The sequence below is a fragment of the Pituophis catenifer genome, unplaced genomic scaffold (assembly GCF_029215685.1).
Source record: "Pituophis catenifer annectens isolate HBS135680 unplaced genomic scaffold, rPitCat1.0.hap2 SCAF_5, whole genome shotgun sequence".
Taxonomy (NCBI): Eukaryota; Metazoa; Chordata; class Lepidosauria; order Squamata; family Colubridae; genus Pituophis; species Pituophis catenifer.
In genome coordinates this window covers 31536540-31608628 of record NW_027256885.1, presented here as the reverse complement: position 1 = coordinate 31608628, position 72089 = coordinate 31536540, and the positions used below count along the sequence as shown (strand labels likewise).

The 72089-nt window shown below is 39.5% G+C and overlaps 2 protein-coding genes across 2 annotated transcripts; both read left to right on the top strand.

Moving 5' to 3' along the window:
* The first annotated feature begins 29138 nt into the window (after nucleotides 1-29138).
* Nucleotides 29139-39405, top strand: LOC139317633 (vomeronasal type-2 receptor 116-like). Its single transcript, XM_070944716.1, has 4 exons — nucleotides 29139-29276; nucleotides 37564-37791; nucleotides 38303-38429; nucleotides 38507-39405. Exons 1-4 carry the CDS (start codon nucleotides 29139-29141, stop codon nucleotides 39403-39405), a joined length of 1392 nt encoding a protein of 463 aa, XP_070800817.1.
* Nucleotides 39406-57006: 17601 nt separating this feature from the next.
* Nucleotides 57007-71451, top strand: LOC139317557 (vomeronasal type-2 receptor 26-like). Its single transcript, XM_070944652.1, has 5 exons — nucleotides 57007-57042; nucleotides 57449-58303; nucleotides 67076-67303; nucleotides 70348-70474; nucleotides 70553-71451. The coding sequence occupies exons 1-5, from the start codon at nucleotides 57007-57009 to the stop codon at nucleotides 71449-71451; spliced, it is 2145 nt and encodes a 714-aa protein (XP_070800753.1).
* Nucleotides 71452-72089: the final 638 nt, after the last annotated feature.

Sequence of the window (72089 nt, the reverse complement as noted above, 5' to 3'; positions counted from 1 at the left end):
GTATAGTATTTGTGCTGTTGTTATCATATGTATAATTAAATAGGTTGTTTCTTTTTCATAGTATCCATTCACTTTTCCTAATAAGAAGCTTTCTGGTTTTAGTTCTATCTTTTGGTGTGTTATTTCCTCTATTTGAATTTTGATCCTTTGCCAATATTGTTTCGCCATTGGGCAGGTCCACCACATATGGTAAGAGGTGCCTTTGTGGTGGTTGCATTTCCAACATGTTGATGGCGTGCCGGGGAACATTCTTGCCAATCTGGCTGGTGGCAAGTGCCACCCATAAAACATTTTATAGATATTTTCTTTATAGGGTACAGACATTGTCAATTTATAATTTATTTTCCATAGTTTTTCCCATTTGTCTAATTGAATACTATAACTGAATTTTTTTTGCCCAGGTTATCATATTTTCTTTCACTACCTCTTCTTCTAATTTATATCCTCATAAGTAATTGTAATTTTTTTTGATCAGTTTGTCCTGTGTCCCTTGCAAAATTTTATCTAATTCTGTTTGACCTTTTTGAAATTCAAATTGAGCCAATTGTATCTTGATTTTATTTGTATATACGGCCACCAGTCAATGTCTGTACCCATCTCTTTTAGTTCTTGCCTCGTTCTTAGTTCCCCCTGATTGTTTAACAGATCTTTATAAGTTTTTGTTTTGTTATAGTCCATGGCATTTGGATAGATCTGGGCTTCCATCGTTGACAACCACTCCGGGATCGCATCAGTTTCCTGACATCAAAATTCCGAAGTTGAGAACACCAACTTTTTAACTAACTAGCACAGAAATTGTCTTTGAAGAGTGTTGATGATGGTTATTGAAGGCTATAAATACAATTTTTGTAGATATTTAATTAATTATAATTTCAGAGCAATTACATCTAAAATTATGTCATCCCACTACTTAATTTTTAATGTGTTGATTCCACAGAAACTCTCCAACCACTTCTTTCTCTCTCTGTATTTCAATATATATTTCTTGATTCATTGATAGGCAGTACCTTTATCTTTGTGTAATGATCCTTGTGAGACAGGACACAGCAAGGCCAAGAAAGAAGGAGTGTTGTTTTGTTGCTATGATTGCCGTCTATGTCCAGAGGGAAAAATATCAAAGGAGAAAGGTAGAAAACTTCCAAATTATCCAAATAAGCCAATACTATAATTTCCTATATCAACTCACCTGCATTCTTTTTCAGATGTAGATGACTGCTCTCCATGTCCAGAAGATCAATATCCAAATCCAGGAAAAAATATGTGCATTCCAAAGCGGATCACCTTTTTGTCCTATGAAGAACCTTTAGGGATCAGTCTGACTGTCCTTTCCCTTTGTTTTTCTTCTTTTTTTTTTTTATTGAGTTTTAAACAGAGATATAAAGACAATACAAAAAATACAAAGACATTACAAAGACAAACGAGTTCCCACCACCAACCTACCCACACCATACTTTACATATATGTTTTGATCATCATCAGAATATATATTGCTTTATAAGTTAATATATACGTAATACATTGTCAATTCAGATGTTTTAGATTAGAAATAATCTTGCATCTCCTCTTTATTTATTTATTTCCGGTTTTATTTTTTCTACCCTATATTCTTTCATCTATATTTGTACTGATTTTCTTTTCCAGCCATTGATACCACTGGTGCCACACAAGATAGAATTCACTTTCTTCTTTATCTTGGAGTTCTAATGTCAGTCTATCCATTTCGGCACATTCTGTTATCTTTGAGATTAGTTTGTCTTTGGTTGGGAGTTGATCTGATTTCCAATTTTGCGCAAACAGTAACCGTGCTGCTGTCAAAATGTGTATGATGAGGTATTTTGTCTCTTTGTTGTGTTGTGTTGTTATCATTCCAAATAAAAAAAATTCTGGAGTGTTGGTTTTATTCTACTTGTTGGTTTATTATTTCTTCAATGATTTCCTTTGTGTCCTTCCAGTATTGTTGGGCCTTTGTACATTTCCACCAGGCATGGTAGTATGTCCCCTTTTTTATTTTGCACTTCCAACAGCGTGGGGAGGTGTTTGGATATATTTTGGCTAGTCTGGCTGGTGTTAGGTGCCATCTGTAAAACATTTTTATGAGGTTTTCTTTGTAGGGTATGGGTCTTGTCATTTTGATGTTCTGTTTCCACAATTTCTCCCAGTTTGCCAGTTGGATGTTGTGCCCTATATCCCTGGCCCATCTTATCATATTTTCTTTTACTGTTTCTTCCAGTAATTTATATCTAAGTAAGTAGTTATATAATTTGGTTATCATTTTTTGTTCTGGGCCTTGTAAGATCTTATCCAATTCGTTCAAATTATTTGAGATTCCATATTGCTTTTTATCTGCTATGTGTCTTGAGTGTATTTGAGTATAGGGCCACCAATCGATATTTATGCCGGAGTTTTGGAGTTGCTGTCTTGAGATGAGTTCGCCTTCATGATTCAGTAAGTCTTGGTATCTCATCATTTTCCCTATTTCGAGAGTGTTCGGGTATATCAATGCTTCCATCGGGGACCACCATTTTGGTATTTTAGTATAGTGAGTTCTCTTAATATCCTGCCAGATCTTGAATAATGAAGCTCGAATTATATGACCTTGGAAGTACATGTGTCTTTTATCCGATCCGTCCCATAAGAAGGCGTGCCATCCTCTTATTAGGTCAAAGCCTTCTAAATATAAAGTTCTTTTGTTGTCGAGTTCCATCCATTCTTTAATCCAGGTCAATCCTGATGCCTTATAGTAGAGTTCCCAATCTGGTGTTGCTAGGCCTCCTTTGTCCCGTGAATCCTGTAGAGCTTTGATTTTAATTCTGGCCTTCTTTCCCTGCCATATGTAGTTCATTGTTGTTTTGTTGAGGTTCTTAAAGAAATCTCTTCCGGGGTGTATTGGTATCACTTGATATAAATATAGTACTCTTGGTAATATATTCATTTTTATTGAGGCAATTCTGCCCATCAATGAGAGTTGTAATCTACTCCAAATTTCTAAGTCTTTTTTGATTTGTTTTAACAATTTGGTATAATTATCTTCTTTAATTGTAGTTGCTTTTGCTGTCAACCAAATACCTAGGTATTTTATTTTCTTTACTATTTGAAGTCCTAATTCTTGTTCTAATTTCAACTGTTGTGTTTGGGTCATATTCTTCGTCAATACTTTCGTCTTCTGCTTATTTATTTTGAGGCCCGCAACTTCCCCGTATTCCTCTATCATTGTCATCAACCTGGTTCCAGATCGTATTGGGTTTTCCAATATGAAGATCACATCGTCTGCAAAGGCAAGTAATTTATACTCCTCTCCCCGAATCTTAAGGCCTTCCACGTCTTCTTCCTTCCTGATTTCCGTTAGTAAAACTTCCAGTGCGATTATAAATAATAGAGGTGACATGGGGCAACCTTGTCGTACGCCTTTCTGGATGTCAAAAGTTTGCGTCATGTCACCATTTATTGCAATTTTGGCTGTTTGACAGGAATAAATCTTTCTTATCAATTTAAGGAATTTCTCTCCGCAATTCATTAATTCAAGTTGTGATGTAAGAAAGGACCAATTTAAATTATCAAAGGCCTTCTGGGCGTCGAGAGATATTAAAGCTATTTCCTTATCTATTTTCTTATCGTAGTATTCCAGTATATCTATGATTGTTCTCAAGTTATTTTTAATCTGCCTCCTGGGTATGAAGCCGTTTTGGTCTGTATGTATGTATTTATGAATTATTGTTTTAAGTCTCTGCGCTAATATTGACATGAATAGTTTGTAGTCTACATTGAGTAATGAGATGGGTCTGTAATTCCTAACTTGGGTCCGGTCTAAATCTTCTTTGTGTATTAACGTAATAATGGTTTCTGTCCATGATTTTGGGATTTCAGCTGTCAATAATGCTGCGTTGAAGACTTGTAGCAATATTTCGTCTATTTCTTGTTGGGAGTGTTTATAAAATTCAGTAGGAATTCCATCTGGTCCTGGAGTTTTATTGTTCTTTTGTTTTTTACGAGCTTCAATCAATTCAGTCATTGTTATGGGACGATTCAGGGTCTCTCTATGGTCTTCTTCGAATTGTGTAATATTCACTTTACTAAGATATTTTCGAATTTGGTCTTCGGGGACATCTTCCTGCCGATAGAGATTCTGAAAAAATGTTTTGGCTATGTTTTTCTTATCTACGTGTGTATGGAATAAAGTTCCTGATTCGTCCTGGAGTTGGTGTATAATTCTTTTGTCTGTTTGCTTTTTTAATTTATGGGCTAACCAGCGTCCAGTTTTGTTTGCGTGTTCGAAGTTGGTCTGTTTTGCCATTTTTATTTTTTGTGCCAAATCAGCTTTTGTAGTCAAATTCAATTTGTGTTTAGCCAAATTAAGTTTTTGCTGTGCTATCTTATTATTAGGGTGCTGTTGTAATTTAGTTTCTTCTATCTTGATTTCTTCCAATAAGTCATTCCTGATTCTTTGTTTCTCTTTTTTTCTCTTTGCCACGTATGCAATGGTTAGGCCCCTAATATATGCTTTCGTCGTGTCCCATAGATTTTGTAACGACGTTTGATCCTTTGTGTTAATTTGGAAAAATATCTTAATCTCTTTTTCCATCATTTGTAGATACTCTTTTTCCTTTATAATACTTGTATCCATTTTCCATCTTTTTTGTTTTCGGGAGCCTTTCCAAATTATTTTGATGGGGTTGTGGTCAGCCCATATGTTAGGCATAATTTCTACGTCGTGTGTTTCTTTACTTAGTTGGGGTGTCATCCAGGCCATATCCAATCTTGACCATGATTGATGTGGGCCAGAAAAGTATGTGTACTGTTTGGTTGTAGTATTTAATTCTCGCCAGGTGTCATGTAGACTCATTTCTTGTACCAAGTTCTTAAATGTTTGTGGCAGTGTCCTCCTTTTGATTTTATTCTTCCTGTTACTATAGTAGTCTTCTCGTGTGTTGACAATTGCATTAAAATCTCCGACAATGCAGATATTTTCATAATCCAGCTCTTTTAATTTATCGTGTAATTTTTTATAAAAGTCTATTTGGTTTCCATTTGGGGCGTAGATGGCTACTAACAGTATTATTTTTGTTTCCAGTTTTACTTCTATTATTAAGACTCGACCCTCTTTGTCCACATATATCGGCTTTGTTCTTATATGGTCTCTAACATATATTACCACTCCCCTTTTTTTACAGTCGCCTAAGGATGTGTACATTACTCCTAATTTTTTATTTTTGAGTAATTTTTTCTGTTGTTTTTTTATGTGTACCTCTTGTAAGGTGATTATATCTGCTCCTAATTTTTGCAGTTTAGTGAATATCTGATGTCTTTTGCTTGGTGAATTTAGACCATTTATATTTATAGAGATGAGTTTTAGTTCTTCTTCCATTCCTGGTGTTGTTTATTTGTCTGTTATTTTGAGTTTTGATGTATTTCTTGTGACTCTTTGTGTGATCCCCGTCATTTCCTCCTTCCCCAGCTTTCCCTTCTTCCGTTCCTTGTCCTCCTTATTTATTGGTTGCTCTTCTTGGTCACTGGGGTTTGAATCTTCTCTGCCTCCTCTGCTCTCCTGTTCTCCTTCATATCCTAAATGTTGGTCTGCGAAGTCCTGGGCTTTTTCTATGGTGTCGATTCAAAATTTTCTTCCTTCCCAAGAAATGAGTACTCCTTCTGGTATAAGCCATCTAAATTTAATCTTGAGTTTATTTAACTGTCGGGTTAAGAAGTTATATTCTCTTCTCCTATCCCTGGCCCTTCTCGGTACTTGTTTTAGCGTTAGAACTTCCCTCCCTTTATACATGACTGTCTCCTCTCTCATCTTTCGGTATATTTCTTCTTTCATTGTTTTTTTTGTAAATCTGATATGTACTTCTTTAGGGAGTTTGTTTCTTCTGGCATAGTTTGTGAAGGCCCTGTAAATTTCGTCGATACCACCTCTTATTTCATCTTTATCCTTATGTGTCGCCTCTGCCAAGATTCCAACCATAATTTCACCCAAGTCTTCCTCTCTCTGTTCTTCTATATTTTGAAATCTTAAGTAGAAAGATGCCTTTTCCATTTCGAGAAATGTCAGTGCATCTTCTGTGTCTCGACTTCTTGTTGCTTGTTGGTTCTCCATCTGTTCCAACCTGGTAGCTGTGGCTTCCGCCTTTTCCTCAACTTTATGGATTCTCTGTTCGTTTTCGGTTATATTTTGTTGAATTTTCTCTATTTTTTCATCTATATTTCTAATCTCATCTTTAATTTCCCCTACATCCAATCGCATTTGTTCATGGTTCTTTTTCGTTTCATCATGATTCAGGGTCATCTTATCTTCCATCCTTTTCATTCCCTCCTGAATCATTGCAAGGGTAGCTTGGATGTTTTGAATACCTATGTTGGTCTTTTCTTTATCTGTTGTTTCCCCTGTCTTCTGCTGGACCGGGGAAGCCACCAATAGTGTTTGGGTTGGGGGTATTTTCTTGGTTGATTTAATAGTAGTTGGTATGTTTGAGGTTGCCATATCTATTATGCTTATTATTTTTGCCCACAATTTCATAAAATTCTCACGTCTAATGTTTATAACCTGGATGCAGGATTATTTTTACAAGGTTTTTTCAGAGTATTTCTGATTAGTAATACGATATTGGGAAAACAGCAAAAAGGAAGGCGGGGGGGGAAGCAAGAGAAGGGGGAAACAACGGGGAAAAAGTAAGCTTCTAACAATTCATTAGTTACCTTATTCTTCAATTACTTACAAAATAAAATGTATTTTATTATAATAGTTCTAAAATAGTATCAATATCAATTTAATTATTATAATTCTATCTAATTATTTAAAATCATTTACTGTATATGAATAAATTAATTAAATATAATTAAAAATAATATACTATAAGTGTTTGATTAATTTCAAATAGACAAATTAGACAAACTACTTCAGAGAAAACTAATAAGTTATTGAAGGTTATTTTCCGGGTCTAGTATCTTATGATATATAGTAGAATAGACTTAAATCGAGCTAAGCATATATATATTGTCCATTAATTATAGTCTCTTATCTTTCTTGGTGGTATGTAAACTTATCTTTCTTCCAACCAAATACAGTTCCAAAGGTCTGAGTCACCCTATTCACTTTAATTATTCCACGATCCAATTTAATCTATAGTCCTCTGTATTCCTGTTGTTAGAATCCACAGCCGATCCCAAGAGTGTAATGTTGTATCCTCTATTTAAGTCCTTATCATCTGGTTCATCAGGTATTAGTCAATATTTAAATTGTTCACTCCAAACAGTTCAGTCTCTAGTAGTCAAATAATCAAAGTCCCTCACACTTTGTATCAGTTTTGTATCCTAATCTTCACAAGAAGTATTACTAAAAGATAGTTTGTATAAATCCACTCCAATCAATTTTACCGGGGTTTGTCCCAACTCTCCGCACTCTCCCACAAACTTTTTCTTCTTCGAATTATCTAATTCAATCCACTCTGGCCACTCCACATCAGTAAAATCCAATACGATCAATTTATAAATCCACTCTGGCCACTCCACATCAGTAAAATCCAATACGATCAATTTGTAGAGATCCGTCCAGGTTCCTCTCCTCTCCTCCGATCTCCGGCGCTCCACACTGCACACGCTCTCTCCGCTCGCTCCGATGCTGCACGTTCTGTTCTTATTTGTCCAACTCTCTCCGCTCAATCCAGTCCACACTCATAAAGTCCAATAATAATATCAAAATCTTTTTAAATTATTCACTATTCTCGTCACAATGTTCATAGGGATTACCTTCTTCCGTTCTTCCGCTCTCACTGTACACTCAGCTGTTCAGATTTTTGCGCTGTCACTTTGCTTTCAAAATGGCTCCATTCCGATCTATCTTCCGTCGCCGCTTATCCTCTTTCTTTTTTCAGGTTTCTCTTCCACCAGCGCTGCTTCTTATTATCAGGTAGTTTTTTGGGTTTTTCTAGATAATAGTCTTCTGTTGATGACCTCTTATAGTTTTCAATCTTCGCTTCCCTCTTATACAGTTATCAGCGCCTCTGGCCAGTCCCGTAAGGCTGGTTTTTCCTCACACTGGATTAAGGGCTTAATCTTGTACCTTCAGAGAAGTTGCGATCTCCTCTGAGGTCCTAAGATGTTCCCCTTTAAACTATTGATCACTACGAGATCAATAGCGCCTGTTTCGGCTCCAGATGCGGGATTGTTAGGAACTCAGGAGCGGAGCGTCGCCCCTTTCGTCCCTAACACGCTGAGATCGCCGCCGGAAGTCCTCTGTCCAAAGTCCAAAGTCCCCCTTTGTTTTTCTTCAGTGACATCCATGGTCATCACAATCTTCACAAAGCATAAAGATACTCCCATCGTCAAAGCCAACAACCAAAATCTCACTTATATACTCCTAGTTTCCCTTCTCCTCTCTTTCCTTTGTGTTTTTCTATTTATTGGGAGGCCCAATACGATTGTGTGTCTCCTTCGACAACCAGCTTTTGGCCTCATCTTTTCTGTGGCAGTTTCTTGTGTCTTAGCCAAAACTTTTGTTGTGGTTCTAGCATTCATGGCTACCAAACCTGGTTCCAAATTGAGGAAATGGGTCGGGGGAAGAATGATAGGTTTCATTCTACTCACCTGCTCCCTTGTTCAAATATGTGTTTGTGCTGCATGGCTGATAACATCCCCACCATATCCAGATTTTGATGCACATTCAGTACCTGAAGAACTTATCCTGGAGTGCAATGAAGACTCGGTCATGTTCTACTGTGTTTTGGGCTTTATGGGTTTTCTTGCTCTGCTTAGCTTCTCTGCTGCTTTTCTAGCCAGGAAGTTACCTGACAGTTTCAATGAAGCCAAATTCATCACCTTCACCATGTTGGTCTTCTGCAGTGTTTGGCTGTGCTTTATTCCAACCTATCTAAGCACAAGGGGAAAATATATGTTGGCTGTGGAGATCTTTTCCATGATCTCCTCCAGTGCTGGATTATTGGTGTGCATTTTTCTTCCCAAGTGTTTTATCATTGTGATGAGACCTGAACTGAATGATAAACACCAGCTCATGAAGAGAAAGTTTTAAGAAATCTTTATGTTTGCCTGATATTCTTTATAGGTATATGTTGGAGAAATTCACCACTTTGACATTTAAGCTAGAGAACCATGTACAGAGACAGTGATGTTCTATGTTTTCCCATCCTCTGAGATTTGGACAGCTTGGAAGGTTTTGTTTTTGGAAGGCAATTATAACTAAGGTCTATAAAAAGATAAATTACAGCACAAATTAATGTATTGACATAATTACTGGCATTATAGATTTATTGACATATTTTAGTATGTTATGGTGAGCTCTGATTAAATGTATTGATTAAATATGAATTGTAAATTTGTCTTTGTTGGTCATCTTAATTCATATGTAGTAGAATATGTAAAAAGAAATGCAGTTAAATACAAATGAGATTTTTTTTAAACAGGGAATATCTACATTTTTTTCCCCTGAAGCAATTGGACAGAGGGAAATCCATGATGCATATCACATGCAATGGTCTCCTACAAAACATGGGGTAAATTAAAAAGCTGGCCATATGTCTTCTTCTCAATAGCAATGATCAAAGAAAATTCAAATAAATACCATCAGAAGTCCAATTCATGCTAGTATCCAATTTGCATAAGAGTCTCCTTTTAAGAGATTCAGTCAAGTATGATGACTGTGAACAACATGTTTCATGGTCATAAGTCTATTTGAGTAGATAGTTTTGCAGCACTTGAATGAGAGGCACACAGTGATAAATAAATAAAATAAATAGAAATAAATAAAATGTGCCAGTTGATGACTCCAATGGGTTTACCTGTTAAGCATGCTGGCAGAAAAGGCATGCTCTGGATCTCATTGGTCAAGGACTTTGGCTGACAGAGTACAGTAGAAGAATCTTTTCTGCTGTGGCTTTTGTACTTCAGAATACATGCCTGCTGAGCTGATTAATTAGATGCTACCTCCTCCTTGTCCATACTTTACTCCTCTCTGCCATCTTTCTTAATTGAATTTTAACTGAATTTTAAATTTTTGCTGCTTCAGGATTTTTTATCATATTTTAATCATATGATTATAAACTGCTTAGGGTCATCTTGGCAAGATGGATGGCATAGATATTTAGTAATAAATAAATCTCAGTTTGTTAATCTTATTTTCCAGCCTGATATTTCATTTTGGTGGCACGCAGTTTGGGTTTTTCCTCAATCATGCAAGTTCACTGTGGAAGAATCAGCCATTCTCAATGGACAATAAAGGGTGCCACTGCTTCTTAGGCACTAGGCCTAAGCACTAGGCACTAGGCTTTTAAAGCCTTTTATGGATAAGTATATGTTAAAAACACATAAGAAAATTCAAAATGTCAGAACAAAGCTTGAAGCAAAGTTTGATTTGCTGGCAAGGGAACTCCAGGAAGAATTCCAATGTCTGAAAGGAGATATGAAACAGGGGAAAGCCAGAGTAGATTGTATGGAGCATAAATTAGAGAAGACAAACTCTTTATGTGAAGCTGAATTGGAAGAGATAATAATTCTTGAAGCTCAGATTAAAAATTAAGGATGGTGAAGGCCTTGGCCCAGTTAATTAATAAGGAGGAAAAAGAAATGGATATTGATTTGGACAAGATTTAAAGAATAAGCTCCAGATTCACCATCACAAGAAAGTTACCAAGGGATGTTGTAGTTCATTTTGTAAGAAGAATAACAAGGGATCAGGTTCTGCATTGCCATTTTAAACACAGGTTGACAAACAAAAATATAGATATTATTGTTCTGAAGGAAATTCCAGTTTGAATTCCTTACCGATATCTTGAAGCAGAGAAAAAAATATTCCATTGGGATAAGTTGGAAGGAGTGATACTCACCTACCATGAGCAAAGATTTAGACTGAATTCTACACAGAAAGATATTTTTTTTTTGATCAAACATGAATTAATTTCAGCTCCAGATGGAGCTGAATGAGTATAGGGAAAAAAATCAGTGGTTGAGCAAGGTCAAAAACGTGGCATTGAAGAAGTTGATGTGGCAGAAAGAAAAAGAAGGAAAGAAGAAGATGTGGCCAAGATAGTTGTACAGGAATCTACTATGTTGCTTAAAGATGGAGATTAAGTTTATCATATGGAATATTAGTGGAACAATGCCCCATCTAAGCATAAACAATATTTCATTATCTGAGGAAACTTAATGTTGATAGAGTCTGTCTCCAAGAAACACATATCAAGAAACAAGATAAGAAATATTTGACAAATAAACAACTAGGGGATGAATTTATATCAGCTGGTGTAAAAAAGATCAATGGACTTGTCTTATATATGAAACCCCAGTTTAAACCCAAGCTATTTATAGCAGAGGAATAGGGTAGATTTGTAGTAGTGGAAATTGAACTCAATGGAATAAAATCAATAGTGGTTGGTGTGTATAGGCCAAATGACGATAGAATAAATTTTTTGAATATTTAATGGACCAGTTACTGCCCTTTTCATATGGAAACTGACTTATGATGGGGGATTGCCTGGAGTGCCTGGAGGCTGTGCGGATCTGGATGGGGAGAAACATGCTCAGGCTCAACCCATCCAAGATCGAGTGGCTGTGGTTTCCGATGTCCCGATATAGTCATTTGGCACTATCAATGACTATTGACGCGAATCACTGGCCCCCACGGAGAGGGCTTGCAACTAGGGCGTCCTCCTGGATTCACATCTGTCTTTAGAAGAACATTTGACGGCCGTGACCGGGAGGATTTTTCATCAGGTCCGCCTGATTTGCCAGTTGCGTCCCTTTCTAGATCGCGACTCCTTACGCACAGTCACTCATGCCCTCATCACCTCCCACCTGGACTATTGCAATGCTCTCTACATTTATTTATTTATTTATTATTTAAATTTGTATACCGCCCTTCTCCCGAAGGACTCAGGGCGGTGCACAGCCAAAATTAAAATACATATAATACAAAATTTAAAATAATTTAAAAGCAGAATTAAATCGAATTGGCTTCCCAAAAACATTAAAACCCATTACCCTTAAAATAACCCATTAAAATTTTAAGCCAGCTCAGCTCGCTGAAATAGGAAGGTCTTCAAAGCTCGACGGAAGGTCCGGAGGTCCGGGATTAGTCGTATTCCTGGAGGTAGCTCGTTCCAGAAGGCAGGTGCCCCCACAGAGAAGGCTCTCCCCCTGGGGGTCGTCAGTCGGCATTGCTTGACTGACGGCACCCTAAGGAGGCCCTCTCTGTGGGACCGAGTGGGGCTCCCCTTGAGGAGCACTCGGAGGCTCCAACTGGCACAGAGTGCAGCCGTGTGGGTGGTTATGGGAGTGACGTGGCGTTCCCATGTAACACCTCTCCTGCGCGAGCTGCACTGGATTCCCGGTGGCTTCAAGGTTTTGGTTATCACCTTTAGAGCGCTCCATGGCTTAGGACCTGGTTACCTACGGGACCACCTGCTGCCACCAATAGCCTCCCACCGGCCGGTACGCTCTCATAGAGAGGGGCTCCTCCAGGTGCCGTCGGCCAAACAATGTCGACTGGCGGCCCACAGGGGAAGAGCCTTCTCTGTGGGGGCACCTACTATCTGGAATGAGCTCCTCCCGGAGATACGGAGGATCCCGGATCTGCGCACCTTCCATCGTGCTCTCAAGACTTTTTTATTCCATCATGCCGGCCTGGCCTCAATCTTTTCCCCTTTAAAATGTAAATTTTAATTTCTTTTTAAAATTATTGGGTGTTTTTAATTTGTCTCGGCCAAATTGTTTTAATTCAGTTTTATTCTGTTTTTAAATTTTGTATTTATGTGTTTTATTCTGTGGCTGTTCACCGAAAGAAAGAAAGATTAGAATGGAGTGACTTCATCAGCTTTGGATGGAAAATCCATCAAAGGGATTAAACCCTCACAGGGTAAATTATCAAAGACTTTATTTGAGATGATGGACAATATAGTATTAATCGATTCACGGAGATATAAAAATGGAGCCACCAGAGAATATATCTTTCTTTCTGAAAGGTATAAATCTTTTTCAAGGATTGACATTATATGGATATCTAACAATCTCACAAATAAAATTCTGAAAGTGGACATTCTGCCTAAATCTTTTTCTGATCATAATCCTATGTTTCTGGTTTTAAGAGGAAAGAGCTCGAGTTTTAGATGGAGATTAAATGAAGCTATTTTACAAAAGGAAAGGATTGTAAAATACTGTAAAAACCTGGCTAGAAAGAATATGCACATAAAAGCCTATGAAAAAGAAAAAGACACATTGTACCTTTACAGGGAGGATACCTGAGAAGAGGGTGTGGCTCACTGATGATGCCTTACAAGGCAGAAATAGCTATTTGAGTCTCCCAAAGAGCAGCACAGAGTTGTTTTTTTTTTTTCTCCGGAGACTCAGGGCGGCTTACAGTGCGTTAAGCAATAGCCTTCATACTTTTGTATATTTATACAAAGTCAGCTTATTGCCCCCACAAACTGGGTCCTCATTTAACCTACCTTAGAAAGGATGGAAGGCTGAGTCAACCTTGAGCCTTGGAGAGATTCGAACCAGCAGTAAATTGCAGGCAGCTGTGTTAATAACAGGGTGCTTTAAACCACTGTAGTACCAAGGCTCTTGCTGTTTGTCAGCAAGAAACAGAAAGCCCAGAAACTTGTGAATGAGATTTCACAGAACCAGGGCTGTAGAACATCTTAGCTTACGTAGGTAAAACCTGGCTAGAAAGAATATGCACATAAAAGCCTACGAAAAAGAAAAAGACATATTGTACCTTTACAGGGAGGATACCTGAGAAGAGGGTGTGGCTCACTGATGACGCCTTACAAGGCAGAAATAACTATTTGAGGCTGTGAGGTAGCATCCTGATCTCAGGTCGTTACAACACAAAAGACTAAGGGGCACACATCAAGGACCTCACCCACACAGGATGTTACGAAACAGCCGACTAATCTGCAAACATCAACTCCATCAACTAATCAAGATGTAAAAACACAGGCAACTAACCTGCTCACTGCAACAAAGCCAGTACCCCACACCTCCCCGCCAGTATTTATAGAGAGACGGCAGCTCTGATCACACTTTGCTCGCACAGGCACGAAGCCAAAGACACCAGCCTGAAGATGACGAGTGGGACCTTGTCGAAACGTCACCAAGATACTCTCAATCTTACATGGGAAAAGACCCGAATACGCCAAAACTTGTGTGTGTGTGTGTGTGTGTGTGTGTGTGTGTGTGTGTGTGTGTGTGTGTATCTATATCTATATCTATCTATCTATCTATCTATCTATCTATCTATCTATCTATCTAATTTCAAGTTTTGGTGTATTCGGGTCTTCTCCCATGTAAGATTGAGAGCACTTTGGCAACATTTCATCAGAATCTCATCTGCCATCATCAGGCTTATGCAAGGAATCTTCTGCAGCAACTGCCATTACTATTTCAAATCTGGTGCTGGTAGTCTGCTTTGCTGGGATGGTCCCACCTCTTTGTTCTGATTGTGATGATACCTCCCGCCTACCAGACATCTGGAAACTAGCCCTTGACAACAAATGAATCCCAGCACCCACAGACAGAAAAATCTACACCCCAGAAGCCAGACACACACACCCCGAGACCTCCAGCCAAATCACATTCCAGCCAGCCACAAAGATGAAGCCCTGCCACCTGGTGGAGAAAAACTGACCATACACCCAAAGCCAAGCCAATAGACACAGACTGGGACTCCCAACCAATCAGAACAAAGAGGTGGGGCCATCCCAGCAAAGCAGACTACCAGCACCAGATTTGAAATAGTAACGGCTTATCACAACTCAAGATCAAAAATATCTGATAAATTCTAAATTAGGAACACATTTTATATCTTCAACTTTGCAAAAAAAGAATGGTGTGGTTATTTATGTAAATAAAAGACTAACAGCTAAAATCATAGAAGCAGATGAAGATGGTAGGTTTATAGCAATTGAATTGCTTACAGTAAATGGCCAAATTCTTCTGATAGGACTTTATGCTCCCAATCAACAACAGGACCATTTCTATAAAATGTTACATACTAAAATACTGCAATGGGACTATAGATCTATTCTAATTATGGGAGATTGGAATGGAGTAATTGATTCTAAACTAGATAAAAAGAGTTTGGCGAAATCTAGGATTAGATTGTCACAGACTTTTTTTGATATGAAAGAAGACTTGGAATTAAAAGATATTTGGAGAATACATAATCCAAAAGAACTGGATTATACTTTTTTTTCCGACAGACATAGATCCTTCTCTAGGATTGACTTCATTTTGTTGTCAGATGATCTACTTGTTAAGACAAAAAGAACAAAGATTTTCCTAAGAACCTTGACCGACCATAGCCCCGTATGGATAGAAATTGAGATGGGCAAGACTGAGCGACGTTCTTGGAGAATAAACGAAAACTTGTTCAGATATGAAAAAAATATAATACAACTTAAAAAGCACTTGAAAGAATTTTTTGAATTAAATTTGAATAAAGGTACCCCAATTGAAATTGTGTGGGATGCGAGCAAAGCTTATATGAGAGGGGTGCTCATTTATATGAACTCTAAACATAGATTGATTCGACAAAAGAAAAGATCTGAATTGGAAGTAGAAATAAAGAACAAAGAACAGCTACTTATTAAAAACCCAACAGATGAAAGAATACATGGTGTTATAAAACTTTTGAAAGACCAATTTCAAATGCTTATGGCTGAACAAGTTGCAACAAACCTACAATATGCGAAACATAATACATTTTGTAATGCCAATAAACCGGGCAGATGGTTGGCCTACATATTAAGGAAAAAGCAGAGTATACGGACTATTGATAGTATTGATATTGGAGGGAAAGAAATCTTTCAACAAAACTTAATTAAAGAAGCTTTTGTGGACTATTATACTAAACTATATGCTAAAGAGGATGTGCAGAATGGATTTATAGAAAAATACTTAGATAATAAAAGAGTTACAAAAATTACAGACCAACAAAAGGAAAGAATGAATTATCCTATAACAGAGGAGGAGATAATAGTAGCAATTAAACAATTAAAAACAGCTAAAGCTCCTGGAACGGATGGTTTGACTGCAGTGTATTATAAAACTTTGCAAGCAGAAATGGTGGAACAACTTAGAGATCTATTTTGTAATATTCAACAAGGGGGTAAAATACCCCCATCATGGACAACAGCTTATATTTCTCTGATACCAAAAGAGCAAGCAGGTCCAAAAAAACCAGAGAATTATAGACCAATATCTCTTCTGAATACTGATTATAAAATTTATGCAAAAGTACTAGCCAACAGGTTGATGCCAGTAATTCAAAAGGTGATTCATGATGATCAAGCGGGATTTATCGAGGGTAGATACATGAAGGATAATGTAAGGCAAGTAATAGACTTATTGGAATATCTTGAGAAGAATAAACAGATCCCTGCAGTGCTGGTCTTCCTGGATGCAGAGAAGGCCTTTGATAGAGTGGACTGGAATTTTCTACTAAAGACTTTAAAAAAGATGGACTTTGGGGATCAATTTATACAGGCGGTCTCAGCAATTTACCAAGAGCAAAAGGCACAGATTATTATTAATGGAAGTTTGACAACAGAGTTTAAAATTGAAAAAGGAACAAGACAGGGATGTCCGCTGTCCCCATTGTTATTTATTTTAACACTAGAAGTCTTGTTAAATACAATACGGGACTCTAATATCTTGAAAGGTATAATGATAAGGCAAGAGGATTACAGAATAAAGGCATTTGCAGATGATCTGGTCGTTACCCTAACACAGCCAATGGAATCAATAATCCAGATGAAGGACATTATACAAGACTATGGTAAAGTTTCAGGTTTTAGACTGAATCAGAAAAAAACTAAGATGATAGTTAAAAATATGACACAAGACACAATATCTAGGAGTTCAGGTTGCAGAATCAAACATGAAATTGTTTCAAAATAATTATGAGGTGTTGTGGCGAGAGGTGCAGAAAGATATGGAGACTTGGAAAAAACTGCAGCTGTCTCTACTTGGAAGAATAGCAGCAGTTAAGATGAACATTTTGCCAAGATTTCTTTTTCTGTTTCAAATGATTCCGGTGCTTAAAAGTGATAAACAACTGAAAGTCTGGCAAACTGGAGTAAATAAGTTTGTCTGGAACGAGAAAAAAACGAGAGTGAAATTGAAAATTATGCAAGATGTTCCAGAAAGGGGAGGTCTTAAACTTCCAAACCTACAGTTATATTATGAAGCAGCAGCTTTGACCTTAGCAAGTGATTGGTTTGGAAGGAAAAAGACTGGAATACTGAATATAGAAAGTTTTGATCTTGAATTTGGATGGCATGCTTACTTATTTTATGACAACAAAGTGGATAAAGTATTTAAAAGCCATATACTTAGAGATTCTTTGATGAGAGTTTGGAAGAAGCACCGATTCAAATGGGATTATAAAATACCGCTATGGCTGGATCTTGGTCATATTATGTGGAATACAAATATAATGTCACTCGGGGGGGTTTTATACAAAGAGGTTCTTTTTACAGATGCGGGCAGATGGCAGTTGAAGACATTACAGACACTGTTGGATGAAGGGATTAACTTAACTTGGTTACAATATAATCAACTACAATTGAGATGGAAAGAGGACCAAAAAACTGGTATTATGTTGCATGAGGAAGATTTGGTTAGACACATAAAAGAGAAAGGTCCAATGCATATTAAAAGGCTTTATAATGTTTTGTTAGAAAGGGACTCAGAAACTGAATTAGTTAAAGATTGTATGATTAAGTGGGCACAAAATTTTGAAGAACCAGTGATGTTGGAAACATGGGAAAAAATTTGGGTTCAGAACGTTAAATTTACACAGTCGCAGAATTTGAGGGAAAATTTCTATAAAATGTTTTACAGATGGCATTTAGACCCCAAAAAGTTGTCGTGTATGTACCCTAATGTTCAGCCAAAATGTTGGAGATGTGATTGTTTAGATGCTACATATTATCATGTTTGGTGGACTTGTAGGAAAGTTAAGGCTTTTTGGATAAAAATTTGGTGGGTCATGCAGAATGTTTTGAAGAAAAAAATTCAATTTTCTCCACAACTGTTTTTATTGGGTATAGTTAAGGGTTTTACATTGGGTGAAACAAAATTGATATTGTATATGATAACAGCAGCAAGATTGTTGATAGGTAAATACTGGAAAAATGAAGCTTTGCCCACTATCGAGGAATGGACTTTGAAGATGGCCAGTTTTGCAGAGATGGCGAAGATTTCAGCATTTTTAAAAGACTGTTCACAAGAGACTTATGAATGGGAATGGAAAAAGTGGATAGATTATGTTCAGAACAAATATCAAACTAGGAAGTATCAAATAGCTTTTATTTGAAAATGATATATCAAGATAGAAATATTTCAATGTAATGAAGATAAAAAAATTATAAGGGGGAGGGAGGGGTTCAAGTTTTATATAAGTTTTATACTAAGGGGGTTTTTTTTACCTGATATGAGTATATTGTGTGGAAGTCCGGGGGGAGGGGAGGGTTAGGGAGGGTTAGGGAGGTTGGGAAGTTTGGGGTGGGTTGAGGGGGGGGGGGAAAGGGGTGAAAATGTAATTGTAAAACTTTTGCAATAAAAAAAAAAAAGAAATAGTAACGGCAGTTGCTGCAGAAGACCCCTTGCATAAGCCTGATGATGGCAGATGAGATTCTGCCAAAATGTTGCCAAAATGCTCTCAAGGGAAGACCCGAATACACCAAGACTTGCATACCTGTACCTGTGAAAATCTACAAATATATATATAATTTATATTTGCTGATAAAGAAATAAAGGGATAAAATAAAAGCCCCAATCCAGGAATCTTCGCAGGCAGTCGCTGACAAAGTATTTTTGTGTTGAATTTATATTTACCAACAAGGGAGACTAGTATAGATCTATTTCAAGCTATTTAGCTCTCATCAGCTAGCCATACCCTTACTCGGATTCGAACTTCGGTAAGGATTCGAATCTGAGTAAGGGTATGGCTAGCTGATGAGAGCTAAATAGCTTGAAATAGATCTATACTAGTCTCCCTTTATTTCTTTATCAGCGAAATATAAATTTGGTGTGTGTGTGTGTGTATTTCTCACGAAAACCTGAGAAAACATATATATATATATATATATATATAATTTGTTTTTCTTTTTTTTTCCGTAGGTTTTATGTGTGTTTCTCTTTAGCCAGATTCTACCTATGTAAACCAAGATGTTATGCAGCCCTAGTTCAGTGAAATCACAATTCACTAGTTTCTGGGCTTTTTTTTCTCTCTCTCTCTCTCTCTCTTCTGGCAGCCAGCAGGCCCTTTGCTGCCCATTGGGAGACTAAGATAGATCTATTTCGACCTTATAAGGCCTCATCAGTTAGCCACACCCTCATCTCATGTATCCTCCCTGTAAAGGTACAAATATTTGTTTTTCTTTCTTTTTCGTAGGTTTTATGTGTGTTTCTCTTTAGCCAGGTTCTACCTTCGTAAACCAAGATGTTATGCAGCCCTAGTTCAGTGAAATCACAATTCACTAGTTTCTGGGCTTTTTTTTTTTTTTCTCTTCTGGCAGCCAGCAGACCCTTTGCTGCCCATTGATATTAAATTAATATTCATAGATCTATCTTAGTCTCCCAATGGCAATACATGCTAGTATCCAATTTGTTGGAAATGTCACCAATTACAAGTATCCTATTACCATATGTGGTGGACATGTCCTGAAGCAAAAAAAAAAAAAAAAATTGGAATAAAATTAAAACTTGGTTGGAAAAAACAGCAACGTATTGAACTTAAACCAGAGTTGTTCTATTGGGTTTCCTTCCTGAAAAAATTAGTAAGGAAAATATTTATCTGATTATACATGTAATAACAGCTGCAAGAATTGTTTATGCTCAAAATTGGAAAGCAGAGAAAATACCTTTGGAGGAAGAAGTAATAATAAAAAAAAATAGATTGTGCAGAAATGAATACATTAACTTTGATGATTAAGGATAGGGAAGAGGCAGAATATTTTAAGATATGGAATTATTTTTATTGTTGGTTGGAAAAGAGATATAAATGATTAATTTTATAATTATTTATAAAAACTCGATGACTATAATATTGTTCTAGCAATGTACTTGTCAGGTTTCGGTGCTATCTTGAATAAACTTCATTCTCAAGCGCAAGCTGTCTAATGAATCATTTTATTTTTAAGAATAGCAGAATCCGACATTTCTGATTCAAATTGCAGCCAAACTGGCCCCTCCTTCCAACCCCCTCCTCTTCCGCTCTCCAACCCCAATATCCCATTGGCCATCATACAGATCCATCTCTACACCCCGGCACGTTCTTTTCACAGGAATGCAGCCCCCATCCTCGTCTCCCAGGAAACACTATCTGTACATACAAAACTAGGTAAAAGTTCATCTCAGCAATAAATCAAGCTTCCGCTCTTTCTGCTTCAACTTGTTATGTCAGCGCTGGAAGAAAGCCTAATTTGGAACGCTGACATCCGGCCCCTCTCCCTTCACTTCTGCGACATCACCTATCCCATAGGGAAAACACAACAAGATTAGTCTCATCAGCCCCTCCCTGGCTGTGCACCCCCCCCCTCCCGCCTTTCCCGGGTGGTCTGCATGGAATTTTGCTATAAGGCGATCAGCTTGGATGTTTGCGCTCTTCACCCAGGAAGCCTCTGACAATGGGTAACCCTTCCATTTAATTAAGTACTGAAGGCGCCCCCTGTGCCATCTTGAATCAAGAATCCGCTGCACTTCATAGTGCGTTTGGCCCCCAACAACCAGGGGCCCAGGGGGTTCACGTGGCGTTGGCCTTAAAGTAGACCCCACTACAGGTTTTAGAAGGCTACTGTGAAAAACGGGGTGAATTTTCCCCAAAAGCCGTGGCAACTGCAATTGCACTGTAACGGGGTTAATTATTTTTATTATAGGAAATGGTCCTATAAATTTTGGGCCCAATTTCCTGCTCGGGAGTCTAAGTCTCAAGTACTTGGTGGAGAGGTAAACTTTCTCTCCCAGCTGAAATGGTCTTTGGGGAGTTCGGTGCTTGTCTGCTTGGTCCTTATAAGATTGAGCCGCCTTTGCCAGCGCCCTCTTAACATTTTCCCAAGTTTGTCTCAACATTGCCATCCAGTCGGTCAAACTGACTGAGGAAGGGGGCTCCCTCGGGTATTCTGGCATGGGAACAAAATCCATGCCACTCACTATTTTGAACGGGGTTAGCCCCGTGCTGCTGTGGACAGCATTATTATATGCAACCTCTGCAAAAGATAGGAGGTCTGCCCAATTGGACTGCTGGTAGTCGACGTAGCATCTTAAATACTGTTCTATCATAGCGTTCAGTCTTTCTGCCCCCCCATTGGTGCTCGGGTGAAATGCTGAGCTGAGCCCTTGGGATGAACCTATGGACCGTAGAAACTCCCTCCAGAACTTTGCTGTGAACTGGACCCCTCTGTCGGAAATGATTCTCCTGGGGACTCCATGTAGGCGGTAAATGTGTTTCAGGAACAGTTTGGATAACTGACGGGCTGAAGGCAGTCCACTACAAGGAATGAAGTGTGCCTGTTTGGAGAATAAGTCTATTACAGTCCAGATCACTGTATTTCCACTGCTCCTCGGTAGGTCTACTATAAAGTCCATTGCAATCTCCTCCCATGGTCTTGTTGGCTCAGCTACTGGTTGCAACAATCCAGGCGGGCACCCTGGCCTTGTCTTCATCGTGGCACAAATGGTGCAGCTTTTTACATAACTGTCTACGTCCTTTCTCATATGTGGCCACCAGAACTGCCTTCGTACTAGGTGCAGAGTCTTTAGGAACCCGAAGTGTCCTGCTGGTTTAACATCGTGGCTCCTCTTGAGAATCAGGATGTGTAAACTCTGTGGGACATAGAGCTTTGTCCCCCTCCATGCTAGTTCATCTCTTTTTGTCAAGAGATGTTGATTGTCCCGATACCAGGGGTCTGTCAGCATTTCATTTTTTAATTTCGCAGTTAAGTCACTTGCAAGTTGGCCTTGCTGGTCACGTCGTTGCCGTCTGGTTACCACTTGGGCCGCAGCTTGGGTGGAGGGGATGATGGCATTCACTACCTGCTCCCGCTCACTGTTGTATTGGGGCATCCGGGAGAGGGCATCAGCCAGGAAATTTCTCCCACCTGGGATGTGCTTAAGCTCGAAATTGAAACGATTGAAGTATTGTGCCCACCGCACTTGCCTGGGCGACAGTTTTCGTGGGGTTTTTAGGGCCTCTAGGTTTTTATGATCAGTCCAGACTTCAAATGGTTTCTGGCCTCCCTCTAGAAGGTGCCGCCAGGTCAACAAGGCCCACCTTACTGCAAACGCTTCCTTCTCCCACGCCGCCCATCGCCTCTCCGTATCGGTGAGTTTGCGGGAGGTGTAGGCGCAGGGTTGTAGATCACCTTGGTTGTTCTTTTGGAGTAACACGGCTCCTACTGCCACATCACTTGCATCCGCTTGGATGACAAAAGGCTGTTCTGGATCCGGGTGTTTTAAGACAGGTTCTTTCGCGAACAGTCCTTTTAGCGTCTCAAATGCCTGTTGGCAGGTCAGGTCCCACTGTAGGGGTTGTCCCGGGCGAGGTTTCATCGCTGGGCTTCCTGTCTTTAGGAGATCTGTCAAAGGTTTGGCAATCTTCGCGAACGAGGGGATGAATTGTCTGTAGAAATTCGCAAAGCCTAGAAAACTTTGCAGTTGTCTGCGGGTGCGAGGGGGCTGCCATTGTAGAACTGATTGGACCTTGGCTGGGTCCATCTCTATCCCCTCATTTGATACTCGGTAGCCCAGGTAGTCTAGCCGTGATTGGTGGAAATCGCATTTTGGCAGTTTGACATATAGGTTTACCCGTAGCAGTTTTTTCAGTACTTGGTGGACGAGGGGTATGTGTTCGTCTATGGTCTCCGTGTAGATAAGAATATCGTCCAGATAGACGAGGACCCCTTTGTAAAGGTGTTCATGTAAGACTTCGTTTATTAACTGCATGAACACTGCCGGGGCTCCTTGCAATCCAAAAGGCATTACTTTAAACTGGAAACTACCCAGGGGGCAGTTGAATGCTGTTTTCCATTCATCTCCTGCCCTTATGCGTACTCGGTAATAAGCTTCTCGAAGGTCTAGTTTGGTGAAAACCTTCCCTTTAGCTAGGTGGGCTAACATGTCTTTCATGAGGGGAAGGGGGTACAAGTTGTGTACGCAAACAGCGTTGAAACTTCGAAAGTCGACCACCAGTCTCATGGAGCCATCCTTTTTCTCTTTAAACATGACCGGCGCCGCTACCCTTGGTTTCACTGGCTCAATAAATCCCCTTTGTAAGTTTTTGTCTATGTAGTCCCGCATTTCCTGCATTTCTCGGGGCGTCATGGCATACATTTTTGGTTTGGGTAGTTTCGCTCCTGGGATAATCTCGATGGCACAATCGGTCTCGCGGTGGGGGGGCAGAATGTCACACTCGGCCTCGCTGAATACCCCTGCAAGGTCTTGGTACTCCCTTGGGATCTGGTTTGCGTTACAAGTGGTGGTGGGTGCGGCTGCCAATTGCTTTGCTGCACCTTCTGGGAGGGACCCTTGTGTTGGTGGTGTTTTCTTCTGTAGTGGAGGGCTGCTTTGGGGTTTCAGCATGGGAGGGAATTCTTCTGGTCGGGGCGGCAGGGGTTGGGGCCCCTTTGCTATTCTCAGCCTGCGGGTTCCCTCTTGCCACCAAATGATTGGGCCCCATTTGTCGAGCCATGAGAGTCCCAATATGACTGGTTCTGTCATCTTGGGGGCTATTATGAAGCGGATTGTCTCCCAGTGATCTGCGAGTTCTAGTCTCATGGGTTCAGTCAAGTGCGTGGCGTACGTTCCTCCCACTAGGGACCCATCAACTTGCTCGAAGCGAATTGGTTGTTTGAGCTGTTTAGCTCGGATTCCCAATTTTAGAACTGTGGGTAGGTTGATTAGGCACCGTGTGCTACCCGAGTCTATTAGGGCTTGGAAAGTCTCTTGGGCCCCTGTTTTGGGGGCTGTTAGGCGTATGGGGAAAAGAAAAGGATGGACGGGTCCACTCACCATCGGGTCATCCTCGCCTTCGTCTTCCGTGTCATAGGGTTCAGGGAACTGATCTCCCTCATCTGGGATTCCTCTGGTTTCGGTCAGATGAGCGAAAAACTCAGGGATTTGAGGAGCTTCCTGCGGTACGTGGGTGATGCGCTTGGGCCCTCGTTCCGGTCGTGCTTTGGGCGGTGGAGCTGGTCCCGGTCTAGGCGTTCCACATCTTGCTGCTATGTGGCCGCTTCCCCCACATCTGTAGCATTTCAGTGGGCTCCGTGGGGCAGTTGGTCTGTAGGAGGGCTGTGATGTTGGGGTTTCTCGTCTGTTGAGTGGCCCCTGGTCTGGTCGGCCTCTCTCCTTTCCCTCTGGTGGTTTTGACGTGTCACTCGCCCGCAGCCCTCTGTCGACTTTTATCGCTACCCCGGAACCATTCAGCGAGTCGGTTTGGGATGTCACGATAGGCAGTCACTTGGGAAATTCTTTTATCTAGGCTTGTTCTAAAAAAATACACCAGCAATCGCTCTGGTAGGGGAGGCAGTGTCCCAATGACTCTCCTGAATTCACGGATATGCTCTCTGATAGGCTTCCCCCTCTGCATTAGGTTTCTGAGCTCGTCTTCCACATAGGGGTCCTCCTCCTCCTCCTCATAACGGGCTCTCAATAGTTGCAAGAACCCATCTGCATTTTGTAGCTGGGGAGCCCTGTTTTTGTAGAGTGATGCTGACCACCTCTTTGCTTCTCCCTCCAGCCCTTCCGAGATAGCATTCACTAGGGCTCTGGGGAAAGGGTAGAGGTGTCCGAACCGCTCTATGTATATCTCAGCTGAATCGAGGAATTGGGCGAGGTTGTCTGGGTCACCATCGAACTTCCCTCTGAACTGGGGTGGCTCCTCCCTCTCTGCCCTCTCCTTTCTGTGCTGAGCTCTGGAGGGCCAGCCCTGGTGTTGATAGTCCTCTGCCTCGTCTCTCATCCTGGGGTGGGGAGGTGCTGCCTTGTCTTGGCTTCGCTGCCATTCCCATCCCCAGCTCGCCCTTCCCAATTCACTTAGGGGTTTTTCTTTATCTTTTGCCTTTGCAAAAGGGGATTTCGCCTCTAAGGCTTTTGGCACAGTCCCCGGGTACTTATCTGCTTCACGTTTCTTTGCTTGAAGTTCTGCGGGGAGGGAAGGCGGAGAAAGTTGAACCTTTGTATTTTCCAAGTTGGCTGGAATCACGACCGCTTCTGCTCCTCCCGTTTCTTGAAGCAGGCTTTCCTCCGATAGCTTGGCTTCAGCCATAGTCCGTCCGACCAGATGTCTGGGAGGGAACGGGATGATTTAAACTCAGCCAGCCTGGATTTGGAGGAGAGTTTGGCTGTCTGTCAGGTTTCGGTGCTATCTTGAATAAACTTCATTCTCAAGCGCAAGCTGTCTAATGAATCATTTTATTTTTAAGAATAGCAGAATCCGACATTTCTGATTCAAATTGCAGCCAAACTGGCCCCTCCTTCCAACCCCCTCCTCTTCCGCTCTCCAACCCCAATATCCCATTGGCCATCATACAGATCCATCTCTACACCCCGGCACGTTCTTTTCACAGGAATGCAGCCCCCATCCTCGTCTCCCAGGAAACACTATCTGTACATACAAAACTAGGTAAAAGTTCATCTCAGCAATAAATCAAGCTTCCGCTCTTTCTGCTTCAACTTGTTATGTCAGCGCTGGAAGAAAGCCTAATTTGGAACGCTGACAGTACTGTTATAATGGTTTGGATGAAGATCAAGATAGAAGAAACTCATGGAAGAAGAAGAACTTTGGAAGATAACACCGAGATGTCACAGAAAAAGGATGACTGATGTATTAAAAAAAAAATTAAAAATGGAGACGCCAGAGAATAAATCATTTTTTAAGGATTGACATTATATGGATATCTAAAAATCTCACAAATAAAATTCTGAAAGTGGACATTCTGCCTAAATCTTTTTCTGATCATAATCCTGTATTTCTGGTTTTAAGAAACACAGGATTAAAAAAAGCTTGAGTTTTAGATGGAGATTAAATGAAGCTATTTTACAAAAGGAAAGGATTGTAAAAGATTGTAAAAAGAAACTGCAAGAGTACTTTGAGAATCGTTTAAGTAAAGGAACAAGCTTAATGACAGTATGGGATGCTATTAAAGAGGTTATGAGAGTCTATTTTATACATCACAATCATTTAGAGAGGAAAAAAATCCCAGGAAAAGACACAAAGGATATTGGATGCAATGAGACAGAAAGAAATTCAACTGCAAAAGCCACCCATGGATCTTAAAATTTTATACCATATCTAATTGTTATGGCAACTAATGTCTATGTTAACGGTACAAGAAATAGAAACAAAATTGAACTATACAGAACAGAGACACTTCAAGTTTGCAAATAAACCAGGGAGATGGTTGGCATATAAATTAAGAAAGAAAAAGCAAAAGACAAGGTAAGTAGAACCCACCCCTGGATGGGATGGGATGGGACGGGACAGGACAGGACGGGACGGGACAGAATGGAATGGAACAGAACAGAACAGAACAGAACAGAACAGAACAGAACAGAACAGAACAGAACAGAACAGAACAGAACGGAATAAATATGATTGAATACTAACAATATCATAATGAGAAACAGGCAGGCTTAATATTTTTAGAATAAAATAATAGAAGAATGGAATGGAAAGGAAAGGAATGGTATGGTATGGAATGGAATGGAATATTTTACAGTATCCTCCCCTGGAATGGGGTGGAAATGGAGATTTTACAGTATCCTTCCCCCTGGAGTGGGGTAGGAATGGAGATTTAACAGAATCCTTCCCTTGGAGTGAAGTGGGAATGGAGATTTTACAGAATCATTTCCCTGGAGTGGGGTAGGAATGGAGATTTTGCAGTATCCTTCCCCTGCCACACCCACCAAGCCATGCCCACCAAGCCACAACTCGCCTACCAAGCCATGCCCACAGAACTGGTTGTAAAAAAATTTGAATCCCACCACACAATGAATGAATGATATACCACAGGGGGGAAAGATATTCCAGACATGGAAAGAAGCCAACATTGTGTTTCTACCCAAGGAGGGTCAAGATGTTACAAAGACAAAGAACTGTAGACCAATTTCATTATTAAACAGGGATTACATTTTAGCAGAAAGACTAAAGACAATTTTACAGGCATATATAAATGAAGACCATGCAGGCTAAGAAACAGCTAAGAGATATTGTGAGGACTGTCTTAAATATTATTGAATCCTTACAATATCATAATGAGAAACAGGGAGTCTTAATATTTTTAGAAGAATGGAACGGGATGGGATAGGAAGGGAGGGGAGGGGAAGGGATGGGATGGGATCAGTGGTGGGTTGCACCTGGTTCTAACCGGTTCTATAGAACCAGTAGTAAAACCAGCGGGGGGGGGTCCCACCTATTCAGCCTGACATCATGAGAAGCGATCTGCGCATGTGATCCCATTCTGAACCGGTAGTAAAGGTAAGTAGAACCCAGCCCTGGCTGAGATGGGATGGGATGGGATGGGATGTGACAGGATGGGGTGGGGTGGGGCGGGACGGGAAGGGATGGATCAGGACAGAACAAAATAGAACAGAACAGAATAGAACAGAATAGAACAGAATAGAATAAATATTATTGAATACTAACAATATCATAATGAGAAACAGGCAGGCTTAATATTTTTAGAATAAAATGATAGAATAGAATAGAATAGAATAGAATGGAATGGAATGGAATGGAATGGAATGGAATGGAATGGAATGGAATAGAATAGAATAGAATAGAATAGAATAGAATAGAATAGAATAGAATAGAATAGAATAGAATAGAATAGAATAGAATAGAATAGAATTATTAAGTAATGCCCTTACACATACATATATTTATTTTTTGTCTTGTGGCTCATGCGTTCCTCCCTCTACAAGTCCTCACATGTTTTGAAGTTGTTCACATATGTGACTGTCTTACTATCATTATGAAATTAGTCACTTTTCTCTTCTAAATCCTATGGGACTCCATGAAAATAGAAGCAACTGACACTGAATAATGGTATTTATTGTCTCCATTCTATTCCAACCCTTGGCTGGGAGGCCCAAAGCTCTGTGAGTTGAGTTGTTAGTATGTTGGACTCTCTAGTTTTGTCTGAAAAACATCTCCAGAAGACAGATCTGTCTAATCTACTTCAAAGATTTTGTAGCAGACAGATGCATTTGTACACAGAAAGAAGACACTCATGGAAGATGTTAGTATTGGTGGAGTTGCTGTTAATAGTATTGCCTGATGTGGTGTGCAAGAATCCTAGCCTTCAATGTGACTTTCAAGAACCTCTTCCTATTCGGCACAGTTATCATCAACTTGGAGACGTTAACATTGCTGGCATAATTTCTGTATTTTTTGCAACTTCTAATCCCATTAAATTCATTCAAGATCCTTCTCAGGCATTTCATGATGGAGTTATGTAAGTACATCATTAATTTATTGTCAAGCTCTGAACTTTGCTGGTAAATCATATGATGCTTGAAATATTTTCCTCTAATGGCAAAAACTCCAGAAAGGAACAACTAAACTAGCATGTCGGGTTTATCTTATGTAAAGTTATATTTTACTTCAGTTTCCAGTTAAAGTTGAAATAGTCGCAATAGGGATCAAATTTCCATTTATAACAAATCTCATCTAAAGATCTATTATTGCACAGGTATGTATGGCTACATTTATGAAGCTGTTACTACAATTAAGAAAGGCTAAGCACATATTTCCCATGATATGTTTTCTCATTGATATTTCTGGAAACAAAATATAGCAATTTCTTTCTACATATAAGCGATTCTTAAACGCTGTGGTTTGGTGGTGGAGCATTGTCATATACTAAAACATAGAAATAAGAATTATTAAACACATTCCACAAAATATGCTGGACTGAAGGATTGCAAGGCACATAATGTGAAACAGACTTTTCTTAATGTATTTTTAAAAATTGTTTTACAGAATATTTTTTCAGAATTACCAGCATATCCTGGCCTTAGCATTTACTATAAAACAGATTAATGAAAATCCTCAGATCCTACCCAACATCACGCTAGGCTTCCACATTTTTAACAGCAATTTTAGTCCAAGCTGGACTTACTTTGCCTCCATGATTCTACCTTTCACTCACGGCAAATTCATCCCTAACTACAAGTGTGGGATCACAAATACTTTGGCTGCAGTCATTGGGGCACTGGATATCTCTCTTCACATGGCAACTATATTGTGCAACTACAAAGTTCCTCAGGTAAGATTTGCTGTAGATATACATTATGCCATAGCTCCAAAGACATCTACTGTATATGCTTCTCTCTGTATAAAGGACAGACCCTTTGGATAAGTAGATATTATTTTTGCTTGATAAAGTTGGCCTAATAGTATAGTAATCATAAGTCTGAACAGATGATGAGGCTATTAAACATAGCAAATTCCAGATATTGAACTAAGGCTCAAATCTGAAATATTCACAATGACACTACTTCCACAAAAATGTATTTACTGATATTTCAAGAGTGACATCTTGGTTGATATTTCCTAATAAACACAACTAGATGCATAATCTTTCAGTATATAAAGATACCCAAAGACTCAAATGAATGTAGACATTTTCAGAGGCTCACATAGGCTCACCAAATTTATTTGTTCAACTTGTATTTATTTGTTCAACTTGTATGCCGCCTTTCTCCGAAAACTCATGTTTATTTACTTATGTTCATTTTTCTGTAGTTGATATATGGCTCTGCCCCTGTCATGGATAAAGACACTCAAGCAGTTTTCTTCCAACAAATGTTTCCAAATGAATCCCATCAACGTAAGGGTCTCCTGCAGTTATTGGTATACTTTAGATGGATCTGGATTGGAATTCTTATAGTAAAGGATGAGAAAGGAGAGAAATTCCTCCAAGAGATGCACCCCAAATTTTCTGACTATGGCATCTGCATTGAATTCATAGCAGAGTTACCAAATGTAGGATTTTACAGTGATTTTACTGATATGGTAGAGGAAGGACTACATATATACCATGTTCTCATGAACAGCACAGCCAATGTGATAATTATATATGGTGAAACTCAGTCCATATCAGTCCTGAGAACTAGCCTCCAGTATTCAGAAGTGGAGGACATACCAAAGAAGACTAAGATCTGGCTGATAACAGCTCAGACAGATTACACTTCAATTGCCGTTCATAAATCTTGGGATATCCATTTCCTACATGGGGCTTTATCTTTTGCAGTTCACACAAAGGAGGTCCAAGGTTTCCAAGAATTTATTCAAAACTTAAATCCAAACAACAACAACAACAACAAGCATAATCATTTTCAAAAAGATTTTTGGGAACAGGCATTCGATTGTTTTTTCCCAAACTCAAAAACTGAGACCTCTGAGAAGGAATGTACTGGACAGGAGAGGCTTGAGTCTCTTCCCACATCTGTGTTTGAGACACTAACGAGTAGTCAGAGTTACAATATTTACAATGCAGTCTATGCTGTGGCACATGCTTTGCAATCTCTGCATATATACAAATCCAGAGATAAAGCAATTGTGAAAGGAGGGAGGAAACAGTTTAATAATTAAGGGTGGTGGCAGGTAAGTTTGCGGTGCAGAAAACACCATATCAGCAATTGCAAGATATGTCCATAAACTTTAGTGAGCAATAATTTTTTGAGGGATTGACAGTAGGTTTAAATGTGAGATATATAGTAATAGATTAACCAACTAAAAACTTTTTATGCTTATGTTAAAATTGTAAGTGGTATTCTACAAAATTGTAATCACATCTCCTACAATATACTTCTGTCCATGAAATTTGCTGCCTCTGAAGCCCAAAATTGAGAATGTCATATGGATACTTTCTTGTTTCATACCTATAAACAAAATCTTGCCAGACTGAACACTTTAACATATGTATCCACTCTATAATCTGAGAACTATTCAGGAAGGGGTGTTTTTATTTTCTTTCTCTCACACTTAATTTTAGAACTGAGTTGCCTTTTACTTGTCTGAAATATATCCTCTCCCTTCGGAGAATTCACCTTCTTGCTCCATTCCATAACCCTGCCATAAGTTCAGTCCATTAATAAATAGAATCAGGTGATCTATTCTATTCACCTGTTGTGCAGTAGTTACTTTTTCTTCTAGATGCTTTCTTTGGAATAATTGCTTTTAACTACACACAGTTCTTTGATTTTTGAAAGTACAACCATGCCTGCTTTTTTAGGCAATTTCCTGATGAGGATCTTCCCATACAATCCATGTGTGGAAGAGGAAGAACTTTAAATTATATTGTGACATTTCTACAGGAAAAAATTCAAAATGAAATATTCCCTTTCCATGAGGCGTTGGGTCCCCACCTATTCACACACCATTAGAAAGTCATATGTATTTGTATACACAGAAATTAACAGCAAAACATACCATAGTTTTAGAGCAAATGAATGGAGAAGAATGAGAACAACATTATATGCTTCAAGGAAAAGGGTTCTAGTGTTTTTAAATCTCAGGTGGCTTCATAAAAGAGGACCAAGGTAGAATTTTATTTTGAGCCTACTTTTTGTAGACATATCTACTCACAAGTGATGAAGGAATCATAGATTTAAAAGTGGATATTTAAGCCATCGGAAGTAGCCCTTGCTTAGTGCACGATTTCAAATTCCAGCATCTAGCAGTTGTTGATTCTGCCTCTCTTTGAACACATCAAGTGAAACAAAGGGCATTGCCTTTTGATCATCAATTCTTACTTCTTAACCTCTTCTACTGAGACTAGAATATATTTCCTAAAAATAATTTTCCAAATTAATTTTAGATTTTAGATTCTAAAATCTACCTTCTAAAATCTGTAAATCTGTCTTCCATTATACTGTACATTTTACAGATCATCCTTACTTAACTCTGCAATTAGGGCCTGTTTTTTCCATTGGTAAGTGATGCCAATTTCCATTGGTAAGTGATAAAGGATGCTGTCATTTGAACCTTAACAAAAGCATTTCCGGCAGTTCCCAGTTACCATTGTTAAGCAAGGACTACCCAGGTATTTAAGCACCTCATGGATTAAAACTTCCAACTTACTTCCAGTTTCTCTATTGACTTTGCTTGAGGAAAGCCAGCAGGGAAGGTTTCAAATCACAACCCTGTAACTGTGGGATGCTGCAAAAGTCAGAAATCCAGTCGCCAATTCCCAGTATTGTGATCATATGACCACAGGGGGGTTGCGACAACTGGAATTTCTGGGAAGTCATAAGTACTATACATTCTGCACCTTTGGAATTTCAAATGATTGCTGAACAAGCTGCCATTGAATGAGCACCACTTGTACCTAACTATTTCTCATATGTAGAGACCTCCAAGATGTTTTCAGCCCCAAAAGATAGACCAGACTGAGAAATCAACACCATGTAGGTCAGGAGTAATTTTATTGCAAGAGCTGTAGAACTGAATCTTGCAATGTACTCAGCTCTCCATTATATCATCTTTGTTTGATATAGTATGCCTTCTCTGAAATGTTTTCTCAATTCATATTTCTTGGTCAAGTTTAAAGCTCTTCTTATTTGACTTTTGCCTTGATAGTGTCCCTCCCTCCTGTCATTCAAGACCATTCATATGATCTTCAGAAATGTAAATATTTCTACATTCATAACATATTAGCTGGAGGAGAAGGAGCCTGACTGCCTTTGTCTCTTGCTAGTGGACCAGGAATGGGGATATCAGACATTGTAGCCCAGTTCTGTATACGAGCTATGATTGAATGCATATCACTCCTCCAAGTGAAGTGATCCTGAATCCCATCTATGTTACCATAACTAAGCATGCCTTATGATCATTTTTCTCTCTGATTTGAATATAAGATAATATATTCTAATATATAAGACAATATCTAGATAAGACATATTGTAAGCAGAAAGGGGTTTGGTCTGTGTATTTATAAGTATATATATATATATATTTGTTTTCTGAGGTTTTCGTGGGTATTTGTATGTAGGTCTTTGGTTATTCGGGTTTTCTCCCGCGTAAAATTGGAAGTGTCTTGGCGACGTTTCGACGAAGTCTCATTCATCATCTTCAGGCTGGTGTTTTCGGCTTCGTGCTTCTAGGAGCAATGTGAGATTGCAGCTGTTTCTTCCTTTTAACTGCTAGTGGGGGTGTGAACTGGTTGGGTGGGAGCTTGGCTGTGTTCTGATTGGGTGGAGGTGTGTTCTGATTGGTTGGGGGTTTGGCTGTGCTCTGATTGGATGGGGGGTTGGCTGTGCTCTGATTGGATGGGGGTGTGTTCTGTTTAGGTGGGGGCTTGGTTGTGCTCGTGTTAGTCTGAGTTGCAGGGGGATTTGAGCTGGTGAGCTGCATTGCTGTTGTTTGGCTTCGCGTTTGTGATCGTGCCACATCTTCATGGTGGGTGTCAGTTTGCTTCATGTATGGATTGGAGGTATTTAAAGTGGCTAATGATGCAGCTGTGGTCTGGCTTCTGGTTTGTGGTCGTGCTTCATCGGTGTGGGTTTGCTTTTTGCGTGGATGTGTGGTGGTGACATCCTGTGTGGTTTTCGTGAATGTGGGTCTGGTGTCATTCTTTGTGTTAGGGACTTGTTTGTCAATGAGGGCGGGTTTCCAAATGGCTGGTAGGCGGGAGGTATCATCTTGTTTATTCATGCTGTGTGGGCGTTTTTCTATCTCGATGGCTTCTCTGATTATTCTGTTGTTAAAGTGTTCAGTTTTGGTGATAGTTCTGTTTTTTTTAAAGTCAATATCATGTCCTGTGGCTTTAAGGTGTTGGACCAGGGAAGAAGTTGGTTCCTCTTTTCTGACTGAGTTCTTGTGTTCTTCAATGTGTGCACTTACCAAGAGAAGAATAAGTGCATTATTCTTACCAGACATTTGGAAACCCGCCCTCATTGACAAACGAGTCCCTAACACAAAGAATGACACCAGACCCACACTCACGAAAACCACACAGGATGTCACCACCACACATAATTTCCTGTTTATCTCTCTGCAGAGATTCTGCTATAATCTCTGCCATAATCTGTCCAAGATCTTCATCTTTTATCTCGGTCACATTTCGGAATCTCAAATAGAACGATGCCCTATCCATTTCCAACTGAATCACAGAATCCTCAAGATCTTTATTTAGAGCCATTATTGGATGAAAAGGGCGAACTTAAATTGAAACAAAACTTAGAAGATCAGGGAATTAAGATAGATTGGTTTTCATACATGCAAATACTTTCCAGATATTGAGAAGACTTTAAACAAGAAGGTATTTATAGTGTTTTGACTGGTTTAAACAAGATATTAATGGGTTCAGATGACCATGTAATTAAAAAGTTATATGGATATTTACTTGAAGCAAAACTGGAAGAAGAACAAGTTAAAGAATCAATGATAGCATGGGGGAAAAATTTTGGTTATAGTATTGATTTAGAGAAATGGCAAAAATTGTGGTCACATAATTATAAAATGACAATGTCAACAGCATATAAAGAGAATTTGAATAAGATGTTTTACAGGTGGCATTTACCCCCAACGAGAATAGCCAGGATGTTTAAGAATAAATTGAAGAAATGTTGGAAGTGTCATCAAACTCCAGGATCATACTACCATATGTGGTGGACAGGCGTGGAAGCAAGGAGATTTTGGACTAAAATACATAGTTAGAAAAAATGACAAAGAGACATATTGACTTTAAACCAGAAATATTTTTATTAGGAATTTTACCAGAGACATTTAATAAAGAATTACAATACTTAATTGTAAACATTTTAATAGCGGCCAGAATTGTATTTGCCAAAAACTGGAAAGGAGAGAAGATAATTACTGATGAAGAAATTATTATGAAAATGTTGGACTATGCTGAAATGAGTAGATTGACATTTGAAATAAGAGAACAGGAAGATAAACAATATTATTTGATATGGGAGATATTTTATCAATGGTTTGACAAAAAAGTATGGAGATGAGATAGCATATATGAAATGTTTAAATATTTATCTTCAGTTTAAGTAAAGAATAATTGTTATATGAGGAGATCTGGAGAATTGTAAGCACGAAATGATTTTAACTGATTGAGATGCTGTCTATAATTGTTTGTAAGGATGATATTTTTATGTTGTTGTGTTTTTTTATTTTTATTTTTTTATTTTAATCTAAAATAAAACTTTTTTCAAAAAAAAAAGATCTTTATTTAGAGCCATTATCTTCTGATCTACCTGATCCAATTTTTTTTTTTTAGTTTGTTCAGCTTTGGCTTCTACAATTTTTATTTTTTGTTCATTTTTCTGAATTGCTTCCTGGATTGAATTCATTTTACTATTTAATTTTTGGATATCAATTTTCATTTCACCATGGTTGCTAAATATAGTTTCTTGCATCTTAATCATTGTTTCCTGGATCAATGTCAGGGTGGGTTGCATTGTTTGCATATTTGGTGCCCCGGTAGATTTTTCCACCTTTGAAAACCCCTCAGCCGAATGTTGGTTTGAAGGGGAAACCATTGTTATTGTTGCGTTTGATGCTGTTTTTTTCCCCTGTCTTTAAAGTTGTTGTGAGGCTAGTCATCTCTTTCAATACTCTACTTTGCTCTTCCAGTATTTTATAAATATTTTTCCACACTATCATCAACCAATTACTATCTGTTTGTTCAACTATCTCTAATTCTGGTTCCAATTTAGTGAGCTAATTGGCGTATAAAGCAACTATCAAGAGAAAAAAAGGAAAAATCTATATATCTATATAACTATATCACTATCTCTCTATACGTCTACAAGTATAAATATGAGATAAATAACTATATCAATGCTCTATATTAATATGTGTGTGTGTGTGTGTGTCTTCTTAAGTTTTCGCGGCTGTGTATATGCAAAAAATTAAAATCTCAGGTGTAATATGCAATATTATGGATTTTATAAAATTCATAAATAAGTGAAGGCTTTATATGATCTATGCAGGAACCAACAGTTTTTTCTTCCTCCTTACATTTTACTTTCACCTCAGTGCTCTTTAAATCCTCTGCTCAAAAGTTCAAGTAAGACCAAAAGAGATTCTTTCCTTTCTTTTTGCAACTCCAACACTCAGCCAATCAGCTCCTCTTGCTATGCTGAGTCACAGCAATGTCGGTCCTCACTTCTTCTTCTCCTTTCAGATCCATTCCTGTCCTTTTCTATCTCTTCAGTGTCTCTCTAGTGTGCCAGTTCTCTCACCTTCTTTGTAGTCCTCAGTTCTTTCCAGGTGTCTACAATCGTGCCTCCTCTTCACAGTTTTCACATTTTCTCTTCTTTGCTGCCTTGACAGTTAAATGCATTCTGCTGACTCATTCCTCCTTCTGCCAAATCGCCGCTCATACTCTCCACTGGAAAACTTGTTAACTCGCAAAGACCGGACTCAATCTTTCAAAATGTTCTTAAATCTTGTGGTAATTGAAGTAATTGCTTGAAATGACACCGTCTGTTGAAAAAATCTTCTCTTCCCTTTACTCACTGGCTCATCGCAGCCTCAGGTCTGCCATAGCAAGCTGCCAGACACATTCATGCTGGATCGACAGGAATGTCCATTCATGCAACGAATGATTGCCCTTCACTTCGCCATGCTCTGGACTCCCATTCTAGTCCGCAATGCCCTCCAGGCTTTTGCGCCCTGAAAGGTCCCCAAAATGTGAAAAGTTCAATGTTGGAGAACAAAGACCATTCTCCTTCTACTGCACCACTGCGATACCACCTCCGGAACCCCAAGTACTTATCAGTCCCTTCCAACTCTATTCTGATTGATTGATGGATTGGTTGGTTGGTTGGTTTCCTGCCATTAAAGTAGAATCATCTCTTTATTTGAGGTTGTTGATATTTCTCCTGGCTAGCTTAATTCTGGCTTGTGATTTATGCAGCCTGGAATTTCATATAATTAATTCTGCATATAATTTAAATGAACAGGGTGACAATATATATCTTTGTAGTACTCTTTCCTTATTTTGAATCAATCAATTGTTCCATGTCTGGTTCTAACTATTGCTTCTTGAACCTGCATACAGGTTTCTCATGTGGTCTGGTACAGTGATGGATTTCTACCGGTTCGCCCTAAATCGGACGAACCGGTAGTGGCAGCGGGAGGCTCCGCCTACCCACCTGGATGGTTCTGCCCCTATATCCTCTGACTTTTTAAAAAAATCATGTGTACTCCTTAGTTCTCGGTTCACATACTGCTGAAGCCTAGTTTGTAGGATTTTGAGTACAACCTTGCTAGTGTGTGAAATGAGGACAATTATATGGTAGTTTTAAGCATCTTGGTATTTATTATATATTTATATTTAAGCCAGCCATCTGGCTTAATTAGCTTTCACAATTAAAGTACAGAGCTTAATTTTATTTTTAATTTTTTGCTTTTTTTATTTTGTAATTCTATGTTAATTTTATTTCAGTAATCTGATAAATTATCTTTTCTGCTTTGTTAGAATGATTGTTATGTTGTTTGTTTGATACTGGCCTACAACTTAAACAAAAAAGGGTTTATATTATCTCCCTCACTCGGTTTGTTTCTCTCTGATTGCCTCTGTGTTTCAGGTTCATTCTTTTCTGAGAAGTGTCAGTTTCAACAACAGTGTTGGTAAAAAGATCTCCTTTGATACAAATGGAGAATTCATTGGTGGATTTGATATTATCAACTGGGTCACATTCCCAAATCAGTCATTTGCAAGGATTAAAGTTGGAATGGTAGATCCCACAGCTCCAGCAGAGAAGTTCTTCAATATTTCTGTAGATTCCATCACATGGCCAGAAGATTTTAATCAGGTTAGCTCTTTGAACCTACATTTATCTACCTTCATTTAAATATAATTATTGATGAAAGTCTCAGAGCATCATCTCTGAATAAACCAGGTACAAATCTCCTGGGGAAGGAAAAATACCGCTACATTTTCTAACATTTGCTATTGAATATTAGGAAATATAATTTCCGTAGCTCCCTTTTAACTATGGACAGTGGTTTTCATGGTTTTGAAGTAAAAGCTGAAAGCCAGCACACTAAATCTCATCAGTTACCTGACATCAAAATTCAGAAGTTGAGAAAATCAACTTTTTAACTAATGACCACAGAAATTTTCTTTGAAGAGTGGTGATGATGGTTATTGAAGGCTATAAATGCAATTATTGTAAATATTTAATTAATTATAATTTAAGAGCAATTACATCTAAAATTATGTCATCCCACTACTTAATTTTTAATCTGTTGATTCCACAAAAACTCTACAAGTACTTCCTTTCCTCTCTGTATCTTAATATATTCTTCTTGATTCATTCGTAGGTATTACCTTTATCTTTGTGTAACGATCCTTGTGAGACAGGACACAGCAAGGCCAAGAAAGAAGGGAAGTTGTTTTGTTGCTATGATTGCCGTCTATGTCCAGAGGGGAAAATATCCAAGGAGAAGGGTAGGAAATTTCCAAATATATTGGGATTAAGCCAACACTATAATTTCCTATATCAACTCACCTGCATTATTTTTCAGATGTAGATGACTGCTCTCCATGTTCAGAAGATCAATATCCAAATCCGGGGAAAAATATGTGCATTCCAAAGCGGATCACCTTTTTGTCCTATGAAGAACCCTTAGGGATCAGTCTGACTGTTCTTTCCCTTTGTTTTTCTTCAATGACATCCATGGTCATCACAATCTTCACGAAGCATAAAGATACTCCCATCGTCAAAGCCAACAACCAAAATCTCACTTATATACTCCTAGTTTCCCTTCTCCTCTCTTTCCTTTGTGTTTTTCTATTTATTGGGAGGCCCAATACGATTGTGTGTCTCCTCCGACAACCAGCTTTTGGCCTTATCTTTTCTGTGGCAGTTTCTTGTGTCTTGGCCAAAACCTTTGTTGTGGTTCTAGCATTCATGGCTACCAAACCTGGTTCCAAATTGAGGAAATGGGTCGGGGTAAGAATGATAGGTTTCATTCTACTCACCTGCTCCCTTGTTCAAATATGTGTTTGTGCTGTGTGGCTGATAACATCCCCACCATATCCAGATTTTGATGCACATTCAATACCTGAAGAACTTATCCTGGAGTGCCATGAAGACTCAGTCATGTTCTACTGTGTTTTGGGCTTTATGGGTTTTCTTGCTCTGGTTAGCTTCTCTGCTGCTTTTCTAGCTAGGAAGTTACCTGACAGTTTCAATGAAGCCAAATTCATCACCTTCAGCATGTTGGTCTTCTGCAGTGTTTGGTTGTGTTTTATTCCAACCTATCTAAGCACAATGGGAAAATATACATTGGCTGTGGAGATCTTCTCCATGATCTCCTCCAGTGCTGGATTATTGGTGTGCATCTTTCTTCCCAAGTGTTTTATCATTGTGATGAGACCTGAACTGAACGATAAACACCAGCTCATGAAGAGAAAGTTTTAAGAAATCTTTATGTTTGCCTGATATTCTTTCTATGTACATGTTGGAGAACTTCCGCACTTCGACATTTAAGCTAGAGAACAATGTACAGAGACAGTGGTGTTCTATGTTGCCCTGTCCCCTGAGATTTGGATAGCTAGGAAAGGGTTTTTTTTTCCTTCTGGAAGGCAATTATAACTGGACTCTATAAAAACATAAATAACAGCACAAATTAATGTATTGACGTATTTACTGACATTATTGATTTATTGAAATATTTTAGTATGTTATGGTGAGCTGTAATTAAATGTATTGATTAAATGTGAATTGTAAATTTGTCTTTGTTGGTCATCTTAATCCATATGCAGTAGAATGTATAAAAAGAAATGCAGTTTAATACAAATAAGGTTTTTTTAAACAGGGAAGGTCTACGATTTTTATTCTGAAGCAATCGGACAGATGGAATTCCATGATGCATACCATTTGCAGTGGTCTCCTACAAAACATCGGGTAAATTCAAAAGCTGGCCATATGTCTTCTTCTCAATAGCAAAGATCAAAGAAATTTCAGGCACAAAAAATAATTCTAGTAAATTCAAATAAATTCCATCAGAAGTCCAACACATGCTCATATCCAATTTGCATAATAGTCTCCTTTTAAGAAATTCAGTCGAGTATGATGACTGTGTAGAACAGCATGTTTCATGATTATAAGTCTGTTTGAGTAGAGTTTTGCAGCACTTGAATGAGAGGCACACAGTGAGTCAAAGTGCCAGTTGATGACTCCAATGGGTTTAACTGTTTATGCATGCTGGCAGTAGAGGTATGCTCTGGATCCCATTGGTCAAGGACTTTTGGCTGACAGGGTACAGGAGAAGAATATTTTCTGCTGTGGGTTCTGTACTTCAGAATATCATGCCTGCTGAGGTGATTAATTAGTTGCTACCTCCTCCTCGTACATACTTTACTCCCCTCTGCCATCTTTCTTAATTGAATTTTAACTGAATTTTAAATTTTTGCTGTTTCAGGATTTTTTATCATATTTTAATCATATGACTATAAACTGCTTAGGGTCATCTTGGCAAGATGGACGGCATAGACATTTAGTAATCAATAAATCTCATCTTACTAATCTTATTTTCCAGCCTGATGTTTCATTTTGGTGGCACACTGTTTGGCTTTTTCCTCAGTCATGCAAGTTCACTGTGGAAGAATCAGCCATTCTCAATGGACAATAAAGGGTGCCACTGCTTCTTGGGCACTAGGTTTTTAAAGCCTTTTATGGATGAGTATATGTTAAAAACACATAAGCAAATTCAAAATGTCAGAACAAAGCTTGAAGCAAAGTTTGATTCGCTGGCAAGGGAACTCCAGGAAGAATTCCAATGTCTGAAAGGAGATATGAAACAGGTGAAAGCCAGAGTAGATTGTATGGAGCATAAATTGGAAAAGACAAACTCTTTATGTGAAGTTGAATTGGAAGAGATAATAATTCTTGAAGCTCAGATTAAAAATTAAGGATGGTGAAGGCCTTGGCCAAGTTAATTAATAAGGAGGAAAAAGAAATGGATATTGATTTGGACAAGATTTAAAGAATAAATTCCAGATTCACTGTCACAAGAAAGTTACTAAGGGATGTTTATTGTATAAACATAGTATAAGACTATGCCAAGGATTTTCCATCTTTGCCCCTGAAGTGACTCACTGACTGACTCATAGACTGATAAACTCTTCCTCTGACGATGGGTCAGCCAATTGATGCAACTGTTGAGGGGTCCTTTATTACATCATGAGTCTCGTCTGTCGGAGAAGTTTTTTCGATCTACAGCCCCCTGGGGGCTCTGCCGTGAGAGGGTGGGCCGGAGGCCGTTCCCATTGGATGAGATAATCAGGACCCTCCTACTGTCGCGGGAGGACAGTAGAGATACCAATAGTACATCAATGAACAAATGGCTGTGTTACATCTTTTGTGAAGTCCCCTGCTTGAGCTCCGTGCCTCCATCGCTGTATCTTGGAGATGTACATGACAGCGGATCTTCTTGCGCTGCGAGATTCCCCCCTCTTGCAGATGTGGCCCTCCTCACTACCGAGGGCCCACCTCAAGGACGGGTTTTGGGACCCAGAGAGGTGGCATGTGCAAACTAGGGGATTGAGGGGTTTTCTATCAAAATTTTTAGTCAAATTTTTAAGGGGTCCCAGGGAGGGGGAGGGTCAGATTGGAATTCGGGTTGTGGGTATGGGGGATAACCCACAAGGGGGAGGGTCGGGTCTGGCAGTGAAGTGTGGTGTGGGGGGTGGGGGACCCGGGGTCAAGGGGGGGGTTAGAGCTTGTCCGGATGGTTTTTTGAACATCAGTACTGTAGGTGGGAGGGGTAGATATGGCGGGAGCAGGGGGCCATATCGTGTTAGGGGAGTGCACACTCGCTGTCTACGAGCAGTGGCGTGCTCCGGCCCCCAAGGCTCTACTCGCTCCTCAGGTTGCATAGACCCTCAGGACCCAGGCCTTCGGCTGATGCTGTGCAATGCCAGGTCCATAGTAAATAAAGCCCCCCTCATCTGTGATCTTGTTCAGGAGGGGGGTACGGAGACCTGGTTGGGCCAGGAAGGGGGGGTTCCCCTCGTTGAAATGTGCCCGCCAGGTTTCCAAACATTCCATCAGCCGAGGTCACAGGGGAGGGGCGGGGGGGGTAGCGGTTATCATTAAAGAAGGTCTGAGACCGAGGGAGGCCACTGTTACTCAGACGGCCGGCTGTGAATCCCTTTTTGTGAAATGGGGTCATGGGGTTCAGATGGGTTTGCTGATCATGTACCTGGCTCCCTGCCACCTGGCAACAGCCCTGCCCGAGCTACTCAACGTCATCGCCGTGGTGGCGGTTGATACCCCTAGGCTTATGGTCATGGGGGATTTCAACCTGCCGTCCGTGGGTGAGACGTCGGAGATGGCTCGGGAGTTCATGGCTTCCATGACAGCTATGGACCTGACCCAGTTAATTCATGGCCCTACCCACACAGGGGGAAACACGCTGGATCTGGTTTTTGTCTCTGGACAGTGGTCGAGGGATCTTGAGATAGGGGATATAGTTACTGAACCCTTGTCATGGTCAGATCACTCTCTCCTTCATCTTGACTTTCGAACCGCTGCACCCCACCGCAGGGAGGCGGAGCCGGTAAGATGGCTCCGCCCCAGGCACCTGATGGAACCTGACAGATTCCAGACGGAGCTTGGGCCATTTCCTGAGGTTCTGGCACATGCCTCGACTGGAGACCTGGTGGCCGCCTGGGAGAGGGCGGCTGCTGGAGCTCTGGATCGGGTCGTGTCTTTGCGGCCTCTGACCCAGCGCCAATCTCAATTGGCTCCTTGGTTTACCGAGGAGCTGAGGGAGTTGAAGCGCCGGAAAAGACACCTAGAGAGAAGTTGGAGGGCCAGTCTTTCTGAATCTGACCAGACACTAGTAAGATCCCACATTAGGAATTACTTAGTGGCGATAAAAGCAGCAAAATGTAGCTATTTTGCTGCTCTTATTACATCATCAGATAATCGCCCAGCTGTCCTCTTTAGGGTGACCCGCTCCCTGCTCCATCAGGAAGCACGGGAGGACCCCTTGGAGGGTAGAGCCAAGGATTTTGTTCAGTATCTGTATGACAAAATCACTCAGATTCAGGAAGATTTGGACTCCGACTGGGTAGTCTCAGGGGGAGAGACAGGGGCAGGTCTTGAGAATGTTATCTGGGATGAGTTTGATCCTGTGACCCCTGAGGACGTGGACAGGATTCTGGGTAGACTGAATGCGACCACTTGTTTATTGGACCCGTGTCCTTCCTGGTTAGTACTGGCTTCCCGGGAAGTGACACGAAGCTGGCTCCAGGGGATTATAAATGCTTCGCTGGGTGAGGGTGACTTTCCCGCCGCCTTGAAAGAGGCGGTGGTGAGGCCTCTCCTCACGAAGCCTTCCCTGGACCCGGAAATGTTGGTAAATTATCATCCGGTCTCCAACCTTCGCTTTGTGGCGAAGGTTGTTGAGAGTGTGGTCGCGCAACAGCTCCCCCAGCACCTGGATGAAACGACGTATCTGGATCCGTTCCAGTCGGGCTTCAGGCCCAGGTACAGCACAGAAACGGCATTGGTCGCATTGGTTGATGATCTCTGGAGGGCTCGGGACAGGGGGTGCTCCTCTGTCCTGGTCCTGTTAGATCTCTCAGCGGCTTTTGATACCATCGACCATGGTATCATGCTGCACCGGTTGGAAGAGTTAGGGGTGGGAGGCACTGTGTTGCAGTGGTTCTTCTCCTTTCTCTCTGACCGGTCGCAGTCTGTGTTGACAGGGGGACAGAGGTCGACCCCGAGGCCCCTCATATGCGGGGTGCCGCAAGGGTCGGTCCTCTCGCCTCTCCTGTTCAACATTTATGTGAAGCCGCTGGGCAAGATCATCCGTGGTTTCGGGGTGGAGTACCATCAGTACACTGACGACACCCAGCTGTACATCTCCACCCCGGAACACCCCAACGATGCCCTTGAAGTGATGTCCCAGTGCCTGGAGGCCGTACGGATCTGGATGGGGAGGAACAGGCTCAGGCTCAACCCATCCAAGACCGAGTGGCTGTGGTTTCCGACGTCCCGATATAGTCAGTTGACGCCATCACTGACTATTGGGGGCGAATCATTGGCCCCCATGGAGAGGGCTCGCAACTTGGGCGTCCTCCTGGATTCACAGCTGTCTTTAGAAGACCACTTGACAGCCGTGACCGGGAGGATTTTTCATCAGGTTCGCCTGATTCGCCAGTTGCGTCCCTTTCTGGATTGGGACTCGTTACGCACGGTCACTCATGCCCTTGTCACCTCCCGCCTGGACTATTGCAACACTCTCTACATGGGGCTCCCCTTGAGGAGCACCCGGAGGCTCCAACTGGCGCAGAGTGCGGCTGCGCGGGTGGTAATGGGAGCGACATGGCGTTCCCATGTAACACCCCTCCTGCGCGAGCTACACTGGCTCCCGGTGGTCTTCCGGGTGCGCTTCAAGGTTCTGGTTACCACCTTTAAAGCGCTCAATGGCTTAGGACCTGGGTACTTGCGGGACCGCCTACTACCACCAATAGCCTCCCACTGGCCGGTACGCTCCCATAGAGAGGGGCTCCTCCGGGTGCCGTCAGCCAAACAATGCCGACTGGCGGCCCCCAGGGGAACAGCCTTCTCTGTGGGGGCACCTACTATCTGGTACGAGCTCCCCCCAGAGATACGGAGGATCCCGGATCTGCGCACCTTCCGCCGCGCTTTAAAGACCTTACTATTTCACCAGGCGGGCCTGGATTAATTTTCTCCCTCTTTCATAAAAGATTTTTAATTTTTAAATATCTTTTAGTATTTTATACATTCAATTTTAAATTGGTTTTAAAAGTTTGGGGTTTTAAATTTGTCGGGGCCAAAATTATTTAATTTGATTTTATTCTACTTTTAAATTTTGTATGTATGTGTTTTATTGTTTGGCTGTGCACCGCCCTGAGTCCTTCGGGAGTAGGGCGATATAGAAATAATAAATAAATAAATAAATAAATAAATAAATAAATAAATAAATAAATAAATAAATAAATAAATAAATTGTATAAGAAGTATAAGAGATCAGGTTCTGGACTGCCATTTTAAACACAGATTGAGAATAAAAAATATAGATATTATTGTTCTGAAGGAAATTCCAGTTTGAATTCCTTACTGACATCTTGAAGCAGAGAAAAATTTATTCCATTAGGAGACTGAGACTGAATTCAACACAGAAAGCTAAAGACTTTTTGATCAAACATAAATTAATTTCAGCTCCAGATGGAGCTGAATGGGTATAGGAAAAAAAATCAGTGGTTGAACAAGCTTAAAATGGTGGCATTGAAGAAGATGATGTAGCAGAAAGAAAAAGAAGGAAAGAAGAAGATGTGGCCAAGATAGTTGTTCCGGAATCTACTATGTTGCTTAAAGGTGGAGATTAAGTTTATCATATGGAATATTAGTGGAGCAAATGCCCCATCTAAGCATAAAAATATTTCATTATTTGAGGAAACTTAATGTTGATAGAGTCTGTCTCCAAGAAACACATATCAAGAAACAAGATAAGAAGTATTTGACAAATAAACAACTAGGGGATGAATTTATATCAGCTGGTGTAAAAAAGATCAATGCAATTGTCTTATATATAGAACCCCAGTTTAAACCCATGCTACTTATAGCAGATGAATATGGTAGATTTGTAGTAGTGGAAATTGAACTCAGTGGAATAAAGTCAATAGTGATGGATGTGAATAGGCCAAATGATAATAAAAGCAATTTTTTTAATATTTAATGGACCAGTTACTTCCCTTTTCATATGGAAACTGGCTTATGATGGGGGATTGGAATTGAATGACTACACCAGCATTGGATAGAACATCTATCAAAGAGATTAAACCCTCACAGGGTAAATTATCAAAGATTTTCTTTGAGATGATGGACAATCTATATATAAAAATATATATAGATATAAAAATGGAGATGCCAGAGAATATATCTTTTTTTCTGAAAGACATAAATCTTTTTCAAGGATTGACATTATATGGCTATCTAACAATCTCACAAATAAAATTCTGAAATTTTATTTCAAATAAAATTTGAAGCCGCTGCCCTCTCAGCAATTACTGATTGGATAAATTTAACGGAGGATAGGATATTAAATATTGAAGGATATGGTCTGGTCTACGGCTGGCATGCTTATTTATTGTATGATAAGAAAGTAGATAAGACCTTTAAAAGTCATATATTAAGAAATGCTCTATTGCGTGTCTGGAAAAAGTATCAATATAAATTAAACAATAAGTTACCAATATGGACAGTACCCAGACACGCGATAGAGAATATAAATTTGGAGCAAAAGCAGGATAAGACTATGTACAAGGAACTCCTTTATAAAGAAGGAGTTAGATTACAATTAAAATCTATGGAGCAATTAAGAGAAGAAGGAATAATTAGAACTTGGTTTCAGTATGGGCAGCTGCAGGCCAGATGGAAAGAAGATCAAAAAATTGGTATTTTGCAGCAGGATGAGAATTTGATAAAACAAATAAGAGACAAAAGTCAAATGCATATAAAAAGGTTGTATAATGTGTTAGTGGAAATAGATTCAGAAACAGAGCTAGTCAAGGACTGTATGATATAATGGGCACAAAATATAGGAGAATCAATAATGATGGAAACATGGGAAAAGATATGGGTTAGAAATGTAAGATTTACACAAGCCCAAAACTTAAGAGAGAATTTTTATAAAATGTTTTATAGATGACATTTAGATCCAAAAAAACTAGCCTGTATGTATCCAAACTTACAACCTAAGTGCTAGTGATGCGAGTGTGAAGATGCTACATATTTTCATATATGGTGGATATGTAAAAAAATTAAGGCTTTTTGGATAAAAATATGGTGGATTATTCAAAATATTTTAAAGAAAAAGATTAAATTTACACCACATTTTTTTTGTTGGGAATAGTTATGGATTGTACTGTAATAGAGACTAAGTTGGTTCTGAATTTAATAACAGCTGCCAGGTTATTGGTGGCACAGTATTGGAAGAAGGAAGATCCACCTACTATTGAGGAATGGACACTAAAAGTCGTGCATTTGGCGGAAATGGCAAAAATTTCATCATATCTTAAAGACCATTCAAATGAAAGATACATATCGGAATGGAGAAGATGGATCGACTATATTCAAAACAAGTATCAGACTAAGAAGATTCATATAGCTTATGAATGAAACATTTTCAATCTTTAGTTTATGTTTATAAGGTTTTGAGCTATAAGGAGTTAAAGACCTAGAGAGAATGTAAAGTCAATAATTTGTTAGCATGGTGACTTCCGGTTTTTCTGGCTCCGGTGAAGACGGTGCCTTTTTTAAGGTCCGCCAGCCCCGCCGTTTGTAGAGCCGCTTCGATCGTGAGAAGCGGCTTGAAAACTCCAGAATCTGTAGGATTTGAAGGAGAGAGTTGGCAAGGCGCAGGTTGAGCCCCTGTGAGCCCCCAGAAGTCTGCTACTGGGGAGGAAACAGGCGCGGCTCCCTTTCAACTTGCGAAGACTCCAGACGGCGTGGGACGACTCTGCTTTCTGCAGAGCAGGCCGGCAGCAGCAAACAAATCAATTGAATTTAACCCTACCAATTAACGGGGAAAAAAAACCTGAACCCTGAAACCAAGGAATTGCAAGTATTTTCCTTTCTTCGTGATTTCTTGATCTGATTAAAAATTTAAATGAGTGGAAGCAGCTTGAAAAGATGGCGCCGCTCCAGCGCTAACAAGTTAACAAGCTGAAAGGGAAAGTGACTTTCTAAAGCCATTCTAATAAGTTACATTGTAGCGCTGTTTGTTACGAGCACAGGAGAAGAGGGGTGAAAAAATCCCTTTCTAAAATAAGCTGACTTCATACAAGTTTACTTCTAATTTGACTAAAGCTGGGGGATTTTTTTAGAGGACTTTGTGGTGCTGGAAGAAGAAAAAGGATTTCTCTTTTTAGAAAATCTAACTCACGTGGCAAAATGGCTTCTAAAAAGCAGGAAAGCAAGGCAACAGGGGGGATCTCCCACACATAAGCCTGAAGAGCAGTTTGATTTTGAAAGTTTAAAAAAATTTATCACGCAGGCTTTGGATGATAAATTTCAAAAATCTCAACAGGAAATTAAGCAGGAAATTACTGAAATGAAAAATTTGGTGAAAGAGAATTATGACAAGGTGACTGATAAATTATCAAACGCAGTTTCTGGCCTGTCAGAAATTATTATCAAAGTGGATTCCAAATTGGAAGAATTTAAATCAGAAGTGAATGTCAAAATAAAGGATACTGATTTTAAAATTTCTGATGTGGATAATAAAATGCAGAGAGTTGAAGACGAAATCACGATGATGAAATTCCGGTCTATGGAATTTGCCATAAGAATTAGAGGGATTAAGGAGAGTGACCGGCAAGATCTGAGACAGGTTTGCGCTGATGCCTTGGCTGTGTTGTTAAAAATTAATCCTGATGAGATCTTTTACAAAATAGATAAAATTTACAGAGTGAATTCATGGGTGGCCAGACAAAGACAACTACCAAGAGATGTGGTGATATATTTCACAGATAGAAGAATGAGAAATGATATTCTGCAAAAATCTTTCCTTTCCTCTGTGCAAGTTGAGGGAACTCAGGTTGGAATTTATAAAGAACTACCACCAAAGATGCTGAAAGATAGAAAAGATTTTGGTTTTTTAGTAAAGGAATTAAACAAATTAGAGATTCCATTCAGGTGGGATGCTCCAACGGGCATAATTTTGAAGTATCAGGGGGAAAGACATCGACTGAATACTGTTGAAAAAGCGGAATATTTTTATTATAATGTTTTCAAGGAGAGATCACCATCTCCACGTTCATCTACTGTATTGGAGATAAAGGAGAGTGAGAAGGAGAAGCAACCCCAGCAAGAGTTGGAAGTGCAGCTTAAGCAGATTGAATCAGACCCAACAGAAGCGCAGGGTGCTGTAGGAGGTTTTCTGGAGGAGCCCCTGTTAGAATCTTCTCCAATTCTGACTACAAGAGATGTGGCATTGGACCTAGAGCGTATGGCTGAAGCTAAAGACCAGCGAATAACTCGTGCAGTTTCAAAACAACTTAAAGAAAAACAATTGCAAGAAAGAGCTATGGCACAACAATATAAAAAAGGAGCTAAGAGTACTACAGAACAAAGGGAAGCCATGGGGAGAGCAAAGTCGGCGGCCTCGGAAGACATCCGGCAATCTTGCTCGTTGCTTCAAAAAGGTATGCATGATGGTTAAGTTTTTGTCTTGGAACGTGAATGGACTGAACTCACCGCAGAAAAGGAAGAAAATATTTACATATTTACAACAATTTAATAATGATATAATTTGCTTACAAGAAACTCATATTAGAACGCAAGATCAAAAATATTTGATAAACTTAAAGTTAGGAATACATTTCATAGCCTCAAATTTGGAAAAAAAGAATGGCGTGGTTATTTATATAAATAAAAGATTATCAGCTAAAATTATAGAAGCAGATGAAGGTGGTAGGTTTGTAGCAATTGAACTCTGTACTGCATATGGCCAAATTCTTGTGATTGGGATTTATGCTCCTAACCAACAGCAGGATCACTTTTATAAAACTTTGCATACTAAAATATTGCAATGGGACTATAGATCAATTTTGATTATGGGAGATTGGAATGGAGTAATTGATTCCAAACTAGACAAAAAAAGTCTGGCGAAGTCAAAGATTAGACTACCACAAACTTTTTTTGAAATGAAAGAAGATTTGGAACTAAAGGATGTTTGGAGAATACATAACTTAAAAGACTTGGACTATACTTTCTTTTCTGATAGACACAGATCTTTTTCAAGGATTGATTTTATTTTAGTATCAAATGATTTACTTGTTAAAACAAAAAGGACTAAAATCTTTCCAAGAACTTTATCTGATCATAGTCCAGTATGGATAGAAATCGAGACTGCAAAAATTGAGAGAAGATCATGGAGACTAAATGAAAATCTGTTTAGATATGAAAAAAATATAACAGAACTTAAGAAGCAGATGAAAGAATTTTTTGATATTAATTTGAACAAGGGTACCCCTATTGAAATTGTGTGGGACGCGAGTAAAGCATATATGAGAGGGGTACTCATCCATATGAACTTTAAACATAAACTGAATAGACAAAAGAAAAGATCTGAAATTAAAGTAGAAATAAAGAAAAAAGAACAGTTACTTATTAAAAATCCAACCGATGAAAGAACACGTAGTGCTATAAAACTTTTGAAAGACCAATTCCAAATGCTTATGGCGGACCAAGTTGCAACAAATTTACAATATGCAAAGCATAATACATTTTGTAATGCTAATAAACTGGGCAGATGGCTGGCTTATACTTTAAGGAAGAAGCAGAGTATGCGGACCATCGACTGTATTGATATTGGAGGGACAGAAATTTATCAACAAAAATTAATTAAAGAAGTTTTTGTAGATTACTATACTAAACTATATGCTAAAGAAGACATACAGAATGGACTTATAGAAAAATATCTAGAAAATAAAAGAGTTACAAAAGTTACTAATCAACAAAAGGAAAGACTGAATCATCCTATAACAGCTGAGGAGATAATTGCAGCAATAAAACAACTGAAAACTGCCAAAGCTCCGGGAACAGATGGCTTGACTGCAGTGTATTATAAAACTTTGCAAGCAGAAATGGTGGAACAACTTAGAGACTTATTTTGTAATATACAACAAGGGGGTAAAATACCCCCATCATGGAAAACAGCTTATATCTCTTTGATACCAAAAGAGCAAGCAGGTCCTAAAAAACCGGAAAATTATAGGCCAATATCTCTTCTGAATAATGACTACAAAATTTATGCAAAAGTATTAGCCAACAGGTTGATGCCAGTAATTAAAGAGGTGATTCATGATGATCAAGCGGGATTTATAGAGGGTAGATATATGAAGGACAATGTAAGGCAAGTGATAGATTTATTGGAATATCTTGAGAAGAATAAACAGATCCCTGCAGTGCTGGCTTTTTTGGATGCGGAGAAAGCCTTTGACAGAGTGGATTGGAATTTTCTATTAAAGACTTTGGAAAAAATGGACTTTGGGGATCAATTTATATTGGCGGTTTCAGCAATTTACCAAGAGCAAAAGGCACAGATTATTATTAATGGAAGTTTGACAACAGACTTTAAAATTGAAAAAGGTACAAGACAAGGCTGTCCGTTATCCCCTTTGCTATTTATTTTAACATTAGAAGTCTTGTTGAATATAATAAGGGATTCGACTAGCTTGAAAGGTATAGTGATAAGGCAAGAAGACTACAGAATAAGGGCATTTGCAGATGATCTGGTTGTTACCCTAACACAGCCGGTGGAATCAATAATCCTGATGAAAGACATTATAAAAGATTATGGTACAGTATCAGGATTTAGACTGAACCAGAAAAAAACTAAGATGATAGTCAAAAATATTACACAAGACCGAAAACATGAACTTGAAAAGAGGGCAGGTTTTGAGATTGTTTCAAAGGTTAAATATTTAGGAGTTCAGGTTGCAGAATCTAATATGAAACTGATTCAAAATAATTATGAGGTGTTGTGGCGAGAGGTACAAAAAGACATGGAGACATGGAAAAAACTGCAGCTTTCTTTACTTGGAAGAATAGCAGCAGTGAAGATGAACATTTTGCCAAGATTTCTTTTTTTGTTCCAAATGATTCCGGTGCTTAAAAGTGATAAACAATTGAAAGAGTGGCAAACTGGAGTGAATAAGTTTGTCTGGAACGAGAAAAAACCGAGAGTGAAATTGAAAATTATGCAAGATGTTCCGGAAAGGGGAGGTCTTAAACTTCCAAACCTACAGTTATATTATGAAGCAGCAGCTTTGACTCAAGCAAGCGATTGGTTTGGAAGGAAAAAGACTGGAATATTGAATATAGAAAGTTTTGATCTCGAATTTGGTTGGCACGCTTACTTGTTTTATGAAAACAAAGTGGATAAAGTATTTAAAAGTCATATACTTAGAGATTCTCTGATGAGAGTATGGAAGAAGCACCGAATCAAATGGGATTATAAAATACCGTTGTGGCTGGATCTTGGTCATATTATTTGGAATACAAATATAATGTCACTCGGGGGGTTTTTATATAAAGAGGTTCTTTTTACAGATGCGGGCAGATGGCAACTGAAGACACTACAGACACTGTTGGCTGAAGGGATTAACTTAACTTGGCTACAATACAATCAACTTCAACTGAGATGGAAAGAGGACCAAAAAACTGGTATTATGTTGCATGAGGAAGAGTTGGTTAGACATATAAAAGAGAAAGGTCCAATGCATATCAAAAGGCTATATAATGTTTTGTTAGAAAGGGACTCAGAAACTGAATTGGTTAAAGATTGCATGATTAAATGGGCACAGAATTTTGCAGAACCAGTAATGTTGGAAACATGGGAGAAAATATGGGTTCAGAATGTTAAATTTACGCAATCGCAGAATTTGAGGGAAAATTTTTATAAGATGTTGTACAGATGGCATTTAGATCCCAAGAAATTATCCTGTATGTATCCTAATGTTCAGCCAAAATGTTGGAGATGTGATTGTTTAGATGCTACATATTATCATGTTTGGTGGAATTGTAAGAAAGTTAAGGCTTTTTGGATAAAAATATGGTGGGTTATGCAGAATGTTTTGAGGAAAAAAATTCCATTTTCTCCACAATTGTTTTTATTGGGTATAGTAAAGGGTTTTACACTGGATGAAATCAAGTTGATGTTGTACATGATAACTGCAGCGAGATTATTGATAGGTAAATATTGGAAAAATGAAGCTTTACCCACTATCGAAGAATGGACTTTGAAGATGGCCAGTTTTGCGGAGATGGCGAAGATCTCAGCATATTTAAAAGATCGCTCACAAGAGACTTATGAATGGGAATGGAAAAAATGGATAGATTATGTGCAGAACAAATATCAAGTTAGAAAGTACCAAGTAGTTTTTCATTGAAAGTATTATATAAAAATAGAAATGTATGAAAACTGTGAAGATAAAAAAAATTTTAAGGGGGTCTGAGGGGTTCAAGTTTTATAAAAAGGGGATTTTGATGGGATTATATTTTGTGGAAGTCAGGGGGGAGGGTTAGGGGGGGTTTGGGGGGTTAGGGTGGGGTGTGGGGGGTGGGATGGGGGGGAAATGGGGTGAAAATGTAATTGTAAAACTTTTGCAATAAAAAAAATAATAATTTGTTAGCATATTTTAGTTTTATGTTTGTGAATGCTATACCCTGTGCTTGTTCTGGGAAGTCTAGGGAGGGGGGTTGGGGGGAAGGGGAGGGGGAAAGGATGGGTGGGAGGGCAAGGGAGGAGGGATGGGGGGAGGGGGGAAGGGGGGGAGAAAATGTTTGTATTTCCTATAAAACTTTTCAATAAAAAAAAGAGTGACAAAGACAAAGAATTGTAGACCAATTTCATTACTCAACAAGGATTACAAACTCTTTGCAGCCAGTTTGGCAGAAAGACTAAAGAAGATTTTACAGGCATATATAAATGAATACCAAGTGGGTTTTCTGCCAAGAAGACAGCTAAGTGATATTGTGAGGACTGTCTTAAATATTATTGAATACTTACAATATCCCAATAAGAAACAGGCAGCTTTAATATTTTTAGAAGAATAGAATAGAATAGAATAGAATAGAATAGAATAGAATAGAATAGAATAGAATAGAATAGAATAGAATAGAATAGAATAGAATAGAATAGAATTACAGTAATGCCCTTACACATACATACAGGTGAAACTCGAAAAATTAGAATATCGTGCAAAAATTCATTTATTTCAGTAATACAACTTAAAAGGTGAAACTAATATATGAGATAGACTCATTACATGCAAAGCAAGATAGTTCAAGCCTTGATTTGTCATACTTTTGATGATTATGGCTTACAGCTCATGAAAACCCCAAATTCACAATCTCAGAAAATTAGAATATTGTCAAAAGGTTCAATATTCTAGGATCAAAGTGTCCCACTCTAATCAGCTAATTAAGCCATAACACCTGCAAAGGGTTCCTGAGCCTTTAAATGGTCTCTCAGTCTGGTTCAGTAGGAATCACAATCATGGGAAAGACTGCTGACCTGACAGTTGTGCAGAAAACCATCATTGACACCCTCCACAAGGAGGGAAAGCCTCAAAAGGTAATTGCAAAAGAAGTTGGATGTTCCCAAAGTGCTGTATCAAAGCACATTAATAGAAAGTTATGTGGAAGGGAAAAGTGTGGAAGAAAAAGGTGCACAAGTAGCAGGAATAACCGCAGTCTGGAGAGGATTGTCAGGAAACGGCCATTCAAAAGTGTTGGGGACTTTCACAAGGAGTGGACAGAGGCTGGAGTCAGTGCATCAAGAACCACCACACACAGACGGATCCTGGACATGGGCTTCAAATGCCGTATTCCTCTTGTCAAGCCGCTCCTGAACAACAAACAACGTCAGAAGCGTCTTACCTGGGCTAAAGAAAAAAAGAACTGGTCTGTTGCTCAGTGGTCCAAAGTCCTCTTTTCTGATGAGAGTAACTTTTGCATCTCATTTGGAAACCAAGGACCCAGAGTCTGGAGGAAGAATTGAGAGGCACACACTGCAAGTTGCTTGAAGTCCAGTGTGAAGTTTCCACAGTCTGTGTTGATTTGGGGAGCCATGTCATCTGCTGGTGTTGGTCCACTGTGCTTCATTAAGTCCAGGGTCAATGCAGCCGTCTACCAGGAGATTTTGGAGCACTTCATGCTTCCTTCCGCAGACGAGCTTTATGGGGATGCTGACTTCATTTTCCAGCAGGACCTGGCACCTGCCCACACTGCCAAAAGTACCAAAACCTGGTTCAATGACCATGGGATTACTGTGCTTGATTGGCCAGCAAACACGCCTGACCTGAACCCCATAGAGAATCTATGGGGCATTGCCAAGAGAAAGATGAGAGACATGAGACCGAACAATGCAGAAGAGCTGAAGGCCGCTATTGAAGCATCCTGGTCTTCCATAACACCTCAGCAGTGCCACAGGCTGATAGCATCCATGCCACGCCACATTGAGCAGTAACTGATGCAAAAGGGGCCCAAACCAAGCACTGAGTACATATGCATGCTTATACTTTTCAGAGGTCCGATATTGTTCTATGTACAATCCTTGTTTTATTGATTTCATGTAATATTCTAATTTTCTGAGATTGTGAATTTGGGGTTTTCATGAGCTGTAAGCCATAATCGTCAAAATTATGACAAATCAAGGCTTGAACTATTTTGCTTTGCATGTAATGAGTCTATCTCATATATTAGTTTCATCTTTTAAGTTGCATTACTGAAATAAATGAACTTTTGCACAATATTCTAATTTTTCGAGTTTCACCTGTATATTTATATCTCTATTTCACTTTATGGATTTAATGATTTTATTTTTGTATCTTGTGGCTCATGTGTTTCTGCCTCTGCAAGTCCTCACATGTTTTGAAGTTGTTCACATATGTGACTGTCTTACTATCATTATGAAATTAGTCACTTTTCTCTTCCAAATCCTATGGGACTCCATGAAAATAGGAGCAACTAACATAGAAAAATGGTATTTATTATTCCCATCCTATTCCAACCCATGGGTGGGAGCCCAAAGCTCTGTGAGTTGATTTGTTAGTATCAAGTATGTTGCACTCCCTAGTTTTGTCTGAAAAACAGAAGGCAGAACTATCTGATCTACTTCAAAGATCTTGTAGCAGACAGAGGTATTTGTACACAGAAAGAAGACACTCATGGAAGATGTTAGTATTGGTGGAGTTACTCTTAATAGTATTGCCTGGTGTGGTGTGCAAGAATCCTAGCCTTCAATGTGACCTTAATGAGCCTCTTCCTATTCAGCACACCTATCATCAGCTCGGAGACATTAATATTGCTGGCATCATTTCTGCCTTCTTTACAACTTCTAATCCAATTAAGTTCATTCAAGATCCTTCTCAGGCATTTTATGATGGAGTTATGTAAGTACATCATTAATTTATTGTCAAGATCTGAGTTTTGCTGGTAAATCACATGATGCTCTATTTTCCTCTAATGGCAAAAACTCCAGAAAAGAACATCTAAATTAGGATGACCGTCTGTCAGGTTTTGATGCTATCTCAAAATAAATGAATTTCCAAACCACTGATATTTGAGGAAATTTTCTCTTTATTGAGCATAGTGATCTGTCCCTGGCTCTTTCGCGGTCAGCACTGACCTTTACCCCCCAAGCCCTCCCTTTCCGATCCCCAATTCTCTGCGTCTCATTGGCTATCTTCCAAGCCACTCTCCTCATCCCATCTCCATCAGATCACAGGAATGTCCCCCCACTTCCATCTCCGAGGAGACAGAATCTTCAAAGGGATTAAGTAGGTAAAAGTTCAAGCTTTTCCTCTCCTTTTCATATGTCAGCGCTTTTTATTTTATGTAAAGTCATATTTTTCTTCAGTTTGCAATTAAAGTTGAAATAGTCACATTAGGGATCAAATTTGCATTTATAACAAATCACATCTAAATATCTATTAATATACAGGTATGTATGGCTCTATTTATGAAGCTGTAACTACAATTGAGAAAGGCTAAGCACATATTTCCCATGATAAGTTTTCTCATTGATATTTCTGGAACCAAAATGTAGCAATTTCCTTCTGCATATAAGCTGTGGTTTCGTAGTGGACAATTCTCATATACTAGAACATAGAAATAAGAGTTATTAAATACAATCCACAAGATATGCTGGACTGAAGGATTGCAAGGCACATAAAGTGAAACAGGCCTTTCTTAATGTATTTTTTAAAATTGTTTTACAGAATAGTTTTTCAGAATTACCAGCATATCCTGGCTTTAGCATTTACTATAAAACAGATTAATGAAAATCCTCAGATCCTACCCAACATCACGCTGGGCTTCCACATTTTTAACAGCAATTTTAGTCCAAGCTGGACTTACTTTGCCTCAATGATTCTGCCTTTCACTCAGAGAAAATTCATCCCTAACTACAAGTGTGGGATCACAAATACTTTGGCTGCAGTCATTGGGGCACCTGATATCTCTCTTCACATGGGAACTATATTGTGCAACTACAAAGTTCCTCAGGTAAGATTTGTTGTAGATATACTTTATGCCATAGCTCTAAAGACATCTATATGCTTCTCTCTGTATAAAGGAGAGACTCTTTGGATAAGTAGATATTATTTTTGCTTGATAAAGTTGGCATAATAGTATGAGTAGTCATAAGTCTGAACAGATGGTGAGGCTATTTGACATAGCAAATTTTAGATATTGAATTAAAGTTCAAATCTGAAATATTCACAATGAGGCTACTTCCACAAAGATGTATTTAATGATACTTCAGGAGTGACATCTTGTCGATATTTTCTAATAAACACAACTAGATGCATAATGTTTCAGTATATAAAGATACCCAAAGACTCAAATGAATGTAGACAGTTTCAGAGGCTCACATAGACCTTTGTAATTGCATATGTTTACCTTTCTGTAGTTGATATATGGCTCTGCTCCAGTCATGGATAAAGACACTCAAGCAGTTTTCTTCCAACAAATGTTTCCGAATGAATCCCATCAATGTAAGGGCCTCCTGCAGCTATTGGTCTATTTTAGATGGATCTGGATTGGAATTCTTATAGTAAAGGATGAAAAAGGAGAGAAATTCCTCCAGGAGGTGCTCCCCACATTTTCTGACTATGGCATCTGCATTGAATTCATAGTAGAGTTACCAAATGTAGCATTTTATAGTGATTTTACTGATACCATGGATGAAGGATTGCATATATACCATGTTCTCATGAACAGCACAGCCAACGTGATAATCTTATATGGTGAAACTCAGTCCATATCAGTCCTGAGAAGTTTCCTCCAGTTTTCTGAAGTGGAGGACATTCCAAAGAAGACTAAGATCTGGCTCATAACAGCTCAAACAGATTACACTTCAGTTGCCTTTCATAAATCTTGGGATATCCATTTCCTACATGGGGCTTTATCCTTTGCAGTTCACACAAAGGAGGTCCAAGATTTCCAAGAATTTATTCAAAACTTGAATCCAAACAACAACAACCAGCATGATCATTTTCGAAAAGATTTTTGGGAACAGGCATTCGATTGTTTCTTCCCAAACTCAAAAACTGAGACCTCTGAGAAGAAATGTACTGGACAGGAGAGGCTTGAGACTCTTCCCACATCTGTGTTTGAGACACTAATGAGTGGTCAGAGTTACAATATTTACAATGCAGTCTATGCTGTGGCACATGCTTTGCAATCTCTGCACATATACAAATCCAGAGAAACAGCAATCGTGAAAGGAGGGAGGAAACAGTTTCATAACCAAATGAGATGGCAGGTAAGTTTGTGGTGCAGAAACCACCATATCTGCAATGGGAAGATGTGTTTTTTGAGAGATTGCCACTAGGTTTAAATGTGAGATATAGAGTAACAGATTTACCAACTAAAAACTTTTTATGCTTATATTAAAATTGTAAGTTGCATTCTAAAAAATTTTAACCACATCTCTTAGAATATACTTCTGTCCATAAAATTAACTGCCTCTAAAGCCCAAAATTTAGAATGGCATATGGCAATTCCTCCAAGCTGGTTATTTCTTGTTTCATACCTATAGACAAAATCTTGCCAGACTGAACACTTTAACATATGTGTCTACTACGTAATTTGTGAATTATTCAGGAAGGGGAGTTTTCATTTTCTTTCTCTCACACATAATTTTAGAACTGAGTTGCCTTTTACTTGTCTGAAATACATCTCCTTCCTTTGGAGAATTCACCTCCTTAGTACATTCCATAAGTTCAGTCTATTAATAAATAGAATGAGGTGATCTATTCCATTCACCTGATGTGCAGTAGTTACTTTTTCTTCTGTCATTGGAATAATTGCTTTTAATCACACACAGTTCTTTAATTTATTTATTTAATTTATTTGTTTTATTAAATTTTTATACCACCCTTCTCCCGTAGGACTCAGGGCGGTGTACAGCCAAAAATAAAACCCACAACTATATAAAAGTTAAAAGACAATTTAAAAATATTAAATAATTTAGCCGAAAGAGCTAAAATAGAAACCACCCATTAAAATAGCATTTAGGCCACCTCCAGAGATCATCAACCAATGCGACCAATGCCATTTCCATGCTGTACCCAGGCCTGAAGCCTGACTGGTACGGATCTAGATAGACAGCTTCATCCAGGTACCGGGAAGCTGTTGCGCCACCACACTCTCAACAACCTTCGCCACAAAGTGAAGGTTAGAAACTGGACGATAGTTCACTAATATAGCCGGGTCCAGGGAGGGCTTCTTGAGGAGGGACCTCACCACCACCTCTTTCAAGGCAGAGGGGAAGAAACCCTCACTCAAAGAAGCATTAATAATCCTCTGGAGCCAGCCTCATGTAACCTCCCGGGTGGCCAGCACCAACCAGGAGGGACACGGGTCCAATAAACATGTGGCCGCATTCAGTCTACCCAGAACCCTGTCCACGTCCTCAGGAGTCACAAGGTCAAACTCCTCCCAGAGAACATTCTCAAGACCCACCTCCATCATTCCCTCTGAACCTACCCAGTCGGAGTCCAAACCCTCTCGAATCTGAGCGATTTTGTTATGCAGATATTGCTCAAAGTCCTCAGTCCTACCCTGCAAGGGGTCTTCCCGTGCTCCCTGATGAAGTAGGGAGTGGGTCACCCTAAACAGGGCGGCTGGGCAGTTATCTGCAGATGCAATCAGGGCAGAAAAATAGTTGGATTTTGCCGCTCTAATCACCACTAGTAGGTCTTAATATGAGACCTCACCAGTGTTCGGTCAGCGTCGGAATGGCTGGCCCTCCAACTGCTTTCTGGGCATCTTTTCTGGTGCTTCATCTCTCTCTCTCAGCTCCTTGGAAAACCAGGGAGCCAATTGAGGCCGGCACTGAGTCAGAGGCCGCAAAGGCATGACGTGATCCAAAGCTCCAGTGTCTGCCCTATCCCAGGTCGCCACTAGTTCTTCAGTCGAGCTGTGAGCCAGAGCCTCAGGGAATGGCCCAAGCTCCATCAGAAACCTATCAGGGTCCATCAGGTGCCTGGGACAGAACCATCTAGTCAGTTCCGTCTCCCTGCGTCGAGGGGTAGCAGTTCAAAAGTCCATACGAAGGAGAGAATGATCAGACCATGACAAGGGTTCGGCGACTAAATCCCTTATTTCTAGATCATTCTGCCACCGACCAGAGACAAAAAGCAAATCCAGAGTGTGTCCCCCCGTGGGGTAGGGCCTTGAACTAACTGGGTCATGTCCAAGGCCGTCATGGAAGCCATGAACTCCCAGGTTGTCATTGACGTTTCACCAACAGATGGCAGGTTGAAATCCCCCATAACCATAAGTCTGGGGGTATCAACCGCCACCCCGGCTATCACATCAGGCAGTTCGGGCAGAGCCGCTGCCACGCAGCAGGGAGCCAAGTACGTAATCAGCAGGCCTATCTGCACCCCATGACCCCACTTCACAAGGAGGGCCTCACATTTGGCTATTTGAGGTACAGTGGCCTCCTTCGGACATGCCTGCTTTTTTAGGCATTTCCAGATGAGGTCTTCCCAAACAATTCATGTGTGGAAGAGGAAGAACTGATAATTATATTGTGACATTCCTACTAGGAAAGTTTCAGGATGCTGAGATGTTCCCTTTCCATCAGGCGTCGGGTCCCCACCTCTTCACATACCATTAAAAAGTCATCTGTATTTGTACACACAGAAAATTATTATTATTATTATTATTATTATTATTATTATTATTATTATTATTATTATTATTATTATTATTATTATTATTATTATTATTAATTGAATTTGTATACCGCCCTACTCCCGAAGGACTCAGGGCGGTGAACAGCCAAATAAAATACATATAATACAAATGTTAAAAAACCATTAAAATACAATTAAATAATTGGCCCAGAAAATGAAATTTAAAACACCCCAAATTCATAAGACAAATTTAAAATTGAAGAATTTTAAAAATTTTAAAAAGTTTAAAAAAGTTTAAAAGAGAGGTTAGGCCAGGCTGGCCTACTGGAAAAGAAATGTTTTGATGGCACGGTGGAAAGCGCGCAGGTCCAGGATCCTCCGTATCTCCGGGGGGAGCTCGTTCCAGAAGGCTCTCCCCCTGGGGACCGCCTGTCAACATTGTTTGGCCGATGGCACCCTGAGGAGCCCCTCTCTATGGGAGCCTACTGGTCGGTGAGAGGCTACTGGTGGCAGAAGGCGGTCTCATAAATAACAGCAAAACATCCATAGTTTTAGAGCAAATGAATGGAGAAGAATGAGAACAACATTATATGCTTCCAGGAAAGGTGTTTTTAACATCTCAGGTGGCTTCATAAAAGAGGACCAAGGTAGAATGTTATTTTGAGCCTACTTTTTATGAGACATATCTACTCACAAGTGATGAAAGAATCATAGATTTAAAAGTGGATATTTAAGCCATCAGAACTAGCTCTTGCTTAGTGCAATATTTCAAATTCCAGCATCTCAGCAGTTGTTGATTCTGCCTCTCTATGAACACATCAAGTGAAAGAAAGGGCATTGTCTTTTCATCATCAATTCTCACTGCTTAATCTCTTCTATTGAGACTTTATTTCGTGGGTAGAATATAGTTTCTAAAAATAATTGTCCAGATTTATTTTAGATTTTACATTTTAAAAGTAAGTCTGTCTTTCATTATACTGTACATTTTACAGATCATCCTTACTTAACTATGTAATTAGGGGCTCAATTTCCATTGGTAAGTGATGCCAATTTCCTTTGGTAAGTAATAAAATATGCTGTCATTTGACCATGAACTTTAGCAAAAGCAATTCCGGCAGTTCCCAGTTACCAATGTTAAACAAGGACTGCACAGGTTTTTAAGCACCACATGGACTACAGTTTACAACTTACTTCCAACTTGTTTGAGAAAAGCCAGCAAGGAAGGTTTCAAATCATAATCATGTAACTTTGGGATGCTGCAAAACTCAGAAATCCAATGGCCAATTCCCAGTATTGTGATCATGTGACCACAGGCGTGTTGTGACAACTGGAATTTTAAGGAAGTCATAAGTACCATACATTTTGCAGTATTGGAATTTCAAATAATTGCTGAACAAGCAACCATTGAATGAGGACCACCTGTACTTAAGTATTTCTGTGTTGTCTCATATGTAGAGACCACCAAGACATTTTCAGCCCCAAAAGATAGACCAGACTGAGAAATCAACATCATGTAGGTCAGGACTAATTTTATTGCAAGAGCTATAGAACTGAATCTTGCAATGTGCTCAGCCCTCCATTGCATTCTCTTTGTTTGATATACAGGTGAAACTCGAAAAATTAGAATATCGTGCAAAAGTTTATTTATTTCAGTAATGCAACTTAAAAGGTGAAACTAATATATGAGATAGACTCATTACATGCAAAGTGAGATAGTTCAAGCCTTGATTTGTCATAATTTTGATGATTATGGCTTACAGCTCATGAAAACCCCAAATTCACAATCTCAGAAAATTAGAATATTACATGAAATCAATAAAACAAGGATTGTACATAGAACAATATCGGACCTCTGAAAAGTATAAGCATGCATATGTACTCAGTACTTGGTTTGGACCCCTTTTGCATCAATTACTGCCTCAATGCGGCATGGCATGGATGCTATCAGACTGTGGCACTGCTGAGGTGTTATGGAAGACCAGGATGCTTCAATAGCGGCCTTCAGCTCTTCTGCATTGTTCGGTCTCATGTCTCTCATCTTTCTCCTGGCAATGCCCCATAAATTCTCTATGGGGTTCAGGTCAGGCGAGTTTGCTGGCCAATCAAGCACAGTAATCCCATGGACATTGAACCAGGTTTTGGTACTTTTGGCAGTGTGGGCAGGTGCCAGGTCCTGCTGGAAAATGAAGTCAGCATCCCCATAAAGCTCGTCTGCGGAAGGAAGCATGAAGTGCTCCAAAATCTCCTGATAGACAGCTGCATTGACCCTGGACTTAATGAAGCACAGTGGACCAACACCAGCAGATGACATGGCTCCCCAAATCAACACAGACTGTGGAAACTTCACACTGGACTTCAAGCATCTTGCAGTGTGTGCCTCTCCATTCTTCCTCCAGACTCTGGGTCCTTGGTTTCCAAATGAGATGCAAAAGTTGCTCTCATCAGAAAAGATGACTTTTTTTCTTTAGCCCAGGTAAGACGCTTCTGATGTTGTTTGTTGTTCAGGAGCGGCTTGACAAGAGGAATACGACATTTGAAGCCCATGTCCAGGATCCGTCTGTGTGTGGTGGTTCTTGATGCACTGACTCCAGCCTCAGTCCACTCCTTGTGAAAGTCCCCAACACTTTTGAATGGCCTTTTCCTGGCAATCCTCTCCATCCTTGCTGCTTGTGCACCTTTTTCTTCCACACTTTTCCCTTCCACATAACTTTCTATTAATGTGCTTTGATACAGCACTTTGGGAACATCCAACTTCTTTTGCAATTACCTTTTGAGGCTTTCCCTCCTTATGGAGGGTGTCAATGATGGTTTTCTGCACAACTGTCAGATCAGCAGTCTTTCCCATGATTGTGATTCCTACTGAACCAGACTGAGAGACCATTTAAAGGCTCAGGAACCCTTTGCAGGTGTTATGGCTTAATTAGCTGATTAGAGTGGGACACTTTGAGCCTAGAATATGGAACCTTTTGACAATATTCTAATTTTCTGAGATTGTGAATTTGGGGTTTTCATGAGCTGTAAGCCATAATCATCAAAAGTATGACAAATCAAGGCTTGAACTATCTTGCTTTGCATGTAATGAGTCTATCTCATATATTAGTTTCACCTTTTAAGTTGCATTACTGAAATAAATGAACTTTTGCACGATATTCTAATTTTTCGAGTTTCACCTGTAGTATGGATTCTCTGAAATGTTTTCTCAATTCATATTTCTTGATCAAGGTTCAAGCTCTTCTTATTTGACTGTTGCCTTGATAGTGTCTCTCCCTCCTGTCATTTAAGACCATTTATATGATCTTCAGAAATGTAAATATTTCCACATTCATAACACATTAGCTGGAGGAGAAGGAGCCTGACTGCATTTGTCTCTTTGTAGATGACCAGGAATGGGGATATTAGAAATTGTAGCCCAATTCTGTATACGAGTATGATTGAAGGCATACCACTCCTCCAAGTGAAGTGATCCTGAACCCTGTCAAGGTTACCATAACTAAGCATGTCTTATAATCATTTTTCTCTCTGATTTGAATATAAGATAATATATTCAAATATATAAGACAATATCTAAATAAGACATATTGTAACCAGAAATGGGTTTGTATGTGTATATGTATGTATATCAGTGGTGTGTTGCTATCAGTTCTTCCTGGTTCTTGCGAACCGGTAGTGGAAATTTTGAGTAGTTCAGAGAACTGGTAAATACCACCTCTGCCTGGCCCCGCCCCCAATCTGAAATGAAATGAAATGAAATTCATTCCAAATGAAAAAATCAGGGCTCACTTGACAAAGAAGAGGAAAAAAAAAACAAGACACCTTAGCTTTAAATTGAGAAGCCAAGAAGCCTCCCAACTGATCAGCTAGAACTGATCCACTCCTTGTAAACTGCTCGGTGATGGTAGATTGGCAATTGAGGCCAAGCTGCCTGAAAGTGGTTTCTGATGCTCTTGGTGGTGGCAGAGCAGCAAAAAACTGTTTAAACTCTTGCCGCGGCGCTTCAAAGGACTGCCCTACAGCTGATCAGTGGTAAAAGGCAGTGTGGTGGTAGACCAGTGCACTCCAAAAACAAATGCGTAGACCGGTGCACTCCAAAAATAAATAGGTAGACCAGAATGCTCCAAAAACAAATGGGTAGACAGGTAAGGCAGGTAATAATTACGAATATATGAAATGGTACAAAAAAAAGGGAAGATTAGAACAGGGATGGTAGGCACGCTGGTGCGCTTATGCATGTCCCTTAAAGACCTCTTAGGAATGGGGTGAGGTCAACAGTAGACAGTCTAAGGGTAAAGTTTTGGGGGTTTGGGGAAGAAACCATAGAGTCAGGTAGTGCATTCCAGGCATTGAGCACTCTATTACTGAAGTCGTATTTTCTGCAATAAAGTTTGGTGTGGTTTACCATAAGTTTGTATCTATTATGTGCTCGTGTATTGTTGTGTGTGAAGCTGAAGTATTAATTAACAGGTAGGATGTTGTAGCAGATAATTTTGTGTACTATGCTTAGGTCAGACCGAAGGCAGCGTAGTTCTAAGTGGTCTAACCTCAAAATTTCAAACCTGGTTGCATAAGGTATTCTGTTTTGAGCAGAGGAGTGGAGGACTCTTCTCGTGAAATATCTCTGGACTCGTTCGATTGTATTAATGTCCAATATGCAGTGCGGATTCCAGACAGATGAGCTGTATTCAAGAATTGGTCTACCAAAAATTTTGTATGTCCTAGTTTGCAGTTCAATATTACCAGAGAAGAAGCTATGCAGGATTAGGTTAACAACTTTTAATGCTTTTTTGGCAATGCTGTTACAGTAAGCTCTGGCACTTAGATCGTTTGAGATGAGTAGTCCAAGGTCCTTGACAGAGAGAGGGTCATCTACAAGATTGTATCTGCCCAGTTTGTATTTTGTGTTTTGAATTCTTTTGCCAATGTGTAAGACAGAGTATTTGTTGCTTGAGATTTGGAGTTGCCAATTATTTGACCATTCTGACAGATAGTCAAGGTTTTTTTGTAGGGTAGCAGCATTTTTGGTGGTGTTGAACAGTTTTATATCATCAGCGAAGAGAACACAGTTGCTTATAATATGATCGCATAAGTCATTTATGTAAAGTATAAAGAGTGTGGTTCCTAAAACCCTGCCTTGGGGGACACCGCTGTTAACTGGTGCAGGGTTTGATAGAGTGCTTCCTATTTTGACTACTTGTTGCCTGTTTGATATCCACTTATGCAGGGATCCAGAAATGCCATAAGATTTTAGTTTTAGAAGTAGCTTGTCATGTACTACTGAATCAACGGCTTTACAGAAGTCTATATAAATTGTGTCTATTGCTTTATTCTGGTCTAGTTGTGAAGTCCATATGTTTTTGCAGTGTAAGAGTTTCAGATTGCAGGACAATTTTTTCCTAAAGCCAAACTGCTTGTTAGAGAGTAGGTTGTTTGTCTCTAAAGTAGAGGTAATGTATTGGTTTATGACTGATTCCATGTCTTTGCATGTGATGCAACATAATGAGATTGGTCTGTAATTTTCAACTAGGCTGGGGTCACACGTTTGAAGATAGGAATGACCGTGGCTAGTGACCATAAATTGGGCAAGGAGCTGGTTATGAAAAATATTTTATAGATTATGCTTAGAGGTTCTGCTATGGTGGTTGAGAGCTTTTTTAAGTAGGCACATAATCCATCATAATACTACCTTAATTCGGGTTTGTGATTTATCCAGCCTGGAATTCCATATAATTTACCCTGCATGTAATTTAAATGACAATATACAGTTTTTTAGTACTCTTTCCGTATTTTGAATCAATCAGTTGGTCCATGTCTGGTTCGAACTAAAGGCTTTAGCATGGTCAATGAAGCAGAAGTAGATGGTTTTCTGGAAGTACATTGCTTTCTCATAATCCAGCAAATGTTGGCAATTTGATCACTATATCCTCTGCCTTTTTTAAAAAAAAATCATTTGTACTTCATAGTTCTCAGTTCACATATTGCTGAAGCCTACTTTGTAGGATTTTCAATACAATCTTGCTAGTGTGTGAAGTGAGCACAATTATATGGTAGTTTAAAGCATTCTAGTATTTATTATATATTAATTACACAGTCATCTGTCTTAAGTAGCTTTCACTATTAAACTACAGAGCTTCATTTTATTTATTTATTTGCTGTATTTATTTTCCAATTCTATGTTAATTTTATTTCAGTAATCTGATAAATTATCTTTACCTATTTGTTAGAATGATAGTTATGTTATTTGTTTGATACTAGTCTACAATTTAAATAAAAAAGTGTTTATATTATCTATGTTTAAACAAACATTCATATGTATATTTTGAACATATGAATTATTTTTCCCTCCCCTTGTCCTGTTCTCTCTTTCTTCCTCTCTGAATATCAATGTATTTCAGGTTCATTCTTTTCTGAGAAGTGTCGGATTCAACAACAGTGTTGGTGAAAAGATCTCCTTTGATACAAATGGAGAATTCATTGGTGGATTTGATATTATCAACTGGATCACATTCCCAAATCAGTCATTTGCAAGGGTCAAAGTTGGAGCGATAGATCCCACAGTTCCAGCAGAGAAGTTCTTCAATATTTCTGTAGATTCCATCACATGGCCAGTAGACTTTAACCAGGTTAGCTTTTTGAATCTACATTTGTCTGCCTTCATTTAAATATCTTTATTGATGAAAGTCTCAGAGCATCATCTCTGACTAACCCAGGTACAAATCTCCTGGGGAAGAAAAAATATGAGTACATTTTTCTTTTACTTTTCTAGCAATTGCTATTCAATATTGTATCCTTTCTTGCCTCCCTATTAATGATGGACAATGGTTTTCATGGTTTTGAAGTAATTGCTGCAAGTCAGCATTCTGTCAGCATTCCAGAAAGTCCTCAACTCCAAGTAAAAATGCCGAGGCAGGCATTTCTCAAAGTTCCATTTTATTAGAGTAGGTATACTGGCACATCTGAGAAAACATGAATCTGAGAGTGTGGGGTTTTCCCTCAGTAAGTCAAAGCCCCAAATCAAGCCCCTTCACCCATCAGTCTGTCACATGGTCCAATCATCATCCGTCCCAACTTGAGCCATCCCTGCAACTACTATTCCTTTAGATGCATTAACACCCTGACCTTGACCGAAGAGAAGAACGCTATTATGTCTAACTATATTCACTCTCCTAAATCCCCCCCTTTTACTTTCCAAGGCACATGGAGTTGGCAGCATGGAAGTTTCTGGTGCTAATATGGCTTCCAAAGCTGACAGGCATCCCCCCATGATGGAAAAACCACACTCTGGAAAATAAAATGAACAGAACACAAAAGAAGAGGGTTAACGCGTTTTTCATAAACCACTTAACCTCCTCTCTCACCTCCTAGAGGACCTTTTGGTTTGTCAGGGAATTTATCGTGAAATTGTTTCATTAGTCTATCAGCCTTCAGATCCCAACTTTTGACCCATGTGGCTTCTGACAAAGGGTACCCTTTCCAGTGTACTAAATATTGTAACTGACCTCGTTGCAACCTAAAGTCAAGAATCTTTTTGGCTGATGGTAGCCTGTTACAGGCAGTGAAGTGTGCTTGTTTGGAGAATAAATTAATGACAGTCCAAGTCACCATGTTTCCTCCACTTTCCGGCAATTTAACTATAAAGTCCATTGAAATCTCCTCCCATGGAGATTGTATAGGTTCTGCCACTTGCTGGAGAAGACCAGGGGGTTTCCCCGGTCAGGATTTCGTGGTGGCACTAACATAGTCCTCTATGTCGGTTTTCATATTTTACCACTAGAACTGCCTCCTAACCAAAAGGAGGGTTTTTAAGAACCCAAAGCGGCCCCCTAGTCGGGAATCATGGCTACATTTCAGCTCTAGCAGTCTCATGGAGCAGGACACAGAAATCTTACTCCCTTTCCAAGCCAGTCCCTCCTCCAATCTTAAGTCCAGTTGGTTTTCTTTGAACCAGGCATTGTCTGATAGTGCAGTTTTAACTCCACCATCAACTTGTCTTCAGCGAGGTCGGAATAGAGTCTGGTTTGTGCCCTAGTGTGTGCTTGGGCAGCTGACTGAGCCTCAGAGATCATGGCATGTACTATCTCTTCTCATCAGCTGTCAAATTGGGGTTTCCTGGACAGTGCATCGGCCAGTAGATTTCTCCCCCCCCCCCCCCGGGATGTATTTTAGCTTGAAGTTAAAGCATTTAAAATACTGACCTCAGCGAACCTGCTTGGGGGAAAGCTTTCGAGGGGTTTTAACGCCTCAAGGTTTTTATGATCAGTCCATACCTCGAAAGGCTTCTTAACCCCCTCTAGGAAGTGTCTCCAGGATAGGAGAGTCCATCACACAGTAAAAGCTTCCTTCTCCCACACCACCCACCTGCGTTCCGTGTCCATTACTTTTTTTGAACACATACGCACAAGGCATTAATTTGTTTTGGGCATTCCTCTGCAGTAGGATGGCTGCAACCACTACATCACTGGCATCGGCTTGGACTATGAAGGGTTTGTCTGGGTCAGGTTGTTGGAGGATTGGCTTCACTGCAAACTGCTGTTTTAACTGTTCAAAGAATTTCTGACAGTCCATTGTCCAAGCTAGGGGTTGGCTAGGTTTTGAATTGGTTGGAGATGGCTTCACCTTTCCCAGGTCCATTAGGATCTCTTGATTGGATACCCAGTAACCCAGGTAGTCCAAGGACTCCTTGTGGAACTCACATTTTGACAGCTTCACATAAAGTTTGGCTGCTAGGAGTTTTCTCAGCACCTGTCTGACTAGTTTGATGTGTTCTTCCATGTTCTCACTGAATATAAGAATGTCATCAAGGTAAACCAGGACCCCCTTATATAGGTGCTCATGCAGAACCTCATTGATCAGCTGCATGAACACTACAGGGGCCCCTTGAAGCCCAAAAGGCATGACTCAAAATTGGAAGCTGCCTAGCAGACAGTTAAATGCCATTTTCCGTTTGTCCCCCTTCTTTATGCGGACTCAGCAGTAGGCTTCTCTTCGATCTACCTTGGTGAAGATTTTGCCTTTTGATAAGTGGTTCAACAAGTCTTTCATTAAGGGTAGGGGGTAGGTGTTTTGTATGCAAACAGCATTGATGTTTCAAAAATCAACACACAACCTCAACCTCCCATCTTCTCTTTAAACAAGTCAAAACCCCAAATCAAGCCCCTTCACCCATTAGTCTCTCACATGGTGCAATCATCATCTGTCCCAACTGGAGCCATCCCTGCAACCACTCCTCCTCTAGATGCATAAACACCGTGACCTTGACTGAAGGGAAGAATGCTATTATGTCTAACTATATGCACTCTCCTAAATCCCCCCTCTTACTTTCCTAGGCACATGGACTTGGCAGCATCGAAGCTTCTGGTGCTAATATGGCTTCCAAAGCTGACACATTCTAGATTTCAACAGTCTGCTGACTTCAAAATTCAGAAGTTGAGAAAACCAAATTTAATTAACCAGCACAGAAATTGTTTTTGGACAGTGGTAATGATGGTTATCGAAGGCCATAAATATCAATAATTGTAGATATTTAATTATTATTTCAGACCAATTATATCTAAAATTCTGTCATCACACTACTTCATTTTTCATCTATTGATTCCATACTAACAGCATCTCTCCAAGCACTTCCTTTCCTCCTGTATCTTAAAAATTCTTCTCCATTCATTGATAGGCATTACCTTTATCTTTGTGTAATGATCCTTGTGAGACAGGACACAGCAAGGCCAAGAAAGAAGGAAAGTTGTTTTGTTGCTATGATTGTCACCTATGTCCAGAGGGGAAAATAACAAAGGAGAAGGGTACGAAATTTCCAAATATACTGGGATTAAGCCAACACTATGTAATTTCCTATATCAATTCACCTGCATTGTTTTCAGATGTAGATGACTGCTCTCCATGTCCAGAAGATCAATATCCAAATCCTGGCAAAAATATGTGCATTCCAAAGCGAATCACCTTTTTGTCCTATGAAGAACCCTTGGGGATCAGTCTGACTGTTCTTTCCCTTTGTTTTTCTTTAATGACAACCTTGGTCATCACAATCTTCATGAAACATAAAGATACTCCCATCGTCAAAGCCAACAACCTGAATCTCACTTATATACTCCTAGTTTCCCTTCTCCTCTCTTTCCTTTGTGTCTTTCTGTTTGTTGGGAGGCCCAATACAATTGTGTGTCTCCTCCGACAACCAGCTTTTGGCCTTATCTTTTCTGTGGCAGTTTCTTGTGTCTTGGCCAAAACCTTTGTTGTGGTCCTAGCATTCATGGCCACCAAACCTGGTTCCAAATTGAGGAAATGGGTCGGGGGAAGAATGATCAGTTCCATTCTTCTATCCTGCTCCCTTGTTCAAATATGTGTTTGTGCTGCGTGGCTGATAACATCCCCACCATATCCAGATTTTGTTGCACATTCAATACCTGAAGAACTTATCCTGGAGTGCAATGAAGACTCGGTCATGTTCTACTGTGTTTTGGGCTTTATGGGTTTTCTTGCTCTGGTTAGCTTCTCTGCTGCTTTTCTAGCTAGGAAGTTACCTGACAGTTTCAATGAAGCCAAATTCATCACCTTCAGCATGTTGGTCTTCTGCAGTGTTTGGTTGTGCTTTATACCAACCTACCTAAGCACAAGGGGAAAATATATGTTGGCTGTGGAGATCTTCTCCATGATCTCCTCCAGTGATGGCTTATTAGTGTGCATCTTTCTTCCCAAGTGTTTTATCATTGTTATGAGACCTGAACTGAACGATAAACACCAGCTCATGAAGAGAAAGTTTTAAGAAATCTTTATGTTTGCCTGATATTCTTTCTATGTACATGTTGGAGAACTTCCCCACTTTGACATTTAAGCTAGGGAACAATTATCCACTTATACATTGAAGCCAGAAAGCCATGTGCAATTAGATTGGACTTCTATGATCCCCTGTCCCCCAAGATTTGAATAGTTTGAAACTTTTTCTTTCTGGAAGTCAGTTATAACTGGAGACCATAAAAATGTATAAATAAATAGGACAAAAGATGAGGTTTCAGTATGTGATAGACAAAACTGACTAAATATGTAGATTAAATGTGAACTATGTATTCATTTTTACTGGTCATCTTAATTTATATGCAGACCAGAATGTGTAAGAAGAAATGAGGATTAAACACAAATGAGCCTTTCATTTAAACAGGGAAGGCCCATGAATTGCTACTGAGGCAATTGGACACTGGGAATTCTCTGGTCACCTACAAAACATGGGATAAATTCAAAAGATCTTCCAGCTGGCCACATTTCTTCTCATTAGCAAAGACAAATGAATCTCTGGCACAAAAACAATTTTAGAAAATCCCAATAAATTCCATCATAAATCCAATACATGTTAGTATCCAATTTATATAATAGTCTCCTTCTAGGAAATTCAATCTAGTAAAATGA

What these genes read in the sequence shown, in the direction of transcription:
- LOC139317633 (XM_070944716.1), top strand. Translation starts at nt 29,139, where the DNA reads ATGATTCTACCTTTCACTCACGGCAAATTCATCCCTAACTACAAGTGT. An exon ending in GCAACTACAAAGTTCCTCAG is followed by an intron (nt 29,277 to 37,563) that starts GTAAGATTTGCT and finishes TCTGTGTTTCAG; the next exon opens with GTTCATTCTTTTCTGAGAAG. An exon ending in GGCCAGAAGATTTTAATCAG is followed by an intron (nt 37,792 to 38,302) that starts GTTAGCTCTTTG and finishes ATTCATTCGTAG; the next exon opens with GTATTACCTTTATCTTTGTG.
- LOC139317557 (XM_070944652.1), top strand. Translation starts at nt 57,007, where the DNA reads ATGGGAACTATATTGTGCAACTACAAAGTTCCTCAG. An exon ending in GCAACTACAAAGTTCCTCAG is followed by an intron (nt 57,043 to 57,448) that starts GTAAGATTTGTT and finishes ACCTTTCTGTAG; the next exon opens with TTGATATATGGCTCTGCTCC. An exon ending in GGCCAGTAGACTTTAACCAG is followed by an intron (nt 67,304 to 70,347) that starts GTTAGCTTTTTG and finishes ATTCATTGATAG; the next exon opens with GCATTACCTTTATCTTTGTG.